The 65,855-nt window shown below is 40.3% G+C and overlaps 8 protein-coding genes and 1 pseudogene across 19 annotated transcripts; all 9 read right to left on the bottom strand.

Annotated features, from left to right (window-relative positions):
- Window positions 1–8,207: 8,207 nt before the first annotated feature.
- Window positions 8,208–13,173, bottom strand: LOC112176346 (LEAF RUST 10 DISEASE-RESISTANCE LOCUS RECEPTOR-LIKE PROTEIN KINASE-like 2.1). 4 transcript variants are annotated; one of them, XM_024314217.2, is made up of 4 exons: window positions 12,373–13,173; window positions 10,226–10,267; window positions 9,024–10,066; window positions 8,208–8,843 (listed from the first exon to the last, which is right to left on the bottom strand). In XM_024314217.2, exons 1-4 carry the CDS (start codon window positions 13,148–13,150, stop codon window positions 8,802–8,804), a joined length of 1,905 nt encoding a protein of 634 aa, XP_024169985.1. In that variant the 5' UTR covers window positions 13,151–13,173; the 3' UTR covers window positions 8,208–8,801. The 4 variants fall into 4 exon arrangements, with proteins under 4 accessions (XP_024169985.1, XP_040367935.1, XP_024169986.1 ...); XM_040512001.1 differs by having other exon boundaries at window positions 8,208–8,837; XM_024314218.2 differs by lacking the exon at window positions 8,208–8,843 and having other exon boundaries at window positions 8,850–9,709; window positions 9,854–10,066.
- An 11,392-nt stretch (window positions 13,174–24,565) lies between these two features.
- LOC112176347 lies at window positions 24,566–26,042 on the bottom strand (annotated as a pseudogene).
- A 4,500-nt stretch (window positions 26,043–30,542) lies between these two features.
- LOC121048907 (LEAF RUST 10 DISEASE-RESISTANCE LOCUS RECEPTOR-LIKE PROTEIN KINASE-like 2.1) lies at window positions 30,543–32,782 on the bottom strand. Of its 3 annotated transcripts, none has more exons than XM_040512087.1 (2): window positions 32,481–32,782; window positions 30,543–32,303 (listed from the first exon to the last, which is right to left on the bottom strand). In XM_040512087.1, the coding sequence occupies exon 2, from the start codon at window positions 31,596–31,598 to the stop codon at window positions 30,708–30,710; it is 891 nt and encodes a 296-aa protein (XP_040368021.1). In that variant the 5' UTR covers window positions 31,599–32,303; window positions 32,481–32,782; the 3' UTR covers window positions 30,543–30,707. The 3 variants fall into 3 exon arrangements, with proteins under 3 accessions (XP_040368021.1, XP_040368022.1, XP_040368023.1); XM_040512088.1 differs by having other exon boundaries at window positions 30,545–31,528; window positions 32,075–32,778; XM_040512089.1 differs by having other exon boundaries at window positions 30,547–31,528; window positions 32,481–32,776.
- A 507-nt stretch (window positions 32,783–33,289) lies between these two features.
- Window positions 33,290–37,384, bottom strand: LOC112176348 (PR5-like receptor kinase). Of its 4 annotated transcripts, none has more exons than XM_040512085.1 (5): window positions 37,054–37,384; window positions 36,816–36,903; window positions 35,854–36,701; window positions 35,001–35,024; window positions 33,290–34,665 (listed from the first exon to the last, which is right to left on the bottom strand). In XM_040512085.1, the coding sequence occupies exons 3-5, from the start codon at window positions 36,650–36,652 to the stop codon at window positions 33,557–33,559; spliced, it is 1,932 nt and encodes a 643-aa protein (XP_040368019.1). In that variant the 5' UTR covers window positions 36,653–36,701; window positions 36,816–36,903; window positions 37,054–37,384; the 3' UTR covers window positions 33,290–33,556. The 4 variants fall into 4 exon arrangements, with proteins under 4 accessions (XP_040368019.1, XP_040368020.1, XP_024169987.2 ...); XM_040512086.1 differs by having other exon boundaries at window positions 35,854–36,544; XM_024314219.2 differs by having other exon boundaries at window positions 35,854–36,903.
- Window positions 37,385–39,167: 1,783 nt separating this feature from the next.
- Window positions 39,168–46,853, bottom strand: LOC112178808 (LEAF RUST 10 DISEASE-RESISTANCE LOCUS RECEPTOR-LIKE PROTEIN KINASE-like 2.1). 4 transcript variants are annotated; one of them, XM_024317034.2, is made up of 4 exons: window positions 46,329–46,853; window positions 41,538–41,686; window positions 40,678–40,701; window positions 39,168–40,354 (listed from the first exon to the last, which is right to left on the bottom strand). In XM_024317034.2, the coding sequence occupies exons 2-4, from the start codon at window positions 41,638–41,640 to the stop codon at window positions 39,237–39,239; spliced, it is 1,245 nt and encodes a 414-aa protein (XP_024172802.1). In that variant the 5' UTR covers window positions 41,641–41,686; window positions 46,329–46,853; the 3' UTR covers window positions 39,168–39,236. The 4 variants fall into 4 exon arrangements, with proteins under 4 accessions (XP_024172802.1, XP_040366867.1, XP_040366869.1 ...); XM_040510933.1 differs by lacking the exon at window positions 46,329–46,853 and adding an exon at window positions 41,740–42,238 and having other exon boundaries at window positions 41,538–41,647; XM_040510935.1 differs by lacking the exon at window positions 46,329–46,853 and having other exon boundaries at window positions 39,168–40,085; window positions 40,188–40,354; window positions 41,538–41,670.
- Window positions 46,433–47,576, bottom strand: LOC112178809 (LEAF RUST 10 DISEASE-RESISTANCE LOCUS RECEPTOR-LIKE PROTEIN KINASE-like 2.5). Its single transcript, XM_024317037.2, has one exon. It carries the CDS (start codon window positions 47,574–47,576, stop codon window positions 46,923–46,925), a length of 654 nt encoding a protein of 217 aa, XP_024172805.1. The 3' UTR covers window positions 46,433–46,922.
- A 1,187-nt stretch (window positions 47,577–48,763) lies between these two features.
- Window positions 48,764–51,608, bottom strand: LOC112178807 (PR5-like receptor kinase). Its single transcript, XM_040510936.1, has 5 exons — window positions 51,470–51,608; window positions 50,722–50,825; window positions 50,450–50,491; window positions 49,249–50,294; window positions 48,764–49,067 (listed from the first exon to the last, which is right to left on the bottom strand). The coding sequence occupies exons 4-5, from the start codon at window positions 50,134–50,136 to the stop codon at window positions 48,945–48,947; spliced, it is 1,011 nt and encodes a 336-aa protein (XP_040366870.1). The 5' UTR covers window positions 50,137–50,294; window positions 50,450–50,491; window positions 50,722–50,825; window positions 51,470–51,608; the 3' UTR covers window positions 48,764–48,944.
- Window positions 51,609–52,309: 701 nt separating this feature from the next.
- Window positions 52,310–53,186, bottom strand: LOC121048890 (pathogenesis-related thaumatin-like protein 3.5). The gene is made up of 2 exons (XM_040510937.1): window positions 53,116–53,186; window positions 52,310–53,024 (listed from the first exon to the last, which is right to left on the bottom strand). Exons 1-2 carry the CDS (start codon window positions 53,174–53,176, stop codon window positions 52,330–52,332), a joined length of 756 nt encoding a protein of 251 aa, XP_040366871.1. The 5' UTR covers window positions 53,177–53,186; the 3' UTR covers window positions 52,310–52,329.
- Window positions 53,187–61,289: 8,103 nt separating this feature from the next.
- LOC112180267 (LEAF RUST 10 DISEASE-RESISTANCE LOCUS RECEPTOR-LIKE PROTEIN KINASE-like 2.1) lies at window positions 61,290–64,892 on the bottom strand. The gene is made up of 3 exons (XM_024318796.2): window positions 63,655–64,892; window positions 63,004–63,026; window positions 61,290–62,655 (listed from the first exon to the last, which is right to left on the bottom strand). Exons 1-3 carry the CDS (start codon window positions 64,140–64,142, stop codon window positions 61,553–61,555), a joined length of 1,614 nt encoding a protein of 537 aa, XP_024174564.1. The 5' UTR covers window positions 64,143–64,892; the 3' UTR covers window positions 61,290–61,552.
- Between the last annotated feature and the right edge of the window lie 963 nt (window positions 64,893–65,855).

Raw genomic sequence — 65,855 nt, 5'->3', positions numbered from 1 at the left:
TTGAAGTCGACGAATCGTAGATTGCCCCATTGAACTTTCAAGTCAGGGAGGAGGGTATCCTGAACATTACCAAATCGCTCTTCTAGCGCAACCCATAATTCCCTAGCATTCTTGATTGCCATGTACTCCAATCGGAGCGATTTATCCATGTGGCGTCTCATCAAGATGAGAGCGGTGGCATTATTTGTAGCCGTACGCTCAAATAAGAGGTCGGGATTTGGTGCTTGAATTACGGGTAGGATCCCTTTTGAAGTGAGATGGTTCTCAACATCCGTGACCCAACTATGATATTCCGAGCCAGTTGAGTCAAGGATAGGAAAGTCAAGCTTTGGCTTCGACATCCTGAAATCAAGAAGAAGAAATATATTAGTTTCGGAGTTAAAACTTCCACGACAACTAATAAATAAGAAGATTTCTGAGCTATGCTACCAAGAAATCGATTTCCAAGAATGATTGGATTAGACAGAAATAATGATGTTTATATGGTCATAAATCGATGCTTACGGACGCTCTTAGTCCGAAGTCTTACGAATGCTCTTAGTTCGTTAATTGCGTGAATCCCCACGATTTCGCTTTTCAAGAATCGAACTCACGTTATAAGAAAGGTGGGATGTAGAAGAAGGGAGGTTGCAAGTCCCTGAAGAAAAAGAAGGAGAAATTAAAATTCGAAAACATGAACTTTAGTTTAAAAACTTACTTGTTGAAAATTCGGAGCAGATTCTGTTTTGAACAGCTTGTACCTCGATTGGTGTACAGATCTCAATATAACTCCGATAAGGCTGAAATTTGGAGGTTAGATGTAAGAGACAGAGACGAACAACTTTGATGAAGAAAGTTTTTCGATCCGAACTTCCGAACTAGACGTTTCGAGGCTTGCAAGAAGACGGATGTGCACAGGAACGGGAAAAAGATGCAGTGGGTGTGCGTTGGCTTGTTTGCGCAGTAGGGATGCTTCGGTGGCAGCAGGCTGGAACGCAGGGCTGCAGGGAGGGGGCAGCAGGGGCTGCTGTGCAAGGTTGCAAACGCACGGGCGCGCGGGCTGCAGCGAAGGTTCGGCTAGCTCGGGCTAGGGGCTGCTTTGTGAATGAGTTTTGGTTTTCTGTTTTGTGGTTAGAGTCGTGCTGATAACGTTTTTAAGGAAAAAGAGATTTGAGAGAATTGTGTGTATTATTATTGAGAATAGGAGCCCTTTATATAGGGATTACAAAGTACTAGTTCTAATGTTACAAAGAATACTAATCTGAGTAGGATTAGGAATTCTAGAAACTTCTCTCCTATTGCTACTCCTAGTTTGATAAGGCACACTAATAGCTGATTTCCTTCAACACTTTTGTTTTAAGAATATTAAATTGAGTGCATAGATGTTACCCATCACAAGGAAAGTTAAGTTTCCAGGGCCATAATTTGTTTACTTGGTGCTATGATATTTTTGTCTTCTCTTGTTAGTTACTCAAGTGGGTAAATTTATGTTATAGCTATACATTAATTTTTGTCATTGGCTGAACTGGAAACACTTAAAGAAATCCCAAATATGCGACATCTCTTTGACTCATCATAGTTTTCATTTGCAGTGAAAACGTATTTCTAGTATTTTGTCAATCTACACGATATAGTGTTTCGTATGTTATTGACTTTGGTAAACTCTGTCAACTGCCCAGGAACTTGGATAGTTCAAGATAAATTAGCCATCAAACTTCAGGTACTTTTCTATAATCCAAGATGGTTCTGAAATGCTAATAACTACGTTACAATTATGGTCATTTGAATTTCTAGGATAAAGCTAATTTACTAAAACCTACAAGCTTAGCCTTCTGTTATAAACTTGTGATACTTTACTCGTATATCTCGTATGCTTCTTAGACTAGCTATTTGGAAATCGTTTCTGGGCATTTAAATATTCGTTACTGCACCAGTTTCAAAAAAAAAAAAGATTAATTACTGTAATCATAAAAGATCAAGAATAGATAATAGAACCTGGCTTCTAGATGGCTTTTGTTGGGTCCATGTTCTGGGTGGTTGAATGTGACTCCATATAAGATGGTTTTTGTAACGTTGCTGGGTTCACCAAATGAACCTGGCTTTTAGATGGCTTTTCATGGAATCATATAAGGGAGTAAAATTGGTGAGTAAATGCATTTGTTCTATTATATTTTTCTACTTCTAGCTTTCTAAATTTGTGATTTTTCACAAAAAAAACTTATTGTTTGTGTAGGATTTGACTGAGCAAGGAGAAACTGTAGAAGTTAGAGTAACAAATGCACTTATGGAATATGCATACATGTTTATATTTATAGCTCTTTTGGTTAAACTTGATTAATGCCTGCTTAGTATTATTTATAGCATGAAGATTTGTAAGAGTATGATAGATTTTGGATTGCTCTTTGTTATGCAGATTTGTGTTCTTTGCGATCTTTGAAATCGTTGACGAAGGTAGCTAATGAAAGCGTTGCAACTTTGTGGGGAGAGGATGAATGCTGATGCAGCTTTGGTCTTGGCATACTACAAAGAGCTGTCACTAACCCAACATCTATCTTCTTTTCAATGGTATGAAGGATATCTAAGCAAAGTGTCACAGCTAGCTGCAAGCATACTGCATTGGCGTAATATTACTCTATAATTATTTGCTTTTGGGTTAGAAGTAGTCTAGTTTTGCTTGGTGTTTTCTTAAATTAGGTTTTGAATTGGCTTCAAGCCTTTTGACTTTGATGACACACACACACACACACACACACACACACACACACACATAACAAACCTTTTGTATTGTTCCAAAATGAATGATGTCCACATATGGTTAACAACCAACATGTGAGCCCCTGAAAATTTTAGTTAATTTCCGAAAGCAATTTTTCGCCAATAAGATTTTTCCGCAAGGTAATTTAAGTGAAGAAATTTATTTTGGAAATTATTTTGGTATCGAGACCGCCTATTGGGCCTCATGATCTAAGTTTGGGCCGAAATTCTTTCATTTGGGCCAAGAAGGTTATCGAAGTTTAGTGAGGTGACCGTTTGTTAAAGTTTCGATGACGATAAATTGAGTTGTAACAAAGTTTTGGATTTTGGGTTTTTACGAGATCAAGTTTTGGGCCTATGACGAAGTTGAGAAACAGCGTAGAAAGTTTCTGACGAAAGATGAACAAAAGAAACGTCACGAGCCCAAAACCGAAAGCAATTAACTAGGAGAGTTTCGTAACTCGTCGCAAGGGCAAATTTGACTTTTCGCACACATGAGTATAAATAGAAACTTAAGGACCCAAAACCCTAATTCTCTCCTTCCTCTCCCTCTCGGCCGCGTTCACTCACTCACTCACTCTCTCTCTCTCTCTCTCTCTTGTCCTCTCCCTGCCATAACCGGAAAACCCCATCTCCGGCCACCACCTCATGTCACCGCCACCACCAATCGAACCTACATCCAAATCCGACCCAAGCCCGAGCCTCAGCACTGACATGCATCGCCGACAGCCTCTACACTCGCTAACCCATTACCGCGACGCCACTGTTCCTCGAGCCTCGTTGATTTCCGGCCATCATTCCAACAATCCGCCGCCACCTACGAGCTCGGGGTAGGCTATTAGGCATTACCCCAAAGCCTCGTCGCTAACCCGAAGCTGGAGAACACCGTACGCACCCTCGCCGGCGATCTGGGCTTCTGCAAAACAGGGATACCACCTCCGGCCACGATTGAACGAAGCCACCACCTCGAAGAAGCTTAGGGCTGCACGAATCACCTTAACCCCTTAGTCCCAACTTCTGACTCTGACCGGAGCCACCCAGCACCGCTGTGAGAGCCACCGGCTTACCTCTCTCGTTTGGTAAGCTCTATTCCGTCACCTCTTTTCTTGGTTGAGGCCTCTGCTTTGAATTGGATTGAGAAACCCTAACCCACTGTCACTTAATTTCGAAATGAGGTTCTTGGATTTCTGCAAATTGGAGTTTCGGTGAAGATGAGCTACTGGGGTAGCTTTGGTTGAAACCAGAAATGATGAAGGCTTGAGGTTTGAGGAATCTGCGTTTTTGAAGGTGTTGGAGAAGAGAGAAATTATTGGTTCAATCCAATTAATATCGGAGATTGGTAAGGATTCTCAAATTCGGTTTCTGGTTATGAAGATTGGTTGGGGGTTGCCTATTAGTTGTGTTTTGCCTGCTAGGAATCTGAATGGTTGACAGAGGTGGAATGTAAATACGTTGGATTAGCCTCTGGCTGGGGAAAAGAAGAATGGTAAGGGACTGTGTATTCTGGAATCTGTTTGGCCGTGAACTGTTTGTACTGATCAAAGTTATGATTTTATTGAGTATGCGTGATATAAATTTGGTTATGGTAATTGAGTGAATGGCTATGTTGGGAATGTCATTTTTTTGAGGTGAATGACTAAATTAGTGAGCTCTTTAAAGAAGTTGTAAATCTCAAGTTAAATCGTTGTTGTGAAAGAAAATGTTGAGCATGAGTAACTATCAATGTTGAGTGGAGATGGGTAATGAAAATGGTGGATTTTTCTTGATTGAGTTAAATTAGGATATTGGATTAAAGTTCATGAAACAATTTACAAATGGAAGTACTCAAGTGGTATCATATCTCAGAATGAACATGTAAGCTAAATCATTCGAGAATGGTAAATTACCCCTTTGTTTTCTTAAAGTAAAATGCTAAATAAAGGAAAGTGAAAGTGCCAAGTATAATCGTCATATCACGAATGATTCAAATGCTACATCGATCATTTGGATTATTCGGGAATGGTAAGTGTATTTGTTGCTTAAGAAAGGAATGCTAGACAAAGGTACCACCTATTTAATCCGAACTATATTATCGAAAGAAGTATGATCACCATATCCCGAATGAGTTTACTTTTCTAAGTGAATTGTTCGGGAATGGTTTTTAATAATTCTCGATCATGTCATGGGTTACTTGGTGAATTTTAAAGTGAGTTATGAATCAATTACTTATCGGTATGATTTTTGTTCAAGGACTCGAGTGTGTGCACATGAAATTGGAAGAAGTATTGGACATCAGAAACGAAGCCGAGTTTGGGCGAGCACTCCGATTCCAGGTAGGGTGAGCTGTCCCTTCCTTGTTAGAGGCTTTTCTATATGTGGAATGCTCTAGTATATTAATATGTTGCCTGCAAGTACGTTTTTGGGTTGTTCATTAGTCGATGCCTCGTGATATCTGTGTTTCCAAAACTGATAAATGTTTATTGCGAAAACCGAGGCTAGACTTGCATGTTGAGATACTGTACCCATCGTATGTTTATACTTTTGACCTGAAAGTGAATGGGACCTAGACGCGTAGATTCCTAGGGATCCCACAGTGTCGATAACCGTGAACCTCCGGAGGGGGCCGTGCTCCTATGTTTGTCAAGGAAAGGTAAGTACAGGCAGTGAACCAGTCATAGGAGACTCAGGGCCAGGAAATTGACACTTTTGCTACTTGTAGTTACAAGGACTACAGAGTAGTTGGCCGGTTCTCGATGGATGACGAACTAGGTCGGTCACCGATTTGTTTGAGCTTAGCCGGCAGGTAAGTATCTCGGAGCTCCAAATTGTGTGATGCCTACTGCATATGCTTTATAAAAGAAATAAATGTTTGTGGTTGCCTATTTTTAAAGTATTTTCGATAAACGTGCACAATATTATGTAGTAAATATTTTCAAGTATATTATTATTTTCAAACCTAGCATGGTTGGGTCGGCCCTTACTGGGCATGCGAGGACGAAAGCTCACCCCTACAACAGTGTGCAGGTTTTGAGCATGTGGTCGGGAAGCGTATAGGAGAGGCACATGGCCCGGCTTGGCGCATTCCTTTTTGTCTTTACCAAAGTACGGTTTCGGGTCCATTATCGGATTTTGAAGTCACTTATTTATTTACCTTCTGACTAATTTATTTATTTCCTACTCGCTTACAAAAAAAATAATTCCGGGAGACCCGTAACCCTGGGGTGCGTCTCCCATGCTTGTAGTTATTTAGTGAATTGTTTTATTCTCCAAATTGGGCTCCGATTGTAAGCCCAAAACTCCTAGCCCATTTCAAATTCCGCTTTTGAAAATATGTTGTTCGGTTGCTAGAATGTTTTGAGACATATGTCCAAGAAAGTGTTTTGTAAACCGACAACCTGAACCTAAAAGGCCTTGTGATTTCGGGTTGATGAGTTATCGGGATGTCGCTAGTGACGTGTCGGTTTCTCATTGACTCGGGGTCGCGGCGCTGTGGGACCCCCCTTTCGGGTCACCACACAACACAAGATTATAACATATGTTGTCTCAACATGAAAATGAACAACTAAATCGAACCAAAATCTGTTGTTTCTTGTTATATCAAATAACAGAAGTAACAAATTGTCTATATTTCAATTGTACTTCAAATATCAGAAGAGTGAGTTTCTGACCTCAATCAAACTACACAAGTACATGATTACATATAGTTATATTGTCTATCAGACAGCATAAATACTTAAAACAGTGGTTGTAATACAAGACAAAAGACATAAAATAAATTCTTAAAACTATTTAGACAACAGATAAGGCATAATTTATCCAGTTTTAACTGAATTTCAAACAACAATCAAATGTCTTTAAAAAATGCATTCAAACAACAGATTGTTAAACAAGCCTATATTTTGGTAACTTCAGACTACATATAAATGTGTTCTTATTAAATGTCAGACAACAGCAGTTTTATTAAAACTATAGTTTGTAGTTCATTTGAACAACATTAATCTATCGCTGTATGTGATTAATAACTACAGAAAGTTCGAAATCCTTCAAGTTTGGGTTGTTAAGACGACGGAGTCTTGAGAAACTTCTGTTGTTTGAATGAGAACAGACGACGGAAGATATCTGTCGTCTGATGCTGAAAGAGACGACAGCTGGATACACTACAGATAATTTCCATATCATACGACAGCTGGATACACTTAAAAAAAAAACGACAGATATCATCTGTCGTCTGAAGCTATTATTGGCGTAGTGATGAGAGAATCTTGCGTGGGGCGGACCGCACGGACACGTGGTGGAGAGGACCAATCACTGCCCAATAGGGGGGTGTTTTGGGTATTGCACTTTAGGTAGCAGAGCAGTAGGGAAACTCCGCCTAAAAATTTCTCGATGTATATACTTAACAGCCTTTAGAAACCAAATTAGATACTTCTTCTTTATACAGTGTGGAATCTGGACTAAGAGGTAGGAGTAGGACCAACTAATTAATTAAACAGAGTTCTTGGAAATTTCCACGAGGAATTGAAGGAAATAAAGAAATAATTTTTTCTTAGTGATATTGTCCCAGGGAGACTATAAAGACTTCACAGCAAGACCAAAAAAGACTATAAAGACTTTGACTGATCCTAGATCAGGCCCGACGACCACCTTTATGTCAGCTTCAGTTGCCGTATCAGAAACGAGACGGTGGTTTAATCTTTACTTTGTAGGTTAGTACTATTTTTCCCTGAAGTTGCTTATATTCTCATCTCTGAAGAAGGAATTATAAATCGATTTGTGACTTGAATAAGAAACTAAACCAGAACTGAAATGGAGTGCAGATCCCAAGGATTTCACCTCTGAGTTAGAGAATAAGTCATAGTACATAGATTTTGACAGTTCTGGTTTGCTTGTGTGAGATATAGCTAGCTACCTCTAAATCACAATTTAAGCATGTAATATTAATGTTTCTTTCTTCAAGCTTAAGCAGGAAAATAAGCAACTGAGCAAGAAAACAAAGTCGAGGACTTGAATCGTACTGATATGTATGAATGTATCAAACAATTCATAAAAATCTTGTTGCAAATTACACAAAATGAGTACCCATTCATCTTTGAAGTAAGCAAAGTATGCATCTTTAGCAGAGAATCCTACCAAAAAAAAAGACTACTTTTGTGGCCAATCAAATTGAGTAGTTACCTTGTACTCGCAACGTTACCTAATGTCTCGGGCGCTACTGAAGATTTGTAATTTCCTTCTGCCATCCTTATGGCTCGTTGGAATGTGGTGGCGGTGTTTTACCTTTCGTTTGGTTCTGTTTGCTTTTTCATTTGGGCCTACACCGTTATTTTCAGAGGCCCAATAACTTGGGCTGTAGCATTGACCCATTTTGAACCTACTGAGAATGTTTTCAGGGTTTTACCACGAATCCTCCGAGCATGTTTTTTCCCTTTCATCAAAGGAAACTGTGATTTGAAAGGAAAAGACTATTCTTTTGTGGTTAATTGCCCTGATTGTAAAGAGTGAAAGCTTCTACTTGACCTAGTAGACAGTTTATAAAGCAAACCCATAATATTACAAGGATTACCATAAGCGATTACATATATTAAAGGAATCGGATCTCTTCTGAATTCATCTAGAAGAGTAAACAACTCAGAACACAACCCAAGGTAGACAACCAGAACAAAACCTGCAAAACAGACTACATTGCAATTGAAATGTTTCATATTCTCTCATCTGGGACATTTGCCCTTTGTCGAAGCATCTTTGATTGTCCTGTATTTCCCTTTGTCGAAGTAGACTATAGTACGATTAATGGGGTCGACTTTTGCTAAGCTTTAAACTTGGATGCAGTGATTGTTAGAACTGAAGTTATAACCCATCTCCGTGCACAGGGCTTCTTTTCTTATTGAAGTAAGCAAGCCGGTTGAACTAAAATTAAAATTAAAACTAAAACGTACACATAACTGAAACCACCAATTCAGGACAATTGATTGTCCTATTATCCCCATTTGTATCTTCAATGCAAAAGTTTAAAAAATGCAGTCTACAGTGTTGGAGGTTCTGATAAGATCTTGTACATTACACTGCTTGTGTATGTTTATGTACAGTAGCTAAACAATGCTTTTAGATTTGTCTGTGCTGAATTGCTGTACCTACACATGAACATCGAAAGTACAAAACAGGATAGAGCTCTGCGCATCAGGAAAAATGTGAAAGAAAAGATTTCTTGTATGATCTTTAGAAACAAGGAATTAAACTATGAAAGGCATATACATCCATTAATCTAGAACAGATACTACTGATAAGGTGGAAGATTCTGCTGGTGATCTTACAGGAGAAGATAGGACAGGCTTTGGTGGTATTTGCAAGGCTTCAGTGCTTCCTTCCAACATTTCAATCACTTTACTCATGGATGGCCTATCTGATGGCTTTGTCTGTATGCACCACAATCCCACTAAGAACATCTTCTTCGCAAGTTCCTTTTCCTCTTCTGTCGCGGCACTGAGCAATCCAAAATTGCTGCCCTGCTCAAGATGCTCATAAACCCAATCTGGAAAATAAATTTCACTGGTGTGGCTCACTCGAGCATCAACATTCTTTCTTCCTCCAACCATCTCCAGAATCATCATTGCATAACTATAGACATCGGACTTAGCAGACACTCTTCCAAAGTTTCTGGAGAACACTTCTGGAGCCATATACCCTATTGTCCCTCTAGCATCCAACATTGAAATAATGCTCTCCTTCCTTGTACAAAGTTTAGAAAGACCAAAGTCAGAAATCTTTGGGAAAAAGTTTTCATCCAAAAGGATATTATGTGGTTTTATGTCAAAGTGCAGGATTCGTGTGTTGCACCCACGGTGCAAGTACTCCAGCCCTCGAGCTATCCCGATAGCAATTTGGAAGAGTTTTTCCAATTCCAAGTGTGGAGTGATTGTCAAAAGATTACTGTCTTTGTATATGAACTTCTCAAGTGATCCATTGGGCATGAACTCATATATGAGCGCTGTTTTCTTACCTGCAATGCAATACCCCAAAAGAGTGACCACATTAACATGGGAAGTTCTACTAATGCTTGCAACCTCATTAACAAAGTCCTCTCCATTCCCTTTGGATGCTTTAAGAACCTTCACAGCCACACGACAACCATTCAATAGCTTACCTTCGTACACGTCACCATAACCGCCTTGACCTAGTTTATCTTTAAATGAGTTGGTCATTTTCCTTACATCCGAAAATATGTATCTTTTTACTGCTAGAGGTCCAATGTTCTGAATGAAGGCCTCGGCATCTCCATTGTCATTTTCACTAATCAGTGAAATACCACGGAAGAGAATAACAAACACTAGGATACCAGTTCCTGCAATAGTAGCAACTGGAAGCAGAAAAATGAGATGTTTCAGGCATTAATGGTGGTTCGTTGAACAATTTTATGCATTCTCAAGAAAGAAAGAAGTTGCAAACTCGCAATTGATAATTAGATGAGCTTGTAAAATACTAAACAGCTGAAGTAAAAGGGGATTGCTGATGTTACCTACGCCTATGACAACCTTCAATCTCCAGTTGAACTTAGTGCCTGAAAAAGTTAGCAATCAAAGAAGCAGCATTCTTAGAATATATAGGTATACAAACCTTATATAAAAGTAATGAATATAAGCCTTGAAGATATCCACTCTCATCTATACTTAGTAACTAGAAAAAAGATAGCTGTCTAACAAAATACTTCTACATAAGAAACGAGGAATCTTTACTATTATTTCTACAAATTTCAAGAACTACTATAAGTGAAAATGTTACTAGAGAAACATCATCGATCATCACAGGTTTTGAGATGATTGCTGCAAAAAGAGACAAATTACTTGTTACTGAATTCACAGTGACCACCATTTGTCTCATTGTTGCTGGAATTCCACAGAAGGTTTGTTATTGATTAGAAAGCCAAAAAGGGTAGCAGATATGTGGACCATTTCAACATGTTTAAGACTTACGTGGCTTTGCAGTTTGAGTACAGGAAAGGTTTGATTGGCTACAGTTGTGAAGATTACTGTTTCAACACACATGGAAAGGTATTTGTTATATTTTCAATTTCAAGTAGCTTTGGATAAGATTCATTGAGGTGGATGTTCAAGAGACAGATGGAAAAACAGAGAAGCGTGAAAAATTCATGCCAGGTCTAACAAGTGCCCGAACCGAACCTTTTGGCCAAACAAGACCTAGAGGCTCACACACTCAAAATTGTGTGTTCTCCTCATGGCTCATACACTCATAGTGAAGATGATTGAAAAGGAGTCGGACATGTGAAGTGGGATACATTGTACATAGAGACCAAATTCGATGAATGCTTGAAAATTGAATCTTCTAAACTTAAGATATTTTGGAAAGTTAAAGGGAAGGAATTAACATATATACTTTGGTGAATTGGACAAGTTAGATTATAAGGTTGAACCCCGGAAAGGCAGATAAAATAATCCGTTGTTGAAGTTGAATTTGACCAGCTCGTGCCATTCGAGTTCATGCAAGACCCACAGAGCTCCCAATCTACTGCATACTCAACCCGAAACCCCTGTTTCAAAACTCCATCCACTTCTTTTGTTGCATTCTCAGTCATAATAGCATTGACGTCCCACGAAGTCGGGACGTCGGGACTCGGATGCTAGTAACACAGTGGATCTGACTCGGAAGAGGAAAACTCTACAGTGACTTGTCCGCATAGGAAGCAGAAAGGGTAGGGATATGTTTGTGAGCTTACCACAGCTGCAATGTGGGTTGCACCCTGTGAATTGGGCATGGTCCGAGGGGAAAATGAAGAAGATAGGTGGTCTTAGGAAGACATGATTTGGCTTAAGCATAGCCATTGGTAGAACTAGCTCATGCCTTCCGAAAATGATTGTGGGAGATATAAGTTGGATGAGTGCATCATTGTTGTACATAAAATTTTCTGGTGTTCAAGCCTTCAAGGAGATCATGCATCTATTTCGAAAGGTAATATTTCCGACAGTAATACGTAATACGAAGTTAAATATACCATACTAAGTCAAACCGGCAGACTAGTGAACAGAGCTAAGGTGGGCTTCTTCGAAGTTTCATGGCAATGAGAGAAAACGAGGCATGTTGGGTCCTTTGACTTAATTTCTTCTATGAGCTAGCTCTGCGTGATAGACTTTTGTGTAGCAATTGGGTAACTATTTTGGATGGCAATGGCCGCCAGATGAAAGTTTGTTGGTCTTAAACTAAATTTCTAAGAGCTTTCCTGCTAGTGCATTAAGCTTAGAGTTAGATACGTGCATCAAGTGAAAGATTGACCAGAAAGGATGAAAATCCGAGACTTAGGAAATGGTTGATCCAAGAAACAAAGCTATAGGTAAGTTGGTTTGTTAATTAGAAATTTCATGAAAAATGAGAAAGAAAAGCTGCCTGTTGGCCTTTTGATTTCCTTCATGACAAATGTGGATTTTCTTGATAAAAGTGGGTTCAACATGAACAAACCAGTGTAAAATAATCTCAAGATTGGCCAAATGATTCATAGAATTCAAAATTCTAAGATCTGTTTTTAGGTAGCAACTAGCAAGTATGTACCATTTACTTGTTTTGTATCCATTCAATTCGATCTGTTAGCTCAATCCTCAAACAGACCCATAGCTTTATAATTAGATAAAGAGAGAGCATCATCGACAAACATACCTAATTTCTTGCAGAGGCCATTGCTTGTGGTACCAATACTACCATCTTTGCAAAAGCACAGAATCTCTGGTGCAGTGTTGTTGTAGCCACAGAACCCACCATTAGTCTCACAGGAACCGCACTCCTTATCCATGGTCCAGTTAAGCACAAACCCATTGTTCATGGCCAATCCAAATGCACCAATCAACTCACCAATACTTCTAGTAATCTCCTCTGTTTTTTTCACAGTCACCACCACATTCTCCGCACAATATTCCGACCACTCAAACCCATATGGCTCCTCTCCCTCCGTGATCACATAAGACTTTTTGGTACCGTGCGATCCCAAGCAGGTTATGGGAGGCACAACAGGATCAGGAAAGGAAGTGCAGTTGAAGTAGAAGCTCAGGTTCACATCCAATGGGGAGTAATCCAATGGGAGCGTGCCTACACTCATACTGTGTCTTGCCCTGGGGCATGTTTGATTAACAACGTCAATGTCAACAAGGGTGATGGTGGATGTAGGAAAGTTTATGTCTTTAACAATGAATGAATCATTTGGTAGAGTCAGTATAGGCTCTCCAGAATCTGAGCATGTTAGACCAAAACCAGGGTATCCACAATGTTGATGGGCTGTGGAGTCTTCGATTTTCCAAAAAGGGTAGTGAAAATCAAGCTCATTATCACATCTGTATATGGGGCAATTTGTTGAGGCCAAAAAGTTGGCTTTGCTTCCATGGAAGTTAAAGAAGAAGAGCAAGAGAAGAGCTACAAGGAGGTACAAACGAGCAGATGACATGGTTTCAGGAATATTAACTTGCAGTGTCTGTATTGTATATTCATTATTATTGGCTATGATGTATATACTTAACAGCTTTTAGAAACCAAATTAGATACGTTTTCTTTATACAGTGGAGTGTGGACTAAGAGGTAGAAGTAGGACCAACTAATTAATTAAACAGAGTTGGAAATTTCCTCGAGGAATTGAAGGAAATGAAGAAATAACTTTTTCTTAGTGATATTGTCGCAGAAAGACTAAGACTTCACAGCAAAACCAAAAAAGACTATAAAGACTTTGACTGATCCTAGATCAGGCCCGACGACCACTTTTATGTCAGCTTCAGTTGCCGTATCAGAAACGAGACGGTAGTTTAATCTTTACTTCGTAGGTTAGTACTATTTTTCCCTGAAGTTGCATATATTCTGATCTCTGAGGAAGGAATGATAAATCGACTTGTGACTTGAATAAGAAACGAAACCAGAACTGAAATGGAGTGCAGATCCCAAGGATTTCACCTCTGAGTCAGAGAATATAAGTCATAGTACATAGATTTTGACAGTTCTGGTTTGCTTGTGATGCAGAGAGGATGGCGGCCCAATTTGAGCAACAGTTAGATCGTGCTAAAGGAGGAAAACGAAAAGTGACTAGTAGACAGGAAATGGTAGTTCGGTGTCTGATTGGGACGCACTTTACCTTTCCGGAAAGGGAATCGCGCCAGAAACAAGACTCATCTCATTGCTATGAGCTGTAGCATTTTTCGGGCTTCTGGGATCGTTTAGGGCCTCAAAACGGCATTTTTCTATTTTACCCGTTTTTGGTTTTCTTAGTTATTTTTGGATTGTTTTCGTTTTTATCCATGGGCCTTAGGGTTTCGTTGTTAGTCGCCCTAGGGTACTTTTCTCTTGCGGCTGCAGAACGCATCTTTCATCTTTTAATCAATAAAATAGAGATTTTCTCTTTTATCTCTGGTGGACTCCAGAATCTTTTGATTAGGTTTATTGCTGGTAAACCTAGTTATCAATCCGACTGCGTCAGGCACCAAATCAACCACATGTTGAGGAACAGTAGTATAAACTAAGGAGAATGGTGACTTCCCGGTGGCGCTATGCACAGAACTGTTATAAGCAAACTCCACCTGGGGTAAAGCATAATCCCACTGTTTGGGTCGATCTCCACAAACGCTCCGGACCATGTTACCCAAAGTTCTATTAGTAACCTCTGTTTGGCCATCCGTTTGAGGATGGGCTGTGCTACTACGGTTCAAAGATGTTCCAAACATCCTCCACAAAGTAATCCAGAAATGGCTAAGGAACTTGGTGTCTCTGTCAGATGTAATGGACTTGGGTACTCCATGCAAACGAACCACTTCCCTGAAGAACAGTTTAGCTATATTAGAAGCATCAGCAGTCTTCTTACATGCGATGAAATGCACCATCTTAGAGAACCTGTCAACTACCACAAACACTGAATCCACTCCCCTTTGGGTACGGGGTAAGCCCAACACAAAATCCATAGCAAGGTCTTGCCAAATGTCATCAAGAATAGGTAAAGGTAGATAAAGACCTGTATTTTGGGACTGACCCTTAGATACCTGGCAGGTGTAGCACTTTCTCACAATAGTTCCTGCATCCTTCTTCAACTGTGGCCAGAAATACCTCTCCTCAAGACTAGCAATAGTCTTGTCTCTGCCCAAGTGCCCACTCAATCCTCCTCCATGCAGATCTCTGATCAGTTTTTCCCTCAATGAAGAACTAGGGATACAAAGTCTGTTGCCCTTGAATAAATATCCTTCATTCTCATAAAAATCTGCGACTGCATTGTTATTGCTGCACTTGGCCCAAATCGCTTTGAAATCAACATCTTCCTCATACAACTCCTTCAAGAGATCAAACCCCACAATCTCCTGAGCTAAAGTGACCAGTAAGGACGCCCTCCTACTCAAAGCATCTGCGACCCGGTTAAGAGTACCAGATTTATGTTGAATCACAAAAGGAAATTTCTGCAGAAAACTCACCCACCTTGCATGCATTTTATTCACAGTTTTCTGGCTATTGAGGTACTTCAAGGCTTGGTGATCGGTGAACAGTACGAACTCCCTCTGAATCAGGTAGTGCTCCCATTGCCTCAATGCCCGAAACACTGCATAAAATTCTTGGTCATAAGTACTCCACTTCTGACGAGCTTCACTCAGCTTTTCACTAAAGAATGCTACTGGTTTCTTCTCTTGTGACAACACAGCACCTACTCCCACGCCACTAGCATCACATTCAACCTCGAATATCTTGTCAAAATTAGGAAGAGCAAGAACTGGTGCAGTACAAAGTTTCTCCTTGATTAAAGCAAAACTTTTCTCTTGTTCCTCTCCCCATTGGAATTTGCCTTTCTTCAAACATTCAGTAATAGGGGCAGTAATGGTACTGAAATTCTTCACAAATCTTCTATAGAAAGTAGCTAAACCATGAAAACTCCGCACTTCAGAAACTATTTTTGGAGCTGGCCATTCTCTTATTGCTCGTACGTTTTCTTCATCAACCTGAATGCCTTCTTCTCCAACCACAAATCCCAGAAATAATAACTTGCTGGTGCAGAATGTACATTTTTTTAAGTTGATGTACAGTTTATTCTCATGTAAAGCTCCCAAAACCTGCTTCAAATGCACCAGATGTTCTTCTTTGGTCCTGCTATAGATCAGTATATCATCAAAATACACTACTACAAAGGAACCTATAAAAGGGCGAAGAACCTGGTTCAAAAGCCTCATAAAAGTGCTGGGTGCATTAGACAACCCGAATGGCATAACCATCCACTCGTACAAGCCATCCTTGCTCTTAAAAGCTGTCTTCCATTCATCCCCTGGCTTGATTCGAATCTGGTGATATCCACTTCGAAGGTCTATTTTGGTAAACACTTTGGAACCTTCTAGCTCATCAAGCATATCTTCCAAACGAGGAATAGGAAACCTGTACTTCACAGTTATCTTATTAATGGCCCTGCTATCAACACACATCCGCCATTGATTGCCCTTCTTAGGAACAAGGAGGACTGGAACTGCACAAGGACTCATACTCTCTCGAATGAACCCTTTTTTCAACAAGTCTTCAATCTGCTCTCTCAAAATCTCATTCTCTTTGGGACTCATTCAGTAATGTGGCAGATTGGGCAAGCTAGCTCCAGGCACCAAATCAATCTGATGTTGAATGTCTCTCATAAGTGGCAGCTCGTTGGGTAACTCATCCGAGATCAACTCTTCAAATTCTCCCAACATGTCCTGTACTTTTTTGGGAATCACCACTTCTTCCTTTTCTGCAGACAACAACCCCTTTATCACAACTGGATAGAAAACCTCAGATTCTTTAAAGGCCCTCTCCATCTCAAGTTCACTGCTAGATAAGGTCAGGAAACTCTCCCCTTTCTTCACATCAGATTTCTCAAATTGACACACAGGAGCCATAGCAATTTTATGGTTATTCCACATAAACAACATCACATTGTCCCTGCCTTTATAAGTAACATCCACATCATATTGCCAAGGTCGGCCAAACAAAATATGACAAGCATCCATATCAATAATGTCGCACAAAACTTCATCTTTATAATGCTTACCAATGGATACCGGTACTTTGCAGGATTCAACAACTCGAACTTGTGGACCTTTCTTGACCCACCCGAGGGAATAAGGTGCCTCATGAGGCTGCGCCGGTAACTGCAAATACTCCACCAGTTTCTTGGCTACAAAATTTTCGCAGCTCCCATTATCCACAATTAAATTGCACACTTTGTTATTAATGGAACAAAGTGACCTGAAAATATTGCGCCGCTGCCCCTCTTCTTTAGGGCATAGTAGAACCCGTTGCAACACAATGTTAACCTTCTCAGGGGATTCCTCTTCCGCAAACTTAGCCCCATCATAATCGCCATCTCTCCTAACTTCTTCTTCATCCTCATCATAATCATCTATAGGGGCAGTTTGTCTCCTCTCAGGACACACATTAGATCTATGCCCAGGCTTGTTGCATCGATAACAGACATCTCCTGTAGGTCTAGCATAAGGATTATTAAACCTCTGATTCGGGGCTCTATTTTGAGCACCACTAGAATTGTTAGAACTGCCCGCGCCTTTAAAAGGAGGATTAGAAGCTTTAAAGGCGTTTTTTGGCTCTCTGCAGCGTAGTTGTACCCTTGGCAGTTGAGGCATTAACCAAATCTGCACTCCTTTGGTAGTTATACCTCTAGAAAGAAGAAGCTCGTGAAGGTTTCTCCAACAACTCTGCTTTCAATGCTAGGTTTGTAACTTCGGCCATAGTATGAACAGTTTGTAACCCAATTCTCTCCTGAATGGAAGGCTTCAGCCCACTGATATAGCGAGCCACCTTCTGGCCTTCAGTTTCTCCCAATTCATTACGCTCTGAATAGCGTAAGAACTCAGCCGTATAATCAGCCACTGTCCTAGTTCCCTGGACACATTCAATATACAGCCTATATAGAATCTGCTCATAATCATCTGGCAAGAACCTCTCCATCATCAACTGCTTCATTCTTCGCCATGTTCTAACAACCTGCTTCCTCTGCTTCTTTCGAGTGTTCTGCAACTTATCCCACCATACTGCAGCAGTACTCTTCAATCTCCAGGCAACATGCTTAACTTGCTTATGTTCAGGCACTTACATAATCTCAAAGAATCTGTCCACCTGAAACTGCCAATCCAAATAATCTTCTACACCCAAATTGCCCGAAAAGAAAGGAATTTCGGCCTTGACTTTGTAATCCTGGTCAGCTTGTCCATGTTGTTCATGTTGTAAAATTTCTTCTTCAGGTTCAGATTCTGATGTATTATCAACAACTTCACCACGTGGAGCCCTAACTCGCTGGCCTCCTTCCCCATCTCTACGCCGATTATTGTTGTTGTGGTTGTTGTTGTTCCTCTCACCCAACAATCCACGAATTTCTCCAATCTGATTATTCATGGAATTGATGGCAGCGGTAAACGCTGCTGTAAGAGCTTCAATATCTGATTTCGTAACTTCACCCATTGCTACTAAGGCAAATAAAAGAGACAGGGAAGACCTGCTCTGATACCACCTGACGCAGTCGGATTGATAACTATGTTTACCAGCAATAAACCTAAGCAAAAGATTCTGGAGTCCACCAGAGATAAAAGAGAAAATCTCTATTTTATTGATTAAAAGATGAAAGATGCGTTCTGCAGCCTCAAGAGAAAAGTACCCTAGGGCGACTAACAACGAAACCCTAAGGCCCATGGATAAAAACGAAAACAATCCAAAAATAACTAAGAAAACCAAAAACGGGTAAAATAGAAAAATGCCGTTTTGAGGCCCTAAACGATCCCAGAAGCCTGAAAAATGCTACAGCTCATAGCAAAGCAATGAGTTTTGTTTCTGGCGCGATTCCCTTTCCGGAAAGGTAAGGTGCGTCCCAATCAGACACCGAACTGCCATTTCCTGTCTACTAGTCACCTTTCATTTTCCTCTTTTAGCACGATCTAACTGTTGCTCAAATTGGGCCGCCATCCTCTCTGCATCAGCTTGTGTGAGATATAGCTAGCTACCTCTAAATCACAATTTAAGCATGTAATATTAATGTTTCTTTCTTAATTACTCCAAGCTTGAGCAGGAAAATAAGCAATTGAGCAAGAAAACAAAGTCGAGGACTTGAATCGTACTGACATGTATGAATGTATCAAACAATTCATAAAAATCTTGTTGCAAAATACGAAATTACACAAAATGAGTACCTATTCATCTCTGAAGTAAGCAAAGTATGTTGAAACCTCTAAGCTCTAAACACAGAAATCTCAATATTTGGGAGTTCAAAGCTTATCTTATTGAACGAATGAAACTGTGGCTTTATACCAGCCTTACAAAAATAGGAATGAAAAACAAAACAACCACGTTAACATGACCTAAAGACGTGGTGAATCTGTTAAGGAATAATTCAAACCTAAGCTAAACCCTGATATTCAGGATTTTATTAACAGAACAGCAACTAACACGATTAAATGTGATAAGTCTATTTGACTTAGTCACCAAGAAACCTACAGCTCCAACATCCTCCCTTAAACTGACCTACAAACTGCAGTCAGTTTACCACTGGTGCCACACGAACTCCAAGCAGATCCCTCAATCTCAAGAACACCTCCAGCTTCAAGGGCTTAGTCATAATGTCAGCAATTTGATCTTTCAAACCACAATGGACCAACTCAATAATCCCATCTTTTGTTAAGTCACGAAGAAAGTGAAATCTGATATCAATGTGTTTACTTCTACCATGCAAAACAGGATTCTTCGAAAGTTTAATAGCTGAGCTATTATCACAAAAAACCACAGTGCACTTACTTTGTTCATGACCAAGTTTTCCGAGAACCCTACGCATCCACACTCCTTGACATGCACAGGAGGCAGCAGCTATGAACTCTGCCTCAGTGGTGGAGAGTGTGACCACCGGCTGTTTCTTCGAGGACCAAGCCACAGCACTTGAGCTTAATAAGAACACATACCCCGACGTACTCTTTCGATCCTCAATGTCTCCTGCATAGTCGCTATCCGAATAGGCCAGCAAATTCTTTTCTCCTCCTCTCTTGTAAAGAATCCCTAATCCAACAGTGCCCTTTAAATATCGAAGGATTCTTTTCACTGCTTGTTGATGCAATACAGTTAGCCTCTCCATGAACCGGCTAATTAAGCTCACCACATACGCCAAGTCTGGTCTGGTGGCAGTCAAATACATGAGACTGCCCACCATCTGCTTGTAAGTAGTAGCATCAACACTAGTACCACCTTTATCCTTCACAAGCTTGCACCCCAGCACAATTGGATTCATCACAGGATTACACCGCTCCCTGCCAAATCTCTCCAACACTTCATTAGCATATTTCTTCTGACTTATGAAAATTCCCTCAGTGCTTTGCACCACTTCCACACCAAGAAAATATTTCATTTTTCCAAGATCAGACATGTCAAACTCTTGCTTCATAGAGGCCTTGAATCTCTCAAACATTGCTTCATTGTTCCCTGTGAAGATGAGATCGTCCACGTACAAACTGACCACAAGAAGTCCTCCACCTTCTTCTGTTTTTATAAACAAAGTGTGCTCACAGAGGCATCTTTCAAACCCCTCCTTGACAAAATAGGACTCAATCTTGCTGTACCAAGCTCGAGGAGCTTGTTTGAGCCCGTATAGGGCCTTCTTCAGTCTATACACCTTGTCTTCTGCTCCCTTCTTCTCATAACCCCGAGGTTGCTCAACAAACACTGCTTCATTCAACTCACCGTGCAGAAATGCACTCTTCACATCAAGTTGGTACACATTTCACCCTTTGTGAGCTACAAGAGCGAGAATCATCCTAATAGTATCCCATCGAGCTACCGGAGCAAACACCTCGATGTAATCTATTCCATATTGCTGAGTGTATCCCTTGGCCACAAGTCGAGCTTTACATTTATCAACCTCCCCTTTCTCGTTCATCTTGGTTTTAAATATCCATTTCACCCCTATCTTTTTGGCTCCATCTGGTAATGTAGTTAACTCCCATGTCCCATTCTTCTCGATGGCTTTAATCTCTAAGTCCATTGCTTCTCTCCATTTCTGGCTTTTGACAGCTTCTTCAAAGGACATAGGATCACCAGTTGAAGTAAACATCACAAGATTGTTCCATTCCTCCTCAGACAGACCTTCACCGCTTACATAATCGTGCATCCATGGTGGCTCTCTTCTTATCCTCCCTTAAACAGGACTTGGACAATTATCTTCAGTTGACTCATTTGATGAAGAACTAGTAGCTTCTTCTTTGACCTGCTCTTCTTCCTCATTCTCCTCTAATTCATCTTCATCTCCCCACGTAAGAACATCATGGTTAGCTTCTTCAATAGTTTTACCCCAATTCCATTTCTCATCTTCCTCAAACACAACGTCCCTGCTTATAACAACTTTCTTCGACACAAGATCATACAATCTATAAGCTTTAGATTCTTCACTTAAGCCTAAGAAAACACACCTGAAGCTTTTGTCATCAAGTTTTTGCCTTTTGTTGTCAGGAATATGCACATGACCAATGCAACCGAACACCCTTAAATGATCAACATAAGGTTTGAAACCACACCATGCTTCCTCTGGAGTCATGTCCTTCACTGCTAGGGTAGGACATCGATTGAGTACATGAACAGCCCAGTTAACAGCTTCGGGCCAAAATTCTTTGGGAACTTGTTTCTCTGACAACATGCAACGTACCATGTTCATGATAGTTCGGTTTTTCCGCTCTGCAACCCCATTTTGTTGTGGGGTGTAGGCTGCAGTGAGTTGCCTACCAATGCCATTTGAGCTGCAAAACTTGTTAAATTCCAATGAGGTGAACTCCCCACCTCTATCAGTACGAAGACAACATATAAAGTTCCCGGTTTCTTTCTCTACCAAACTCTTGAATTTTTTAAACACAACAAAAGCTTCTGACTTGGCATTCAAGAAATAAGTCCACACTTTTCTGTTATAATCATCTATAAAGGTGATTAGGTACCTCTTTTGGCTATTGGACTCAGGTGTAATAGGACCGCAAATGTCAGAGTGCACGAGCTGAAGTCTCTGAGATGCTCTCCATAAACTTTTCTTTGGGATGGATTCTCGATGTTGTTTGCCTACCATGCAGTCAAGGCATAGTTTCGAAGAAGCTTTGAGAGAAAGCAGACCCTTCACCATTTTCTTGTAGGACAAGGCTCTCAAACCTTTGAAATTAAGATGCCCAAATCTCCGATGCCATAGATGGGTTTTATCTTCAGATGCAGTTTGAAAACTCGCAGGGGCTGAAGCTTGATCTTGAGTTGGCATCAAGGCAAGAAGAACAAACATCCTATTAGCAGACATTTGAGTCTGCATGATTAATCCTCTGATAAGATGATATATCTTACACGCTCCATGTTGAATAAGAATAGCCAGGTTTCTTTCTTGCAACTGGCCGATACTAAGCAAATTATTTTTCAGCTCAGGAATATAGAACACTTCACTTATTACCTGATTTGCTCCATTAACTTGCAATCTGATGCTTCCTTTCCCCATCACTGTCATCTTTGAGTTGTTGCCAAGCTTCACCATTTGTCTGAATGTCTCATCTAGGTTGAGAAACCATTGCTTATTACCACTCATGTGGTTTCTACAGCCGGAATCAAGGAACCATACTTCTTCTCTTTTGGAATTATGGAGCTCTACGTAAGCCATTAACAACATCTCTTGTTCTTCATCAAGCTCAGCATAATTAGCACTTTTTTCCCAACTAGGACACTCATATTGGAAGTGTCCTAGCTTATGGCATTTGTAGCATTCTACAATCGCCTTGTTGAATGGCTGCCTCCCTCTGTCTCTTCCTCGACCTCGAGTTGCACCTCGACCTCTTCCTCTTGCTCCAAGTCTCTCTTCATAAGAAATCTTCAAGGCCTGCTCACCTCCTCCATCATGACAGTTCATTCTCTGCTCATGAACTAATAAGCTGCTTTGTAACTCATCAATTGTCAACACATCCAAATCTTTGGACTCCTCCACCGAACATACAACGTAATCAAATCTTGAGGTCATTGATCTCAAGATCTTCTCGATGATCACAACCTGCCCCATCTTCTCTCCATGAGCTTTCATCTTGTTTGCAATTGTTAGTGTCCGAGCAAAGTACTCGTCCACCTTCTCTCCTTCTCTCATTTGAAGAACTTCAAATTCCCTTCTCAATGCCTGTAGCTGAGCCCTCTTTACTCTTGTTGTCCCCTGATACTTTTGCCTCATCGAATCCCATATGCTCTTTGAACTTTCCTTATCAAGGATTGTTTCCATGATAGTTCGATCTATGGCCTGGAAAAGGTAATTTTTCACCTTTAGGTCTTTCAATCGTTGATCTTCAATTGTTTTCTTGTGTGCCTCTGTTGCCTCAGCTCCTTCTCCTACCGTAAGGATCCCTGTCTCCACCAAGGACCAATATTCCTTCGAACGGAGAAAATTCTCCATGAGCATAGCCCAATGGTCATAGTGACCATCAAACTTAGGTATAGCAGGTTGCACAAAGCTGCCTCCTTCAGTTGCCATCTTTCTTTCACTGTTCTCACTTTCTATTTTCTCTCTTTCTCTCTTGTTAGGAGACTGCAGTTCCTAACTACACTCGATCAGGCCCCTTTGTTGGGGCTCTGATACCACTTTGTTGAAACCTCTAAGCTCTAAACACAGAAATCTCAATATTTGGGAGTTCAAAGCTTATCTTATTGAACGAATGAAACTGTGGCTTTATACCAGCCTTACAAAAACAGGAATGAAAAACAAAACAACCACGTTAACATGACCTAAAGACGTGGTGAATCTGTTAAGGAATAATTCAAACCTAAGCTAAACCCTGATATTCAGGATTTTATTAACAGAACAGCAACTAACACGATTAAATGTGATAAGTCTATTTGACTTAGTCACCAAGAAACCTACAGCTCCAACAAAGTATGCATCTTTAACAGAGAATCCTACCAAAAAAAAGACTACTTTTGTGGCCAATCAAATTGAATGGTTACCTTGTACTCGCAACGTTATCAAATGTCTCGGGCGCTGCTGAAGATTTGTAATTTCCTTCTGTCATACTTATGGCTCGTAGGAATGTGGTGGCGGTGTTTTACCTTTCGTTTGGTTTCGTTTGCTTTTTCAGTTAGGCCTACACCGTTATTTTCGGAGGCCCAATAACTTGGGCTGTAGCATTGACCCATTTTGACCTAGTAGACAGTTTATAAAGCAAACGCATAATACTACAAGGATTACCATAAGCGATTACATATATTAAAGGAATCGGATCTCTTCTGACAAACAACTCATAAGTCAGAACACAACCCAAGGACCAAGGTAGACAACCAGAACAAAACCTGCAAAACAGACTTCATTGCAATTGAAATGTTTCATATTCTCTCTTCTGGGACATTGAATGACAGACTTGACTACAAGAAGCATCTTTGATTGTCCTGTATTTCCCTTTGTCGAAGTAGACTATCGTACGATTGATGGGTCGACTGAAGTTATAACCCATGTCCGTGTACATGGCTTCTTTTCTAATTGAAGTAAGCAAGCCGGTTGAACTAAAATTAAAATTAAAAGTACACATAACTGAAACCAATTCGGGACAGTTGATTGTCCTATTATCCTATCATTTGTATCTTCAATTCAAAAGTTTAAAAAATGCAGTCTACAGTGTTGGAGGTTCTGATAAGATCTTGTACATTACACTGTGCTTGTGTATGTTTTTGTACAGTAGCATAGTAGCAAACAATGCTTTCAGATTTGTTTGTGGTAAATTGCTGTACCTGCTCATGAACATCAAAAGTACAAAACAGGATAGAGCTTTGCGCATCAAGAAAAATGTGAAATGAAAAGATTTCTGGAATGATCTTTAGAAACAAGGAATTAACCTATGAAAGACATATACATCCATTAATCGAGAATAGATGCTACCGATAAGGTGGAAGATTCTGGTGGTGATTTTACAGGAGAAAATAGGACAGGCTTTTGTGGTATTTGCAAGGCTTCAGTGTTTCCTTCCAACATTTCAATCACTTGACTCATGGATGGCCTATCAGATGGCCTTGTCTGTATGCACCCCAATCCCACTAAGATCATCTTCCTCGCGATTTGCTTTTCCTCTTTGGTCTCTACATTGAGCAACCCGAAATTGCTGCCCTGCTCAAGATGCTCATAAACCCAATCTGGAAAATCAATTTCACTGGTGTGGCTCACTCGAGCATCGCCGTTGTTTCTTCCTCCAACCATCTCCAGAATCATCATTCCGTAACTATAGACATCGGACTTCGCAGATACTCCTCCAAAGTTTCTGCAGAAAACTTCTGGAGCTATGCACCCTATTGTCCCTCTAGCTTCCAACATTGATATAATACTCTCCTTCCTCGTACAAAGTTTAGAAAGTCCAAAGTCAGAAATCTTTGGGCAAAAATTTTCATCCGAAAGGATGTTATGTGGTTTAATGTCAAAGTGCAAGATTCGTGTGTTGCACCCACGGTGCAAGTACTCGAGCCCTCGAGCTTTGAAAGAGTCTTTCCAATTCCAAGAGTGGAGTGGTTTTCAAAGGATCACTGTCTTTGTATATGAACTTCTCAAGTGATCCATTGGGCATGAACTCATATATGAGTGCTTTTTTCTTACCTTCAAAGCAATACCCCAAAAGAGTGACAACATTAACATGAGAAGTTCTACTGATGCTTGCAACCTCATTAACAAAGTCCTCTCCATTGCCTTTGGATTCTTTAAGAACCTTCACAGCCACAGGACAACTATTCAATAGCTTACCTTTGTACACATCCCCATAACCACCTTGACCCAGTTTCTCTTTGAAGGAGTCGGTCATTATCCTTGCATCTGAAAATTTGTATCTTTTTACTGCTAGAGGTCCAATATTCTGAATCAAGGCCTCGACATCTTCATTGTTCGTTTCCTTATTCCCTGAAATACTATGTTTTATACCGAAGCCAATAATAAAGAATAAGATCGTACCGGCAACAGAACAAACACCTGGTAGCAGAATAACAAGATGTATCAGGCATTATGGTGATTCATGTATTCTCAAGAGAAACAGAATATAATACAATCTATAATCCCATCTTCTTGATACCATTCATGAAACAAGGAAAGAAAAAACGCATCAAGATATAAAGAATGACAGAAGCATATTTTTTCCTGTTAATGTTGCAGACTGTAGCTACAAGGCAACTATCAAAATTAAGCTGTGCAAACAGCTCAAGAGAAGAAGAAAGATTATAAGAGGTTGCAATTAACATGACTGAATTTACTCTAATTTGGGAATTTTATAGACTTTTAACAACTAAAGAAATTAATAAGGGATTGTTGATACCTATTACAGCCTTTAATTTCCAGTTGAACTTGCTGCCTGCAAAAGCAAAAAACATGTGTTTCTTAGAATATGAGGGAAACAAAGCTTTAGGGGTAAATTCAAGGTAACATTTTATTCCAACAGATGACGTTTTCTAGACCACTTATCATTGAACCTTTTGCTAGTGTAAGTACTACTGAAAATGATCAAAACTTGTGTTTTTTAAAAACTTAAACAACAATGAGTTAAAAGTACGTGAACATTAGGGCTGTCAATGGGTCGTGTCGGGTCAAGGTATTTGTCGTGTCGCAAGAAATAAACTCAAACCCAACCCATTTAATAATCGTATCAAAAATTTAAACTCATACCCAACTTATTTATTAAACGGGTTACCCGTTTCCAACCCGCTTAACCTATTTAATAAATAGGTCGTGTTGTGTTAGACAAAATGACCAATTTAAAGGTTACAATGCGACCCATTTAACTAAAAAATGCATAAATTGATTAAATTTGCTAAAAACTCTACAAGAGTACAAGACATTCATCAAATAATTATATGAAACTCATAAATAATTAAATCCAATAATTATAAAGTAAAGTATTTCAAATTGTCTAATCCTATTATCAAATACTCCCAACGTCTAAAATTTCAAGAAGAAATTAATCGGGTTATACGGGTTTACTTCGTGTTGGCCAATTACTTTACTTAGACGGCTGGAAGTTTGGTGCCGAAATTTCTTATGGTCAGGTTCCATTGATTCACGTGGAGTTCCCTTAATTGCTTGGAAGAATTGTTGTTATCCAGTGGAAGAAGGTGGTTTGGGTCTTAAGCAATTGGTGGCTTTAAATCGCTCTTTTCTTCTCAAAAAAGCATGGGATATTTTTACTTCTACCTCTGACGGTTGTACTCTTCTTCGTGCTCGGTTTTGGCGTGATGGGAGGTTGCGGAGCTCCTATGCTATTTCTTCTATTTGGCCTGGGTTGAGGCGCTTTTGGCCAAGCATAATTGAGAATAGCAGGTGGTTAATTGGGGATGGTTCAAATATTAATTTTTGGAGAGATAATTTTGTTGGCAAACCATTAGTTGATTTAATTGGATTGCATGCTGGAAGCGTCAATCATCTTAATGGTACTGTTGCCGAGTATATTGAAGATGGAGCTTGGAACTTTCCACATTTGCTTCAACTCCACCTCCCAGGCTTATGTGATTTTTTGCAGCAACATATTCCTATATCAAGGGATGCTCATGCAGTAGATACTTTAGTTTGGATGCCTTCTTCATCAGGTACGCTTAGTACTAAAGAAGCCTTTACCTTCATAAGGCCTAAACTTGCTTCAATTGAGTGGTGTAAATTAATTTGGTGTAAGTATGTTCCTCCACGTATGTCTCTTTTGGTCTGGAAAGTATTACGAGGCCGGGTCATTTGTGATGATTTTTTGCAAAAACGTGGAGTCTCTCTTGGTTCAATTTGCTTGCTTTGTAGGAAACAGGGTGAGTCATTAGAGCACATATTTCTTAATTGTCCTTTTGCTGCGACACTATGGACTTGCATGATGGGCAGATTTGAATTGGGTGGTCTTCCGGGCACATTATTGGAGCTGTTGTTTAAGGGCCATAGAGTTGGTCGCAGCCCTCAACTAAAGGAGTTATGGATAGCTTGTTTTTGCTCAACCCTGTGGTTCATTTGGCGAACAAGAAATAGGTGTAAGTTTGACGGTATTGTGCCCAATACTATGCATGCTTGTAGGATGATCTCAGGTTATGTAAATACTTCCGGCCGCATAGCCACTGGATGCATGTTCAACTCTATTCAAGATCTTTCTGTAGTTAAGCGCTTTGGGGTTCCTTGTAAACCTCGTCCTGCTCCCCGTATCATAGAGGTAAATTGGCATCCTCCTTTAATTGGTTGGGTTAAAATTAATACGGATGGAGCATGGAAAATGAACTCACCGAGTGCGGGTTATGGTGGAGTTTTTCGTGACTACAAGGGTGAGGTTCTTGGTGCTTTCTCCTCCAGTTTAGATATCCCAAGCTCTGTTGCAGCTGAAGTAATGGCGGTAATCAAAGCTATTGAGTTGGCTTGGGTTTGGGACTGGAAGCATGTTTGGCTAGAAGTTGATTCATCTCTTGTTCTCACATTCCTTCGCTCTCCTCATATGGTGCCTTGGCAACTTCGAGTGGAGTGGGGTAACTGTCTTCATTGGATTTCTCATATGCACTTTCGTTCTTCACACATTTATAGAGAGGGTAATCAAGTTGCTGATGCTTTAGCTAATTTTGGTGATGCTTTGTCTGAGATGATTTGGTGGGATTCTATTCCTCAATTTGCACTTTCTTTTTGTGCCCGAGACCGTTTAGGTCTTCCTAATTTTCGTTTTAGCTAGTTTGTAGTGCTTTAGTTGTTCTTCAAGAGGCATGTCTTGAATTTGAGGGGCAAGTTTGTTGTCTTCCCCTTGCACCGTCTTGATGTACTAGATGTTCTTTTTCTTATAATATTTTTACCTCGCCTTGACGAGGTTTGCTAAAAAAAAAAAACTTCGTGTTGGCGAGTTGACATGTGGCCGACCCATTTATTAAATGGGTCATGACGGGTTGACCCACGGCCGACCCGCTTTTTAATCGTGTGGGTTCAACCCATTTTCGAGTCGTGTCGGAATTGACAGCCCTAGTGAACATGTTACTACTGAAATATCATCATCACAGGTGAGATGAGATTGATTTCTGCTATAAAAAAAAAAAACAAAAAAGGAAAAACAAAAAAATACAAATTGAAAGGGAACCCCGTATTTCCGAAAAGGTTTTCTTTGATGTTATAATCATCAATGGAAATAGCAAATACAGGCTTTCTTCGATTGCAGCAGATCTTGAAACTATGATGGCTAGCCACAAAAGGGTGGCTCTTGATCAGAAAGCCAAAAACGGTGGGCTTATATTTGAACCATTTCCATGGGTTCGTGGCTCGCATACCCGAGTTTACAAGAAAGATTTGACTGGCTGCAGTTGTGAATGATTGATTTAACACAAACATGAAAGCTATTTTCAATTTCATGAAGTAGCTTTGGATGAGATTCATTTGGGATGGAGAAACAGAGAAGGGTGAAAATTCATGATTCACAAGTGCCTGAACTTGTTGGCCAAATAAGAGATTGAATTAAAATTTATATGCTTGTCTTCTCGGCATCGCTCATACACATGAAATTAGGGAGACTGAGATTGATTCGCAAGGAGTCAGACTAGGGAAATTGGATGAAGACTTGAAATTGGAACTTCCTAACCGAGCATATTCTAAGAAGATAAGCAACAACCATATATGCATACCATGAGATATTGAACAAGTAAAACTATAAGGTTGATCCCCGCAAAGGCAGAAAAAAAATATGTCCTCGAGTTCGATCCACAGGTGCCATTATAGTTCATGCATAACCTACAGAGATCCCAATCCGCGCTGTACTCAACCTGAAACCCTTGCTTCAAAACTTTTTCCACTTCTTCCGTTGCATTGTCTGTCATATCATCAAAGCCCTCCCAAAAATGGGGACTCGGATTTTGGTAAATTAAAACGTGTCGTTAGACTTGGAAGGTCAACCCACATAGTATGCAAGATCTCTATCCTTGGCTGTGCCGGCTATTTTGCATGTAAAATTGTTGGGGACGGATTCGTTTTGAGGGAGGCAGCCGTAGTACAAGGTGAGGTTACAAACAGTTTGGACATAAGAGAAACGGATGTGGTCAAGAGTGGTGTTGAAGAGGAGGTTGGTACAAGGACTGTCCCAGAGGTCAGAGCGAGCGATTGTCATGGTGTGAAAAAGCTCTTGGCTGTTGATGTTGGACACATGGAAGTCTAGCTCTTGGATTATTATGTGAAGGAGTTGAGTTTCGTCTTCGCAGTTGGTGAGCTCGAAGCCTAAGCGACCACAACGTTGGGAACAATTAGCACCTCCCCAGAAAGAGTAGGAAATGTTTGTGAGGTTACCACAGCTGTAGGGTAGCCTGCACAGTGTGTATTGGGGATCCTCTTCGCAGTGAAGAGATGGGAACGTGAACAAAGTAAAGATGGAGAAGAAGGGTGCTCTTCGGAAGAGATGATTACGCTTCATGGTCATTGGTACAAGATAATGGAGAAATGATTTATGTTTGATGAGTGAATGATCTTGTTTGATAACAAAGAGATCAAATAGATGGAACGTACCGTGCTACAGTCATACAGGCTGACTATGAATTGGTTGAACAAGAATAGCAAGCAATTTCATGGAAATAAGAAAAAAGGAACTTATCAATTATTAGGAGTCTTCTCATTTCTCATAAGAATAAGGCTCCTAAGAATAATAGCAATGTTTACTCCCATCAAAAATAAAAAAATGATTAATGATAATGCAGCTGACTTTTGGTATGTTGAGACTATAAGAGCCTGGACTGAGTATCAGGCTAATCAAGTGTTGAAGTTCTTAGCATTTTCCTCCTACTCCAGCAAGCTTAAAGTGGAAGACTGAGCAGAATGGATGGAAATTAATTTCCATCATTAATCTAATTTGTATAAATTTTCCAAAGGAAAAAAAAAAAAAAAATCTAATTTGTTAGCAACATGAACAAACCAGTGTAAAATAATCTCAAGATTGGCCAAATGATTCAATGAATTCAAAATTCTAAGATCTGTTTTCAGGTAGCAGGTATATAGCATTTACTTGTTTTGTATCCATTCAATTCGATCTGTTAGCTCAATCCTCAAACAGACCCATAGCTTTATAATTAGATAAAGAGAGAGCATCATCGACAAACATACCTAATTTCTTGCAGAGGCCATTGTTTCTGGTACCAATACTACCATCTCTGCAAAAGCACAGAAACTCTGGCACAGTAAGGTTCTTGTAGCCACAAAGGCCACCATTAACCTCACAGGAATCGCACTCCTTAGCCACAGTCCAGTTAAGCACAAACCCATTGTTCATGGCCACTCCAAATGAACCAATCAACTCATCAATACTACTAGTAATCTCTGTTTCTTTCACAGTCACCACCACATTCTCCTCACAACTTTCAGACCAATCAAACCCATCTGGTTCCTCTCCCTCCGTGAAAACGTAAGACTTTTTGATACCATATATTCCCAAACAGGTTATAGGAGGCACAACATGATCAGCATCTAAAGTGCAGTTGAAGTAGAAGCTCAGGTTCACATCCAGTGGGGAGTAATCCAATGGGAGCGTGCCCAAACTAATATTGTGTCTTGCCCTAGGGCATGCTTGATGAACAACATCAACGTCAACAAGGGTGATGGTGGATGCAATAAAGTTTAAGTCTTTCACATAGTAGGAGACATTGTTTGGGAGACCCAGCATGGGCTCTCCAGAATCCGAGCATCTTAGACCAAAACCAGGGTATCCACAATGTTGATGGGCTGTGGAGTCTTCGATTTTCCAAAAAGGGTAGTGAAAATAAACGTCATTACCACAACTGTACATGGGGCAATTTGTTGAGGCTGAAAAGCTAGCATTAGCATTGCTTCCATGGAAGTTGAAGAACAAGAGTAAGAGAACAGCTGCAAGGAGGTACAAACGAGTAGATGACATGGTTTCAGAATATGAACTTTCAGTTTCTGTATTATTCATTTATTATTGGCTATGATATATATATATATACTTAACAGCCTTTAGAAACCAAATTAGAGACTTTTTCTTTATACAGTGTGGACTAAGATGTAGGAGTAGGACCAGTAAATTAACAGAGTTAACTTCCTCAGGAATTGAATGACTTCTGTATTTATCTTTCACACTTAGCTATAGAAAATCTGTACTGCTATATATATCCTCCAATTTGGAGAATAATACACTGGCAATCATATCATAGATTTCTATAATTGACATGGTATCAGAGCACTTCACTAGCTATCATGGTCATACTAGATCATGGTCTAGATTACTCTAGCAATTGTTAGACTTCTCTAGATTGATGTAAATTATCTTAGATGTTCCAATGTGCATTGACTTCCAACAGATATAGGCGTGGAAAGACTATAAAGACTTCACAGCAAACCAAAAAAGACTATAAAGACTTTGACTAATCCTAGATCAGGCCGAACAACCACCTGTATGTCAGCTCCAGTAGCCGTAGTAGTATTCAGAAACGAGACGGTGGTTTAATCTTTACTTTGAAAGGTTAGTACTATCTTTCCCTGAAGTTGCTTATACTCTCATCTCTGAGGAAGGAATAATAAATCAACTTGCGCCTTGAATAAGAAACGAAACCAGAACTCAAATGTAGTGCATATCCAAAGGGTTTTACATCTGAGTCGGAGAATCAGTCAAAGCAAGCAACTGAGCGAGAAAACAAAGTCAAGGACTTGGCTCATACTGATATATATCAGACGATTCCAAAAAAATCTAGTTGAACAGTACAAGATTACACAAAATGAGTAAGAAAAGTATGCATCTTTCCGGAGAATCCTACCAAAAAAAGACCACGTTTGTGACAAATCGAAATTGAATGGTTACCTTGTACTGGTCGTAACGTTATCTAATGTCCCGGGCGCGGGCGCTACTGAAGATCTGTAATTTCCTTCCGTCATCCTTATGGCTCGTCGGAATGTGGGGGCAGTGTTTTACCTTACTTGTGGTTCTGTTTGCCTTTTCAGTTGGGCCAACGTCGTTATTTTCAGTGGCCCAATAACTTGGGCTGTAGCGTTTTGACCCATTTTGAACCTACTGAGAATGTTTTCTGGGTTTGACCAAGAATCCTCCTATTGTTTCTTACCCTTTATCAAAGGAAACCCTGATTTGAAAGGAAAAGACTGTTCTATTGTGGTTAATTGCCCTGAATGTAAAGAGTGAAAGCTTCTACCGGACATAGTAGAGAATTTGTAAAGTAAACCCATATATTACAAGGATTACCATAAGCGATTACATATATAAAAGGAAACAGAACTCAGAACACAACTTCTGGTTGTCTACCAGAATAGAACCTGCAAAACAGAATGCATTGCAATGTTTAGTATTCTCTCGTTTAGGACATTGAATGACAGACTTAACTACAAGCAGCATCTTTGATTCTCCTGTATTTCCCTTTGTCGAAGTAGTCTATAGTACAATTGATGGGGTCGACTTTTGCCATGCATTAAACTTAGATGCAGTGATTGTTACAGCAAACTGAAGTTATAACCCATCTCCGTGTACAGGGCTTCTTTTCTTATTGAAGTAAGCAAGCCGGCTGAACTAAAATTAATATTAAAAGAACACATAACTGAAACCAATTCAGGACAGTTGATTGTCCTAATATCCTATCATCTGTATCTTCAATGCAAAAGTATAAAAAATGCAGTCTACAGTATTGGAGGTTCAGATAAGTTCTTGTACATTACAATGTGCTTGTATATGTTTTTGTACAGTACCAAAGTAGCAAACAATGCTTTCGGATTTTGTTTGTGGTAAATTGCTGTACCTCGCACATGAACATCAAAAGTACAAAACAGTATAGAGCTCTGAGCATCAAAAAAAACAAAAAGCGAAGTGAAAAGATTTTTGGAATGATTTTTAGAAACAAGGAATTGAACCATCGAAGACATATACATCCATTAGTCGAGAACAGAGACTACTGATAAGGTGGAAGATTTGGGTGATGTTCTTACAGGAGAAGATAAGACAGGCTTTGGTGGTATTTGCAAGGCTTCAATGCTTCCTTCCAACATTTCAATCACTATACTCATGGATGGCCTATCAGATGGCTTTGTCTGTATGCACCACAATCCAACTAAGATCATCTTCCTTGTGATTTCCTTTTCCTCTTCAGTCACAGCATTGAGCAATCCGAAATTGCTGCCCTCCTCAAGGTTCTCATAAACCCAATCTGGAAAATAAATTTCACTGGTGTGGCTCACTCGAGCGTCAATGTTCTTTCTTCCTCCAACCATCTCCAGAATCATCATTCCATAACTATAGACATCGGACTTAGCAGACACTCTTCCAAAGTTTCTGCAGTACACTTCTGGAGCTATATACCCTATTGTCCCTCTAGTATCCAACATTGATATATTACTCTCCTTCCTCATACAAAGTTTAGAAAGACCAAAGTCAGAAATCTTTGGGCAAAAGTTTTCATCCAAAAGGATATTATGTGGTTTAATGTCAAAGTGCAAGATTCGTGTGTTGCATCCACGGTGCAAGTACTCCAGCCCTCGAGCTATCCCAGTAGCAATTTGGAACAGTCTTTCAAAGTCCAAGTGCAGAATGCTTTTCAAAGGATTAGTGTCTTTGTATATGAACTTCTCAAGCGATCCATTGGGCATGAACTCGTATATGAGCGCTTTTTTCTGACCTTCAAAGCAATATCCAAAAAGAGTGACCACATTAACATGGGAAGTTCTGCTGATGCTTGCAACCTCATTAACAAAGTCCTCTCCATTCCCTTTGGATTCTTTAAGAACCTTCACAGCCACACGACAGCCATTCAATAGCTTGCCTTTGTACACATCACCATAACCACCTTGACCCAGTTTATCTGTAAATGAGTTGGTCATTTTTCTTACATCTGAAAATTTGTATCTTTTTACTGCTAGAGGTCCAATATTCTGAATGAAGGCCTCGACATCTTCATTGTTCATTTCCTTATTCCCTGAACAACCATATTTCAGACAGAAGCAAATAGCACAGAATAAGAACACACTTATTCCTGCAACAGAAACACCTGGCAGCAGAACAATGAGATGATTCAGTCATTATATAGGGTGATTCATTGAATAAATTTCATGTATTCTAAAAACAATAAGGAAATAATACAATCTTTAATCCCAACTTCAACAGTACAATTAATTTCCGGTTGCAAGAATGACGGAGCATATTATTTCCTGTTGCAGACTATAGCTACAGCATAACTATCAAGAGCTGTGCAAACACCTTGAGGGGAAAAGGAAGATTATAAGAGGTTGCATGCACTTAACATGAGTGAATGTACTCTAAATTGGGAATTTTATAAAACTTTAAACAACTAAATAAATTAGTAAGGGATTGTTGATAGATTACCTATTGCAACCAACCAGCTGGTGTCTGCAAAAACAGAAAAGCATGATTCTTAGAATATGTGGAAAACAAAGTTTTAGGGGTAAATACAAGGTACCATTTTGGTCCAACTAATAACATTTTACAGGCCACTTATCATTGAAGTTTTGCTTGGGTAAGGTAGTACTGAAAATTATCAAAACTTGATACCGAAGAAATGTAATGTTTTTCACAAACTTAAACAACAACTAAAAATGAAAATGTTACTACTGAAATATCATCATCACAAGTGAGATGTCTGCAAAAACACAGACAAATTCAAAAGGAACCCCATATTTCCGAAAAGGTATCAACAACAGATTTCTTTGATGTTATAATCATGGAAATAGTAAATACATGATTTTTTCGACTGCAGCAGATCTTGAAGGTAGGGTAGCTAGACACAAAAGGGTGGCTTTTGATCAGAAAGCCAGAAACGGTGAGCTTATGTTTGAACCATTTCCACGGGTTCGTAGCTGGCATCCCTCATACTGAGTTTAACAGAAGGTTTGATTGGCTGCGGTTGTGAATGGTTGATTATATATGGAAATGAATTTTCAATTTCAAGTAGCTTTGGAGGAGATTAATATGGGATGGAGAGACAGAGAAGGGTGAAAATTCATGCCATTCAGGACTAACAAGTGCCTGAACTTGTTGGCCAAAGAAGAGATTAAGCGTGTCTTCTCCTCATGGCTCATACACTCATAGTGGGGGAACTGAGATTGATTGGTAAGGAGTCAGACGTATGAATATATTGGATGAAGACTTGAAAATGGAACTTCTTAGCTGAGAATATATATATTCTGAGAAGATAAAAAGAATAGACATATATGCGTACCAGGAAAACGTGGACAAGTAGAACGGTAACGTTGATCCCCGCAAAGGCAGAGAAACGAATCCGTCATTGAGTTCGATACACAAATGCCATTAGAGTTCATGCATGGTCTACAGAGATCCCATTCCGCATTATACTCAACCTGAAACCCTTGATTCAAAACTTTTTCCACTTCTGCCGTTGCATTTTCAGTTTCAGGCATAACATCAAAGTCCTCCCAAAAATAGGGTACTTGGATTTTGGTAAAACAAGACGTCTCATTCACGACTCTTGAAAGTGAATCATCCATGTAGTATGAAATATCTCTGTCCTTGGGTTTGCCGTCTATTATGCATGTAAAATTGTTGAGGATGGATTGATTTTGAGGGAGGCATCCGTAGTACAAGGTGAGGTTACGAACAGTTTGGACATAAGAGAAACGGGTGTAGTTGAGAGTGGTGTTGACGAGGAGGTGAGTACAAGGCCTGTCGCAGAGGTCAGAGCGAGCAATTGTCATGGTGTGAAGAAGCTCTTGGCTGTTGATGTTGGACACATGGAAATCTAGCTCTTTGATTTTTATGCGAGGGAGTTGACCTTCTTCTTGGCAGTTGATGAGCTCAAAGCCTAAGCGACCACACACTTGGGGACGATTAGTACCTCCCCAGAAAGGGTAGGTAACATTTTTGAGCGCACCACAGTTGAAAGGTTGCTTGCACTGTGAGTATAGAGCATGCTCTTTGCAGTAAACAAATTGGAACATGAACACGTAAAAGATGATGTAGAAGAAGGGTGCTCTTCGGAAAAGATGATTAGGCTTGAACATAGTTATTGGTAGAAGATAACTGAGAAATTTGCTGAGTGGTATGTAATATCTATGTAGAACCATACAGGCAGACTATCAATAGGTTGAAAGACCAAAGAAATTTCAAGGAAATGAGAACAAAGGAACTTGTGAATTATTACGATATATGAGACTATGACCTTACCTTGAATCATGAGAGCTTGGACTGAGTCCTAAGGTAATTAAGTGTTGAAGTTGTTACCATTTTCCTCCTGGTCCATTCAGCTTAACATCTGCACTAAAATAAAAGATTCAAGATTCAAGACTTCAAAATCTAAGATTAATATACTCTGTTAAAGCTACAGAGAACGATGAGGCGAAAATTACAATCCTCTATCGAAAAATAAAGAACAAGATGAAATTAACAAAATTTACTGCTTTACCTTGTAGTGGTTCTGATCATGTTAATGATTTTATATCTGTGGCGCCACAAGTCGTCAGATTAGTACTTCGACTGTCATCTGGTGAAGCCTAACCTGTCGAGAACTGTAAGAACTTTGAATTCCAACAGCAATTAAGCAACCGGAGCTGAGTGCCGTCGACTCCCAGCACAGAAGAGAAAATGAGGCCTACTGGCCTATTGTAAGTTGAGCCGGTCATTGCTCAACTTACAATAGGCCTCGCTTCGTCCCCCGGAACGAGGTGGCGCGTGGTTCATCGGGATAATACTGGTGTGCTTTGCTCCGTGTTGCTTCTTTTGGCAGAGCTAGTGCAGTTTTGTCACTCTTTTTTCTTATTGTTTACTTTCAGTGCTGTTGGCACTGTTATATTTTCTAGCCCAAGTCTGAAAATGGACTGAGAATTTTGGATTGGGCTTTATACTTCACGTTGGCCCTAACCTAACCTATTTAGGAATAGGAGTTCGATAATCCTATGAAATTCTGTTGACCAAGAAGTACATTGTATAACACTATGACCAGGCGGTTCCATATATGATATATGTACTCAGATGCAGAACAAAAGTTATATATAGATGCAGATGGGATATAGTGAGGACCCTATTTGAGATGGACAGCACCCATTGAAATTGAAGTACTACTGTACTAATTGATTAAAGACCCTGAGATCCTAAGTCATCATCTTGAGATGCTACACTTCATGATGACACCACCATGGTGAACTGATCTGCCAATTATCACTGCATTCAAAGCTCATCATGGTGTTCCTCTGCAGATAACCAGCAGCTCCAACAATATTGGTATACTTATGATCAGCTAGCTGTTGCTGCTGCCCATTATTCATCACTTGATGATCGGTCCAATGCTCTTATTATCATGACCTAATATCCATCAGTCAAAGTATATATGTATGTAATATTTTTATTATTGCATAAAGCTAAATAATATATGGAAATTTGTCCACAGAGGGTTAATAGTGATTACAAACTAAAATTCCCTGTGTGCGTAAGGCAGTCTCATTCATCATTATATCAACCGCCTGCAAGGAATTCCAGTTTGCATGCTCTTGCCTTAAAAGTGAATACAAATTATTTCAAAAAAACAGTGAATACAAACTATAAAAGGAACACATGACAGTAATATTGTAATCTGTCGATCACCTGCTTAAATTAAAGGCTGACAATGACAGAAAATTTTCCTAGCTTTTCAGCAGTAGAATCCGATCTCTTCTGAAGTCATCTATAAGAGTAAACAACTCAGACCACAGAAACATGTTGTAAAATTGCATTTCCTTAGGATAGACAACTGACAACAGTAGAGATTATAAGAAGATAATTGGAGAGAATAATTTCTGGTGTGTTATGGTTCTCATAAGAAAGACAAATATATACAAATAGAATTCTTGTACCATAAGGTATAGTAATAAACAATAATAAACCTAATTAAAGTATGTTACAGCATATACAGAAATATCTTGAATATACATGGTAAATAGCATGACTCATTCCAACAAAACCAGAACAGAACCCGCAAAACAGACTACCTTGCAATGTTCCATATTCTCTAGTTTAGAACATCAAATGACAGACAGACTTAACTAAAAGGCTTTTAGTAAAAGTAGTATCATTGATTGTACAGGTTCCTACTTTTCCCTTTGTCAATGTAGACTAGAGTAAAGTTGATGGCGCCCACTTTTGCTAAGCTTTAAGAAGAGCAGAACTTAGATGCAGTGATTGTTATAGCAAACTGTAGTTATAACCTATCTCCGTGTACAGGGCTTTTTTTCTTACTGAAGTAAGCAAGCCGGCTGAACTAAAATTGAAATAAAAAAGTGCAGATAACTGAAATCAATTCAGGTTTGTCCTAATATTCTATAATTTGTATCTTCAATACAAAAGCTTAAAAAATGAGGTCTACAGTGTTGGAGGTTCTGAACTTCTTATAAGATCTTGTACATTACATTGTGCTTGTATATGTTTCTGTACAGTAGCAAGGTAGCTAATAATGCTTTCGGATTTTGTTTGTGGTAAATTGCTGTACCTCACACATTAACATCAAAAGTACAAAACAGGATAGAGCTATGAGCATCAAAAAAAATATGAAGTGAAAAGATTTCTTAAATGATCTTTAGAAACAAGGAATTGAACTATCGAAGACATATACATCCATTAATCGAGAACAGATACTACTGATAAGGTGGAAGATTCTGGTGATGTTCTTGCAGGAGAAGATATGACATGCTTTGGTGGTATTTGCAAGGCTTCAACGCTTCCTTCCAACATTTCAATCACTTTATTCATGGATGGCCTATCAGATGGCCTTGTCTGTATGCACCACAATCCAACTAAGATCATCTTCCTTGCGATTTCCTTTTCCTCTTCAGTCACAGCATTGAGCAATCCGAAATTGCTGTCCTGCTCAAGGTTCTCATAAACCCAATCTGGAAAATAAATTTCACTGGTGTGGCTCACTTGAGTGTCAACGTTCTTTCTTCCTCCAACCATCTCCAGAATCATCATTCCATAACTATAGACATCGGACTTAGCAGACACTCTTCCAAAGTTTCTGCAGAATACTTCTGGAGCTACATACCCTATTGTCCCTCTAGCATCCAGCGTTGATATAATGCTCTCCTTCATTGTACAGAGTTTAGAAAGACCAAAGTCAGAAATCTTTGGGAAAAAATTTTCATCCAAAAGGATATTATGGGGTTTTATGTCAAAGTGCAGGATTCGTGTGTTGCACCCACGGTGCAAGTACTCGACCCCTCGAGCTATCCCAGTAGCAATTTGGAACAGTCTTTCAAAGTCCAAGTGTGGAATGGTTTCCAAAGGATTAGTGTCTTTGTATATGAACTTCTCAAGCGATCCATTGTGCATGAACTCATATATGAGCGCTTTTTTCTGACCGTCAAAGCAATACCCAAAAAGAGTGACCACATTAACATGGGAAGTTCTACTGATGCTTGCAACCTCATTAACAAAGTCCTCTCCATTCCCTTTGGATTCTTTAAGAACCTTCACGGCCACACGACAACCATTCATTAGCTTACCTTCGTACACATCACCAGAACTACCTTGACCCAGTTTATCTTTAAATGAGTTGGTCATTTTTCTTACATCTGAAAATTTGTATCTTTTTACTGCTAGAGGTCCAATATTCTGAATGAAGGCCTCGACATCTTCATTAATGTTCGTTTCCTCATTCCCAGTTAAAATACTTTGTTTTCCACAGACGCAAAGAAATAGAACATAGTACATCATAGTCGTTCCTGCACAAAAAACACCTGGCAGCAGAACAACGAGATGATTCAGGCATTATGGTGATTCATTGAACAAATTTAATGTATTCTCAAAAGAAACAGGAAATAATACTATGTGTAATCCCAACTTCTATGAAAGAAGGAAAAGAAAAAACGCATCAAGATATAAGGAATGACAGAAGCATATTGTTTCCTGCAGACTTTAGCTACGTTACAACTATCAAGTATCAACAGCTCTGCAAACACCAAGGGGAGAAGAAAGATTTCAACAGGTTGCAATTAAAAACTAATTTGAAAATGTATAAAACTCTCAACAACCAAAGAATAGGGGATTGTTGATTGAGTACCTATATGTATAATCAACTTGGTGCCTGCAAAAACAAAAAAGCATGCTTCTTAGAATATGATGAGGGAAACAAAGCTTTAGGAGTAATTTCAAGGTAACATTTTATTCCAACTGATAACATTTTCTGGACCATTTATCATTGAAATTTTGCAGGTGCTGTAGGTACTACTGGAAATGATCAAAATTCGAAGACTCCCCATCACATAACAAAATTAGCTATCTACCAAAAAAAAAAAAAAGAAAGAAACTACATTGACAGACAGTAGAAGTCTAATTTTTTTTTTTTCAAACTTAAACTACTACTAGAAGTGAAAATGTTACTAATGAAATATCATGATCCCGAGTTTTGAGATGAGATTGATCGCTGCAAAAACAGACAAATTCAAAAAGAATCCCATATAAAAGTTATCAACACCAGATTTGTAATGTTAAAGTCATCAATGGAAATAGCAATTACATGATTTCTTCGATTGCAGCAGATCTAGGGTAGCCACAAAAGGGTGGCTTTTGATTGGAAAGGTTTTTTCAATTTCAAGTAGGTTTGGAGGAGATTCAATTGGGGTGGATGTTCATCTGGGATGGAGAAACAGAAGTGTGAAAATTCATGCCTTTCAGGACTAACAACTGCCTGAACACGTCGGCCAATGAAGAGGTCAAATTTTAACTTTTAAAATTTTTGGTGTTCTCCTCACGGCTCATACACTCATAGTGAGGAGACTGAGATTTATTGGTAAAGAGTCAGACATCTGAAATCTGATACATTCTAGACCAAATTGGATAAAGAGTCGAAACTGGAATCATTTAACTGAGCGCATAAATTCTGAGAAGATAAGGACTAAACATATATGCATATATACGTACCACTTCGAAGACCTGGACAAGTAAAATTGTAAGGTTGATCCCCGCAAAGGCACAGAAACGAATCCGTCGTTAAGTTCGATCCACAGATGCCATGAGAGTTCATGCATGACCTACAGAGATCCCACTCCGTGTTAGGAAAGAAGGGCTGCCTTAATACAAGGCCAATGGATAATTGGTTATCCCAGGATCTAACTTTTCCCACCTCTCGTGTGATTTGCGGAATAGCAACAAATGAATAAAAGAAGACACAATATTTAACGAGGTTCAGCAAATGTGCCTACGTCCTCGGGGCAGTAGTAATACTCTCTTCCACTATATAAATAATGGGATTACAAGGCAATCTCACTTTGGTGACTAAACTTCACCAAAGTGGTAACACACACTCTATCTCTCAAGAGGAATTTTCTTCTCACTAATCTCTCAAGTGAGGATCTCACTACTATCTCAAACTCTATTAGTTTGGATGACTCTTGCCTTTGGTTATTTTTGCTACAACCTTACATGCCTATTTATAGGCAATTGGGTTCATGGATGTGGCATGCAATTGGAAGCAAAGTCAAGTCTTCTTCCAAGTTTGGCATGCCTAACTTCAAAGATGGCTAGCTACCTACCTTCCAAGATGGCTTGCTACCTACCTTCCAAGATGGCTTGCTATCTACCTTCTTTGAATATTCCAACCCATGCATTCCTCATGTGGTAAATCACCACATGGATTTCCTCCTCCATTAAGGAGGGACTGCCCATCAATCTCCCCCTCCCGACTTAGATGGAGGGATGCGTCAATCCTGACGCGCTTCTGCAAAACTCAAACTTGTCCTTTGGTAAGGACTTTGTCATCATATCTGAACTGTTCTCATCTGTGTGAATCTTCTCAAGCTGTAGTTGCTTGGCTTCCAGCACATCACGTATCCAGTGATACCTCACATCAATGTGCTTTGACTTCGAGTGAAAACTCGAATTCTTACTCAGATGAATTGCGCTTTGACTATCACAATGCAGAACATAGTTTTGTTGCTTATGGCCCAATTCCTGTAGGAATTTCTTCATCCACAAAATTTCTTTGCAGGCTTCCGTAGCTGCTATGAACTCCGCTTCTGTAGTTGACAAAGCAACACATTTTTGTAGCTTTGATTTCCATGAGACAGCTCCCCCTGAAAATGTAATCAGGTATCCTGATGTAGACTTTCTTGAGTCAACATCTCCGGCCATATCTGCATCTGTATAGCTTATCAGTTCAGGCTTCCCACTTCCAAAGCATAAACCCATTTTGGAAGTACCTTTGAGATATTTAAGAATCCACTTCACAGCATTCCAATGCTCTTTGCCTGGATTAGACAGAAATCTGCTAACAACACTAACTGCGTGTGTTATGTCTGGTCTTGTACACACCATTGCATACATCAGGCTTCCTACCGCTGAGGCATATGGCACCTTCACCATTTCTTCCTCTTCTTTCTCACTTGTAGGACTCTGCTTCGAGCTGAGCTTAAAGTGACTAGCAAGTGGAGTAGCAACTGGCTTTGCTTTCTCCATGTGGAACCGCTCCAATACCTTCTCGATATATTTTTCTTGTGATAACCACAGCTTCCCATTCTGTTTATCGCGGGTAATATTCATACCAAGAATTTGCTTTGCTGGTCCCAAGTCTTTCATAGCAAAAGACTTACTGAGCTCTTTCTTCAGTTTGCTAATCTTGTCACCATCTTGTCCTACGATCAACATGTCATCAACATACAAGAGTAGTATGATGAAGTCACCTCCTGAGAAATTCTTCACAAATACACAATGGTCTGAAGTTGTCCTCTGATATCCTTGCTCAATCATGAAGGAATCGAACTTCTTGTACCATTGTCGCGGCGCCTGCTTTAGTCCATACAAACTCTTTTTCAGTTTGCAGACTAGATCTTCCTTGCTTTTGACTTTGAATCCTTCTGGCTGCTCCATGTAAATTTCCTCTTCAAGGTCACCGTGAAGGAAAGCCGTCTTCACATCAAGTTGTTCAATCTCCAGATTTAAACTTGCAGCCAAACCAAGTACCACCCGGATAGACGTCATCTTTACCACGGGCGAGAAAATTTCTTCAAAGTCAACTCCCTTTTTCTGATTGAAACCTTTAACGACCAGTCTTGCCTTGAATCTGGGTCGTGAGCTATTCTCCTCAGTCTTCAATCTATACACCCATTTGTTTCTGAGTGCTCTCTTACCTTTTGGTAACTCCACCAGCTCATAAGTCTGGTTCTCATGCAAGGACTTAATTTCTTCTTGCATGGCTTCCAACCACTCCCCCTTGTGGTCATCTGTCAGAGCTTCTTCATAAGACTCTGGCTCTCCTCCATCTGTGAGAGTAACGAACTCATGTAGAGGGTATCTGTTTGAGGGTCTGCGTTCCCTGAGTGATCTTCGAGGGGTCGGTGCCTCTTCCTCATCATTAGTTGCATCATCAACTGGATCATTAATCATCGGGTCATTTGCTGCATCACCGACATCTTCGGTATCTCTCCGGCCATCCTGGTTTGTTTGCGGAGGAACTTTATCCGGGTTCATCGGATATTCTCTGGGTTGTTTAGGCTTCTCAGTCTTCTGAGTATCTTCGATGTTCAGATCTTCGAAGAAGACAACATCTCTGCTTCTGACAATCTTCTTATTGACAGGATCCCATAGCCTGTACCCATATTCTTCATTTCCATATCCCAGAAATATGCATTCTTTCGACTTGCTATCGATTTTTGATCTTTCATCTTTGGGAATATGAACAAATGCTTTGCAGCCAAATACCTTCAAATGATTGTATGAGACATCTTTTCCGGTCCAAAACATGTTTGGCACGTCACCATTTAATGGAGCTGAGGGAGAAAGGTTGATCACATCAACTGCAGTCATTAGAGCTTCACCCCAAAAGCTCTTGGGCAACTTAGCATGAGATAACATTGTTCTGATTCTTTCAACAATAGTTCTGTTCATCCTCTCGGCCACTCCGTTGTGCTGAGGAGTCTTTGGAACAGATCGTTCATGCCTGATTCCGTTACTTTTGCAATAGTGCCTGAACGCCCCTATGTACTCTCCCCCGTTGTCGGTGCGAATGCATTTTAATGTGCTGCCTGTTTCTCGTTCAACTTTGGCATGAAATTGCTTAAATACTTCGAGCACTTGATCTTTAGCTTTCAGTGCATAAACCCATACCTTCCTGGAATGATCATCAATGAAGGTGACGAAGTATCTTGCACCTCCTAGAGTATTTGTGGTCATGGGACCACACACATCAGAATGTACAACATCCAAAACATTGGATTTTCTTGGTGCAGGAGAACGATGGAATGAAGCTCTATGTTGCTTTCCAGCCAAGCAATGCGTACATGGTTTTAGAGGCATATCTTTAACATTGACACCAGTTAATACCTCTCTTTTGGCTAGAACAGTAAGTCCCTTCTCGCTAATGTGACCGAGCCGCTTGTGCCATAGCTCGGCCGGCGAATCTTCTCCGAGTGTAACTGCATACCCACTACAGATTTTTGCATAAGTCGTGTAGAGAGTGTTCTCTTTCCTCCCTCGGGCTAGAATTTCTGGACCATTACTGAGCCTCCATTTTCCATCACCAAAGACACTTGTGCAGCCTTCATCATCAAGTAATCCTGTGGAGATCAAGTTGAGACGCATGTCTGGAACGTGTCTCACATCCTTGAGAACCAAGCAGTGGCCTGTGTTGGTTTCAAGGGAAATATCTCCCCTTCCCACGATCTTGGACCTCTTATCATTTCCCATCCTGACATTACCGAAATTTCCAGTATTGTAGGATGTAAAGAACTCCCTTCGTGAGGTTACATGAAATGATGCACCAGAATCGATGATCCAACATGTATCTTGAGATGTCAAATTAACCTGACCCTCTCCATAAATGATGAGTACCTCTTCTTCGTATGAGGTAGTAAAAGCTGTGTCTCTGGCACCACCTTTCCCAGCTTGCTCTCTCTTAAGCCTCCTGCAATCCTTCTTTATGTGGCCTTTTCCACCACAGTGAAAACATTCGATGTCCTTCTTTGGGGCGAACTTGTCTTTTGATCGATCTTTCAATTTGCCTCGGTTGTGGAATTTTCTACTGCTTCCACGGTTGTTGGTGACGAGGGCTTCTGACTCGATCGATATTCCTTGCTCCTTCCTCCTTGCTTCTTCATTGAACATGCTGTCTTTTACAGTGCTCAGTGTGAGAACACCTTGAGGAGCTGAGTTGCTTAATGACACCACCAACGTGTCCCAGCTATCTGGCAACGAGCTTAGTAACAATAGTGCTTGCAACTCATCATCAAGTACCATCTTCATATTCGTCAATTGATTCACCATGCCTTGGAAGTCGCTCAAGTGTTCCGAAACACTTTGACCATCCCTGTACTTTGTGTTCACCAACCGCCGAATGAACGAGGCTTTGTTTTGTGCGGTCTTTCTCTCGTACATGGACTCCAACTTTGTCCACATTGAGTAGGCATTGGTTTCCTGTGCAACATGATGAAAAACACTTTCATCAACCCATTGACGAATTCCTGCAACAGCTTTTCTGTTCAGGATGCTCCAGTCTTTGTCAGTCTTGCCTGCTGGCTTCTCTCCACCATTTTGAAGAGGCTCGTACATATCCTTGCAGTAAAGGATGTCTTCCATTCTGGGCTTCCAAATGGAGTAATTCGATGATGTCAACTTAACCATTGTTGCTGCCGATGACGACTCTGCCATCTTGATCACTACGAGATGCCACCAACAATGAGCGCCGGGCTCTGATACCACTTGTTGGGAAAGAAGGGCTGCCTTAATACAAGGCCAATGGATAATTGGTTATCCCAGGATCTAACTTTTCCCACCTCTCGTGTGATTTGCGGAATAGCAACAAATGAATAAAAGAAGACACAATATTTAACGAGGTTCAGCAAATGTGCCTACGTCCTCGGGGCAGTAGTAATACTCTCTTCCACTATATAAATAATGGGATTACAAGGCAATCTCACTTTGGTGACTAAACTTCACCAAAGTGGTAACACACACTCTATCTCTCAAGAGGAATTTTCTTCTCACTAATCTCTCAAGTGAGGATCTCACTACTATCTCAAACTCTATTAGTTTGGATGACTCTTGCCTTTGGTTATTTTTGCTACAACCTTACATGCCTATTTATAGGCAATTGGGTTCATGGATGTGGCATGCAATTGGAAGCAAAGTCAAGTCTTCTTCCAAGTTTGGCATGCCTAACTTCAAAGATGGCTAGCTACCTACCTTCCAAGATGGCTTGCTACCTACCTTCCAAGATGGCTTGCTATCTACCTTCTTTGAATATTCCAACCCATGCATTCCTCATGTGGTAAATCACCACATGGATTTCCTCCTCCATTAAGGAGGGACTGCCCATCACTCCGCACTGTACTCAACCTGAAACCCTCGTCTCAAAACCTTTTCCCCTGCTTCCGTTGCATTCTCAGACATAGCATCAAAACCCTCCCAAAATATTGGGACTCGGATTTTGGTAAAACATGATGTTTGATTCAGAAGATCGACCATCGAAAGTGAATCGTCCACGTAGTATGCAATATCTCTGATGCCGGTGCCGTCATTTTTGCATGTAAAATTGTTGTGGACTGATGCATTTTGGGGGAGGCAGCCGTAGTACAGAGTGAGGTTACGAACAGTTTGGACATAAGAGAAACGGGTGTAGTCCAGAGTGGTGTTGACGAGGAGGTGAGTACAAGGACTGTCCCAGAGGTCGGAGCGAGCGATTGTCATGGTGTGAAGACGCTCTTGGCTGTTGATGTTGGACACATGGAAATCAAGTTCTTCGATTTTTATGCGAGGGAGTTGATCTTCTTCTTGGCAGTTGAAGAGCTCAAAGCCTAAGCGACCACACTCTTGTGGACGATTAGTACCTCCCCAGAAAGGGTAGGTAACGTTTTTGAGTGCACCGCAATCGAAGGGTAGCTTGCATTGTGTGTATTGGGCATGGTATGAAGGGAAAGAGAAGAAGTAGAAGATGAAGAAAATGAGGAAGAGAGGACTAGGCTTAAGCATAGTGATAGGTAGAATTAGCTGGTGCAGAAAATGATTGTGTGATTTAAGTTTGATGAGTGAATGAATGAATCATGTTAAAGACTTTGACTGATCCTAGATCAGGCCGATCAACCACATGAAAGTCAGCTTCAGTTGCCGTATCAGAAACGAGACGGTGGTTTAATCTTTAATTACTTTGTATGTTAGTAATATCTTTCCCTGAAGTTGCTTATATTCTGATCTCTGAGGAAGTGCGTATCCAAAGGGTTCTACCTCTGAGTCAGAGAATAAGTCAAAGTACATAGATTTTGACAGTTCTGGTTTGCTTGTGTGAGATATAGCTAGCTACCTCTAAATCAAAATTTAAGCATGTAATATTCATGTTTCTTTCTTAACTACTTAAAGCTTAAGCAGTAAAATAAGCAACTGAGCAAGAAAACAAAGTCAACGACTTGGCTATCAGACAATTCATAAAAATCTAGTTGCAAAATACAAGATTACCCAAAATGAGTACTTTTAATCTTTGAAGTAAGCAAAGTATGCATCTTTGACCGGAGAATCCAACCCAAAGAAAGACCTCTTTTGTGGCCAATCAAATTGAATGGTTACCTTGTACTGGTCGTAACGATATCAAATGTCCCGGGAGCTACTAAAGATTTGTAATTTCCTTCTGTCATCCTTACGGCTCGTCGGAACGTGGTGGCGGTGTTTTACCTTCTTTTGGTTCCGTTTGCTTTTTTAGTTGGGCCAACACCGTTACTTGGGCCACTGAAATAACTTGGGCTGTAGCATTAACCCATTTTGAAGTTACTGAGAATGTTCTCAGGGTCCTATTGTTTTTTACCTTCCACCAAAGCAAACTATGATTTGAAAGAAAAAGACTATTCTTTTGTGGGTAATTGCCCTGATTGTAAAGAGTGAAAGCTTCTACTTGAGCTAGTGGACGGTTTATAAAGCAAACCCATAATATTACATATATAAATTCATCCAGAAGAGTAAACAATTCAGAACACAACCAAGGTAGACAACCAGAACAGAACCTGCAAAACAGACTACATTGCAATTGAAATGTTTCATATTCTCTCATCTGGGACATTGAATGACAGACTTGACTACAAGAAGCATATTTGATTGTCCTGTATTTCCCTTTGTCAAAGTACACTATAGTACGATTGATGGGGTCGACTTTTGCTAAGCTTTAAACTTGGATGCAGTGATTGTTATAACTGAAGTTATAACCAATCTCCGTGCACAGGGCTTCTTTTCTTATTGAAGTAAGCAAGCCGGTTGAACTAAAATTAAAATTAAAAAGTACACATAACTGAAACCACCAATTCAGGAAAATTGATTGTCCTATTATCCTACCATTTGTATCTTCAATGCAAAAGTTTAAAAAATGCAGTCTACATTGTTGGAGGTTCTGATAAGATCCTGTACATTACACTGCTTGTGTATGTTTATGTACAGTAGCAAAACAATGCTGTCAGATTTGTTTGATGTGAATTGCTGTACCTACACAAGAACATTGAAAGTACAAAAAAGGATAGAGCTCTGTGCATCAAGAAAAATGTGAAACGAAAAGATTTCTTGAATGATCTTTAGAAACAAGGAATTAAACTATGAAAGTCATATGCATCCATTAATCTAGAACAGATACTACTGAAAAGGTAGAAGATTCTGGTGGTGATCTTACAGGAGAAGATAGGACAGGCTTTGGTGGTATTTGCAAGGCTTCAGTGCTTCCTTCCAACATTTCAATCACTTTACTCATGGATGGCCTATCTGATGGCTTTGTCTGTATGCACCACAATCCCACTAAGATCATCTTCCTCGCAAGTTCCTTTTCCTCTTCTGTCGCGGCACTGAGCAATCCAAAATTGCTGCCCTGCTCAAGATGCTCATAAACCCAATCTGGAAAATAAATTTCACTGGTGTGGCTCACTCGAGCGTCAATGTTCTTTCTTCCTCCAACCATCTCCAGAATCATCATTCCATAACTATAGACATCGGACTTAGCAGACACTCTTCCAAAGTTTCTGGAGAACACTTCTGGAGCTATGTACCCTATTGTCCCTCTAGCTTCCAACATTGACATAATACTTTCCTTCCTCGTACAAAGTTTAGAAAGACCAAAGTCAGAAATCTTTGGGCAGAAATCTTCATCCAAAAGGATATTATGTGGTTTAATGTCAAAGTGCAAGATTCGTGTGTTGCACCCACGGTGCAAGTACTCAAGCCCTCGAGCTATCCCAATAGCAATTTGGAAGAGTTTTTCCAATTCCAAGTATGGAGTGGTTGTCAAAAGATTACTTTCTTTGTATATGAACTTCTCAAGTGATCCATTGGGCATGAACTCATATATGAGCGCTTTTTTCTTACCTTCAAAGCAATACCCCAAAAGAGTGACCACATTAACATGGGAAGTTCTACTAATGCTGGCAACCTCATTAACAAAGTCCTCTCCATTCCCTTTGGATTCTTTAAGAACCTTCACAGCCACACGACAACCATTCAATAGCTTCCCTTCGTACACATCACCATAACCGCCTTGACCCAGTTTATCTTTAAATGAGTCGGTCATTTTCCTTACATCCGAAAATTTGTATCTTTATACTGCTAGAGGTCCAATGTTCTGAATGAAGGCCTCAGCAGCATCTTCATTGTCATTTCCCCTAATCAGTGAAGTCCAACGGAAGAGAATAACAAACAATAAAATACAAGATCCTGCAATAGTCGCAGCTGGCAGCAGAAAAATGAGATGTTTCAGTCATTAATGGTGATTCGTTGAACAATTTCATGTATTCTCAAGAAAGAAGTTGCAAACTTGCAATTGATAATTAGATGAGATTGTAAAACAGCAAACAGATGAAGTAAAAGGGGGTTGCTGATATTACCTACGCCTATGAAAACCTTTGTTTTCCAGTTGAACTTGGTGCCTGCAAGAGTAATCAAAGAAGCAGCATTCTTAGAATATGTAAGTATACAACCTTAAATAAAGTTAAGGAATATAGTCTTTGAAGATATCCACTGATCTATACTAAATAACTAGAGAAAAGACAGCTGTCTAAACAAAATACTACTACATAAGGAACGAGGAATCTTTACTATTATTTCAATATTCTACAAATTTCAAGGAACTACTAAAAGTGAAAATGTTACTACGTACAGTCTACAGAAACATCATCGATATCATAAGTTTTGAGATATTGCTGCAAAATGAGACAAATTCCTTGTTATTGTATTCACAGCAACCACCACTTGTCTCAGTTGCTGCAACTCCACAAAACGGTTGTTATTGATCAGAAAGCCAAAAAAAAGTAGCAGATATTTGGATCATTTCGACATGTTCAAGGCTCGCGTGGGTTTGCAGTTTTGAGTACGGGAAAGGTTTGATTGGCCACAGTTATGAAGACGATTGTTTCAACACATATATGGAGAGATATTAAGTAGCTTTGGAGGAGATTCATTGAGGTGGATGTTCAAGAGACAGATGGAAAAACAGAGAAGAAGCGTAAAAATTCATGCCTCTCAGGACTAATGAAAACAAGCGCCTCATTCCATTTCCACGTGTTCGTGGCTCGCATACGTCAATTTTCAGGAACGGTTTGATTGGCTGCGGTTGTGAATGATTGATTTAACACATACATGGAGAGAGATTTTCAATTTCAAGTAGCTTTGGATGAGATTCATTTGGGATGGAGAAACAGAGAAGAGTGAAAATTCATGCCATTCACAAGACATTGATTTAAAACTTATAAGCTTGTCTTCTCGGCATGGCTCATACACATGAAATTGGGGAGACTCAGATTGATTCGGGTAAGAAGTCAGACTTAGGGAATTGGATGAAGACTTGAAATCGGAACTTCTTAACTGAGCATATTTTAAGAAGATAAGGAACAAACATATATGCGTACCATGAACAATTGGACAAGTAGAATTGGAAGGACGATCCCCGCAAAGGCAGAGAAACGAATCCGTCGTTGCGTTCGATCCACAGGTGCCTTTAGAGTTCATGCATGACCTACAGAGATCCCAATCCGCGCTGTACTCAACCTGAAACCCTTGCTTCAAAACTTTTTCCACTTCTTCCGTTGCATTGTCTGGCATTACATCAAAGCCCTCCCAAAAAATGGGGACTATGATTTTGGTAGAACATGTGGGTCGGCCCGGAACATCAACCCTTGCGAGTGAATCATCCACGTAGTACGAAATATTTGTTTCCTTAGCTGTGCACGTAAAATTGTTGAGGACCGATTCGTTTTGAGGGAGGCATCCGTAGTACAAGGTGAGGTTGCGAACAGTTGGGACATAAGAGAAACGGTTGTAGTCGAGAGTGGTGTTGACGAGGAGGTCAGTACAAGGACTGTCCCAGAGGTCGGAGCGAGCGATTGTCATGGTGTGAAGAAGATCTTGGCTGTTGATGTTGGACACATGGAAATCTAGCTTTTCGATTACTATGTGAGGGAGTTGAGTTTCGTTTTCGCAGTTGGTGAGTTCGAAGCCTAAGCGACCGCACTCTTGGGGGCGAATGGATCCTCCCCAGAAAGAGTAGGATATGTTTGTGAGGTTACCACAATTGAAAGGTTGCTTGCACAGTGTGTATTGGGGATCGTCTTCGGGTTGAAGAGATGGTAACCTGAACAAATAAAAGATGATGATGATGAAGAAGAAGAAGAAGAAGAAGGGTGCTCTCCGGAAGAGATGATTAGGCTTAGGCTTAAACATAGTCATTGGTAGAGTGAAAACGAGAGTGAATAGGAATATTTGTGTAAATTTACCTGGTGTTCGGAGAGGGACAGAAGGTGATGGTGTAATTGGCATTGGCACATGTGGAGGTGCTGGTCTTATCGTCGTATGCGTAACTGTACGCGAGAGGGCACGCGTTCTTGAATATTTGCGAGTACGAAGAAGGCTTGCACGTCTCGGGTGTAGCGTACGCGCCGGTGCAACAGTATTGCGGCTCCTGGAACGCCCCGCACGCGCTCTTGCACCCGACGACTTCCCTTCCCGCAGCGCTAGTCACCTGGAGCTCCTTGGGACAAACGCCGTTAAGGTCGACCACGCAGCCGGTGTTGTTACAATTGGTGCCGGTCCCACCCTGGGGAACCACCAGCATAGGGAGGTTGTAACCGTCGACGAGGCTGACGTCAAAGACGTCAGGGCTGCCGGCGCCGCCTAAGGTGAACTCGGCGAGAGTTGCGGGAGGGGCGGAGCTTCCGGAGCATTCTTGCTTTCCGGAGCCGCAATCGCCTGTGACGCAGGAGAAGTTTCCCGTGGAGTCGTCGGTGCAGAGGGTTCGGCCCCACAAGCGGCCTCTCCAGGAGGCGGGGGCGATTAGGGTCATGGTCTCGCCGTTCTGGAGAGCGAAGCCGGCAGTCGGAAACGGCGGAGCGCCGGGGTAGGAGAGAATGCCCGGCCACACTGCGTACTCGCATTTGTTTACCATTGTGAATGTCGTTGACAGCGCTCCTGTAACGGAATTAAAATGTAATTAAGGTTACTGTTGATGGAAATTAGAAATAATATGTACACAGAGCAGAGAAGAGAGAGATGGATTTACCTGATGTTAATAGACCGAGAAGGGTTAATAGAGAGAGCGAGAAGGGTGTCAATGGAGCCATTTGAGCTCTGCTGGTATGAAATGTGAAGTGGTGGTGGGTGGTGCCCTTCAGTTGCAGCAATGTGCGGAGAAGGAGAGAGCAGAAATGCAGAATAGCGAGCAAATTTCATGGAAATGAGAAAAAAAAATTGCTTTTTTAAGAATACCCTGCCCCATTCATGTGGAAATCTTGGTACAAGTCAGGTGTTGAAGTTCTTAGTGTTTAAGGACAAGTAAATTGACAGAGAGAGAGGGATAATAGAGTTTCAAGTGTGTCTTTCATTTCATTCAAAGGAGGTATTTATAGGGATACATTTTGAAGTAAATAATGATACAACTTGATGGCATCTTCAATTGTAGCCTCTCCTTGTGGCTTCTTCATTTGCAGCTTCACATTGTGGTTGTGATGATGATGATTGCCACACTTGTTCCCCATTGGCATAAAGCTTGACTCACAAGTCATTATACCTAAAATACCTATCTTATACATGACATAGACATTTTATACTATGAACAATACAACATGTTTCATATATACTACAACACTCCCCCTTGGATATTTCATGTTGATAGTATTTGTCTAAGCCGTGCGCTTCGAAATTGCCTCGTTAAAAACCTTGCCAAGTAATAAAACCCTGTGGGAAAAAACAACCTTGGTCGAAGGAGAAAAAGAGTGCAACGCGCATTGAGCGTGGAGTATGATTCTAGATACTCCCCCTGATTTAGACTCCCCCTGAAGATGAGAGTTCGGATAATCTTCTTAATCCGATACTCTTCACATGTTTCTCGAAAGGGGTTTTTGGTAACGACTTAGTAAATAAGTCCGCTACATTATCCTCTGATCGGATTTGATTTACTTCAATGTTTAGAAGTGTTTGTTGTTGCTGATTGTAGAAGAATTTCGGCGATATATGTTTAGTATTGTCACCCTTGATAAAACCTAACTTCATTTGCTCAATACAAGCTGCATTATCTTCGTAAATGCATGTAGGTTTATCCGTGGTAAACTTCAAACCACAAGTTCCTCGAATGTGTCTATTTATAGACCTTAGCCATATGCATTCACGCACAGCTTCATGTAGAGCAATAATCTCTGCATGATTTAAGGAAGTAACGACAAGTGTCTGTTTTGTAGATCTCCAAGATATCGCCGTGCTTCCCATGGTAAAGACATAACCTGTTTGGGAGCGACCTTTATGGGGGTCAGAGAGATACCCTGCATCAGCAAAGCCCATCAAAACATTATTTTTATTTTGATGGAGGGGAGGAGGAGAACGTCGGTCACCATGGATGGTGTTGCCGGCGTCTATATTACGGAAGGTGGCTTTTTGCCTCATAGGGTCTGATCCCAATCTTCCGTCTTTTATTTTCTCTCTGTAGGGATAAAACAAGCCCATATCAATCATACCTTTTAAGTATCGAAAGATTGTCTTTATGCCAATCCAATGGCGGCGTGTTGGCGCAGAACTATGTCGAGCTAACAAGTTCACTGCGAATGAGATATCTGGCCTTGTGCATTGTGCTAAATACAATAATGCGCCTATCGCACTTAGATAGGGTACTTCAGCCTCTAATAATTCTTCGTCCTCATCCTTTGGACGAAACGGATCTTTTGTGGGCTCAAGACTTCGGCCGATCATGGGAGTACTTACAGGCTTTGCTTTATCTTCATTAAAGCGCCTTAGTAATTTTTGAGTATATGCTGACTGATGGATCATAATCCCATCACTACGGTGCTCGAGTTCTATTCCGAGGCAAAACCGTGTTTTCCCAAGATCTTTCATCTCAAACTCGGATTCCAAATATTTAGCAGTTTCCTTTAACTCATTTAGAGTTCCAATTAGGTTCATGTCATCGACATAAACTGCTACAATTGCAAATCCGGAACTTGTTCTTTTAATGAACACGCAAGGGCATATTTCATTGTTAATATATCCCTTTCCAATCAAGTAGTCACTTAGACGGTTATACCACATCCGTCCGGATTGTTTCAATCCATATAGTGAGCGTCTTAATTTTATTGAAAACGCGCTCCGTGGTTTAGAGCCACTTGATTTTGGTAATTGAAGTCCATCAGGAACCTTCATATATATCTCTGAATCTAGATCCCCATAGAGATATGCTGTAATTACATCCATAAGCTGCATGTCAAGTTTTTCGGAAACTACCAAACTGACAAGGTAGCGGAACGTTATAATGTCCATTACGGGAGAGTATGTCTCCTCGTAGTCGATTCCAGGGCGTTGTGAGAAACCTTGCGCCACGAGGCGGGCTTTATATCTCATCACCTCATTTTTCTCATTACGTTTTCTAGCAAAGACCCATTTATGGCCAACAGGCTTTATATTTGGTGGTGTCAGCATTATAGGCCCAAATACCTGTCTCTTTGTTAGTGAATCCAATTCAGTCTGGATCGCATTTTTCCATTTAGGCCAATCCGCTCTTCGTTGACATTCTTCAACAGAGCGAGGTTCGATATCATCATATTCTATGATTCCTTTTGCAATATGATATGCAAACGCATCATCAATTGCCATAGAATTTCTATCCATCATCTCATGTACATTATTGTAATTTATGGAGATTTCTCTATTCTCTGGAGTTGGTTCTGACATTGGAGCGTCCCCCAATGGTGTCTCTTGGACATAACCATAATCCGGAATATTCTCGTGAGATGGATTATTCATATCTATGATTAATGGATTATTATTTTGTGCCAAACTCGCCTTCTTTCTTGGGCGAGAATCCATCGAACCTATAGGTCTCCCGCGCTTCCTGGCAGGAGCCGTGGGCCTAGCCAATGTGTCACCCATAGAGGGAACGTTGGCGCCATTCTCATGTATTTTTGAGATGGCATTATGTCTTTTAGGGACATCAATCCTTGCAGGTGTATTTGCAGCAGGTATGTGTGATCTCGTCACTTTAGCGATATCAGAAAACGCATCAGGCATCGATTCTGCTACGTTCTGAAGATCGAGAATTCTCTGCACTTCTTTTTCAGATTGTGCAGTTCGGGGATCAAGATGAGACAAAGTGGGGACAAACCACGACAATTCCTGTCCTTTTTGTTGAACATTAGTTATGTTCATGTCTCCCCCTAAAGACGGGAAGACTGTCTCATCAAAGTGACAATCCGCAAATCTAGCGGTAAATATAGATCACCTGTCAAGGGTTCTATGTAGCGGATTATGGTTGGGGAGTCATAGCCAACATAAAGGCCTAATCGTCTTTGAGGACCCATTTTAGTGCGCTGTGGTGGAGCAATTGGCACATAGACTGCACACCCAAATATGCGTAAATGTGAGACATTAGGCTCATACCCAGTCACCATCTGGGATGTAGAAAAAGGTTGGGTGGCAGTGGGCCTTAGACGAATAAGCACAGCTGCATGTAATATTGCATAGCCCCAAGCAGAAATAGGGAGATTGGTGCGCATAACCAATGCCCTAGCAACCATTTGAAGTCTTTTAATGGCAGCTTCTGCGAGACCATTTTGGGTATGTACATGAGGGACGGGATGTTCAACCTCGATCCCAATGGACATGCAATAATCATCAAAAGTTTTTGATGTAAACTCCCCAGCATTGTCAAGACGAATTGACTTAATAGGATGATCAGGGTGGTGAGCCCTTAACTTAATAATTTGTGCTAGGAGTTTAGCAAATGCAGCATTTCTTGTGGATAAGAGCACGACATGTGACCAACGTGTCGATGCATCAACCAACACCATAAAATATCTAAATGGTCCGCAAGTTGGATGGATAGGTCCACAGATATCACCTTGTATTCTTTGTAAGAATGGTATATTTTCTTTAATGTCTTTTGCATAGGATGGTCTCGATCCTACTTTTGCTAAAGAGCAAGCTTTGCAAAACGAATGATATGCTTTAGAAGTAATTCTTTGAACCTCTTTTTGGTTCGTATTCCTTTTTGTTTTAAAGAATGGATGTCCGTGTGAAGTTTTTAATATACGGATCATCATATCACGACCTGGGTGTCCCAAACGGTCGTGCCAAAGCCTGTATGTGTCGGAATCCCATAATTTTTCATTCATGACATGGTTGGATTCAATGACTCTAATAGTGGTTGCGTACAATCCACTAGAGCGACACGTGAGTTTCTCTAATACTCGTGTATTTCCGTAGTTATTAGAGGTGATGTAAAGGAACTCTTGTCCATTCTCACAATGTGTTTTCACATGAAAATCATTGGCTCTTATATCTTTAAAACTTAATAGGGTTCTTCCAGCCCTTGGAGCATATAAAGCTTCGGCGACATTAATATTTGTGCCATTCGGCAATAGAAATTGAGCTGGTCCACGACCATGAATCAATTGAGATGGTCCTGCCATCGTGGTCACTGAAGATTGACTAGGTGTCATCCATAAGAATAATTGCCTATGTCGTAATATAGTATGTGTGGTGCCACTATCAAGAAGGCATTCCAATTCTCCCGAAGACATACTGAAAAATAAAGTTCGGAATATTAACACATGTCAATGACATTGATAATGCGATACTTTATTAATAGGGAAAATAGTCAATGATTACATCAAAGTTTCCAAAGTTTATTCCAATATAAAATCAAACTTTATACAAATTGTAATTGCTCAATCCGTTTGGTAATTTCAATAAAATATGACCAGGTAAGTATAGAGATGTTGGTGGAGCGAGGCTCGCTTAAGTACCATGATCTCAATTACTTACCTAGACATCATACTTCATTGAGTACGCCACATAAGAAAAAGTCAATACAATTGTTATTTGACTAAGGCACATTTGCCGTTTTATTGGAAAATAGAAAAGACTATTTTAATCAAAGTCTGCGGCATCCTCGTGCTCTTCATTTCCAGCTTTGAAGTCTTTTATGGTGAGAATTACATCTTCACCATCATCTTCTTCAGCAAGGTGAGCTTCTTGCTCCCTCATTTCCCTGTACTCCTTGTAGCTTGCAGCTAGTTGTGTACTTACTTGGCATTGCTTAAACCAATGCTCGATTGATCCACACCTATGACACACGTCATTGTGATTGACTTTCTTTATTTGAGGTGCACGTTGTGGATATTCCCTAGGCGGGTTGTTGCTGCTACTACCACGGCGTATTATGCGACCTCCACGGCCCACAGTGTTACGGCCCATGGTGTTGTTATATTCTCCTCTCCCACGTGTGGATTTGCCACCACGTGTGCCCGCTCCAAAGTTGCGGTTTCCTTCCTTATTGGGGCGGTTGTATGGACCCATGCGTCCGTCATTTCCCTTGTTAGGGTATACATGCCCCTTATTAGTAGGGTACCGCTCCTTGCGCCCTTTCTTGGGTGCATTATAATTCGCCTCACGAACGCTTTTGGTTCCTACGGGCCTTGAATTATAATTCTTTACAAGGATATTGTCGTGCTTCTCATCTACCGACAAAATATTGATAAGTTCATTGAACTTCGTAAGTCGTCCAGCATTATATTCAGTGCGATATTGCTTTGATAGTATAATTGCTGCGACGGGGAAGGTGGAGAGAGTTTTCTCAATCAGCTCTTCTTCTGTGAGAGGTTTTTCACAGAACTTCAGCATGGCTCTTAGCCGAAGAGCTTCTGAATTGTATTCAGCAACAGACTTGAAGTCGGAGAAGCGTAAATTGTTCCATTGAATCTTCAAGTCAGGGAGGAGGGAATCTTGGATATTATCAAAGCGCTCTTCTAGCGCTACCCATAGGTCCCTTGCATCTTTGATGGACATATACTCTAATCTGAGTGCTTTGTCCATATGGCGTCGCATCAAGATAATTGCTTGTGCATGCTTTATGGGTGTTCGTTGGAACACAAGGCCCGCGTTTGGTGCCTGGATTATGGGCAATATCCCTTTTGATGTGAGATGGTTCTCAATGTCGGTTCTCCAACTATGGTAATCCGAACCAGTTGAGTCAAGGATTTGAAAATCGAGTCTAGGTTCATTCGACATCCTTGAAATAAGAAGAAAAAGATGTATTAGTTTCGGAGTTTAAAACTTCCACGAAAAACTAAATTAATAAGATTTCCGAGCTATGCTACCAAGAAATCAATTTCCAAAAATATTTGGATTAGACCGAAACAATGATGTTTAGTAAGGTCATAAATCGATGCTTGCGGACGCTCTTAGTCCGGATATTATGAACACTCTTAGTTCATTGACCACGAACGCTCTTAGTTCGTTTAGCGTGAATTTCTATAATTCCGCTTTTTAATTGTAAGTTCCCAAAAAAAAAAAAAGATGAGAAAAATAAATAAAAACTCAAAAGCGGGAACTTTTAGTAAAAATACCTTGAAATAGTGTTGTCGGAAATGACCGAAAAAGTTGCCCAAAAGTCGCAGGAAAAGTGTCGGAAAGTCGCCGGAAAAGTGTCGGAAAGTCGCCGGAAAAGTGTCCGAAAAGTCGCCGGAAAAGTTGTCGGAAAGTCGTGTCGACAGATGCTCGGCAGCAACTCGGCAGCTGCTAGGCAGCAGCTCGGCAGGTGCTGTGCAGGGGAGCTCGGCAGCTGCTCGGCAGCTTCTCGGCAGGAGCTAGGCAGGGGCTCGGCAGGCCTTCGGCAGCAGCTCGGCAGGTCCCTTCGACAGGTATCGACAGCTGCTCGGCAGGTCTTCGGCAGCAGCTCGGCAGATCCTCGGCAGGTGCTAGGCAGGCCTTCTGCGCAGCTGCTCGGCAGGACTCGGCAGCAGCTCGGCAGGACTCGACAGCGGTCCGGCAGCGGTTCAGATCTTCCCGCAGCCGGTTCGAGCGGTTTCCGGCCGGTTCTGGGGATTCTGAAACCGGTTCTGGGCTTCTGGAATCAAGGGCTTTGATATGAGCTAGGGTTTGGAGGTTTTTTGTAAGTTTGAGAAAATGGCTTCGATTGGATTATGAACTACCTCTTCTCTTCTCAACTTCAATCCTAATTCTAGAGCAATTTCGTGCTGATAACGTGTTTAAGGACAAGTAAATTGACAGAGAGAGAGAGGGATAATAGAGTTTCAAGTGTGTCTTTCATTTCATTCAAAGGAGGTATTTATAGGGATACATTTTGAAGTAAATAATGATACAACTTGATGGCATCTTCAATTGTAGCCTCTCCTTGTGGCTTCTTCATTTGCAGCTTCACATTGTGGTTGTGATGATGATGATTGCCACACTTGTTCCCCATTGGCATAAAGCTTGACTCACAAGTCATTATACCTAAAATACCTATCTTATACATGACATAGACATTTTATACTATGAACAATACAACATGTTTCATATATACTACAACACTTAGCAATTTCCGCCTACTCCATTAAGCTTAAAGTGGAAGATTGACCAGAAATGATGAAAATTCAAACACGTATTTTCATCATTAATCAAATAAATAAATAGATCTAATTTATTATCTGTGATGAGGCGAATCCTTTATTGAAAACAAAATAATCATATTAATGAAATTTGATGGTTTATCTTTTGAGAACTGTAAGAAATAGAATTCACAGAGCAATTAAGCAAGCGGAACTGAATGACACCGATTCCGAGTACAGAAGAGAAAAGAGGGCCTAGTGTAAGTTGAGATGGTCATTGCTTAACGTACAATGGCCCTCGCTTCGTCCCCTGCAACGAGGCGGCGCCTGGTTCGCCGGAAACTAAGCAAAATTCATGTGCTGCTCATGTGTCCTTTTTCTTGTTGTCTACTTTTGGGCTATGAACGTGGTGTTGGCCCAATTGTATTTTTCGTTTGTGTTCTATTTTTATGGCCCAAACCTGGACTGGAATGTGAAACTGGACTGGGCTTTATACTTCAAGTTCGCCCTAACTTGTGTTGCAAATTGTGGTATAAAATCCAATGTACAAAGAAATATTTGAGAAGGAAACAAGTTTTGAATCGTGTAGGCATTTCAAAACAGAGGCGGAAATTGAACTAAAGAGGATCCAGAGCAATGGTTTTACTAAAGAAAAGGCAGAGGAAATTGTATATCAGCTGATGCTATTGTTTTGCTAAGTGGTTCTCTGCCACCTTCACCAGATTATGGGACAATAAATTGGGTTAGTATGTCTTCCACACCAAATAATAGCACTGGTTAAACTTTTTCGTCTGATTTATCTACGAGGACAATGTCTTCTTCTTTTCATCTACTATCAAAGAAAATTTGTTAGCAGGTGACATATTACAATCTTTCTTTCATTTCTGTTGCTAAAGGCTTGTTTTCCCTTAAAATGTATGACAGTAACCTTGGACATGTTTCTAGTTTCTACGCTAGCAAACTAGCAAACCACGCTTTCAGCTTTTGTTCGTGGTAAATTGCTGTACGAAATCAAAAGTACAAAACAGGATAGAGCTCTGAGCATCAAGAAAAATGTGAAGGGAAAAGATTTCTTGAAAAGATCTTAAAAACAAGGAATTGAACTATGGAAGACATATACATCCATTAATCGAGAACAGATACTACTGATAAGGTGGAAGATTCTGGTGATGTTCTTACAGGAGCAGATAGGACTGGCTTTGATGGCATTTGCAAGGCTTCAATGCTTCCTTCCAACATTTCAATCACTTTACTCATGGATGGCCTATCAAATGGCCTTGTCTGTATGCACCACAATCCCACTAAGATCATCTTCCTCGCGACTTCCTTTTCCTCTTCGGTCACTGCATTGAGCAAACCGAAATCGCTCCCCTGCTCAAGTTGCTCATAAACCCAATCTGGAAAATAAATTTCACTGGTGTGGCTTACTCGAGCTTCAACATTCTTTCTTCCTCCAACCATCTCCAGAATCATCATTCCATAACTATAAACATCGGACTTCACAGATACTCCTCCAAAGTTTCTGCAGAAAACTTCTGGAGCTATGTACCCTATTGTCCCTCTAGCTTCCAACATTGACATATAACTCTCCTTCCTTGTACAAAGTTTAGAAAGACCAAAGTCAGAAATCTTTGGGCAAAATTTCTCATCCAAAAGGATATTATGTGGCTTTATGTCAAAGTGCAAAATTCTTGTGTTACACCCACGGTGCAAGTACTCAAGTCCTCGAGCTATCCCGATAGCAATTTGGAAGAGTTTTTCCAATTCCAAGTGTGGAGTGATTTTTAAAGGATTACTGTCTTTGTATATGAACTTCTCAAGTGATCCATTGGACATGAACTCATATATGAGCGCTTTTTTCTTACCTTCAAAGCAATACCCTAGTAGTGTGACCACATTAACATGGGAAGTTCTACTAATGCTTGCAACCTCATTGACAAAGTCCTCTCCATTCCCTTTGGACTCTTTAAGAATCTTCACAGCCACATGACAATTGTTCAATAGCTTACCTTTGTACACATTACCATATCCACCTTGACCCAATTTAACTTCAAATGAGTTGGTCATTTTTCTGACATCTGAGAACTTGTATCTTTTTACTGCTAGAGGTCCAATTTTCTGAATGAAGGCCTCAACATCTTCATTGTGCTTTTCATCATTCCCTGAAATACTTTGTTTTACACCGAAGCCAATAAAAAAGACGATCATAGTTCCTGCAGAAAAAACACCTGGCAGCAGAACAACGAGATGATTCAGGGATTATGGTGATTCATTGAACCAATTTCATAAGAAACAGTAAATAATACAATCTCTAATCCCTACTTCTTGATACCATCCCCGGAAGAAGGAAAAGTAATAACGCATCAAGATATAAGCAATGATGGAAGCATATTGTTTCCTGTTGCATACTGTAGCTACAGTACAACTCTCAAGTATCAGTAGCTCTGTAAACAGGTCAAGGGGAGAAGGAAGATTATAACAGATTGAAATTGACATGAGTGAATTTACTCTAATATGGAAATTTTATACACCTTTAAACAACTAAAGAAATTAATAAGGGATTGTTGATATATTACCTAAAGCATGGGCAACTTGGTGCCTGCAAAAACAAAAAAAAGAAGCATGATTCTTAGAATATGAGGGAAACAAAGCTTTAGGCCGGGGTAAATTCAAGGTAACATTTTATTCCAACTGATAACATTTTCTAGACCCCTTATCATTGAAATTTTGCACGTACTGCTACTGAAATTATCAAAACTTGACAATGTTACTACTGATGCATCATCATCCCAGGTTTTGAGATGAGATTGATTGCTGCAAAAACAGACAAATTCGGAAGGAACCCCATATTCCAAAAAGGTATCAACGCCTCGCATACCTCATTCTGGGTTTACAAGAAAGGTTTAATTGGCTGTAGTTGTAAATGATTGATTTAACACATATATGGAAAGGATTTTTCAATTTTAAGTAGATTTGGAGGAGATTCGTTTGGGGTGGATATTCATTTGGGATGGAGAAACAGAGACGGGTGAAAATTCATGCCTTTCAGGACTAACAACTGCCTCAACATGTCATACACTCATCATAATGGAGAGACTCAGATTGATTGGTAAGGAGTCAGACATGTGAAATGTGACACATTCTAGACGAAATTGGATAAAGACTCGAAATTAGAACTAATTAACTGAGCATATTCTAAGAGATGAGGAATAAACATATATGCATACCTCGAATCCCTTCGACAAGTAGAACTGTAAGATCGATCCCCGCAGAGGCACAGAAACGAATCCGTCGTTGAGTTCGATCCACAGATGCCATGAGAGTTCACGCATGACCTACAGAGATCCCACTCCGCACTGTACTCAACCTGAAACCCTTGTCTCAAAACCTTTTCCACTGCTTCCGTTGCATTCTCAGGCATAACATCAAAGCCATCCGATAAAATGGGGACTCGGATTTTGGTAGAACACGACGTCCGATTCACGACTCTTGAAAGTGAATCATCCGTGTAGTATGCAATATCTCTGTCCTTGGATGTGCCGTCTATTTTGCACGTAAAACTGTTGAGGACGGATTCGTTTTGAGGGAGGCAGCCGTAGTACAAGGTGAGGTTACGAACTGTACGGACATAAGAGAAACGGGTGTAGTCGAGAGTGGTGTTGACGAGGAGATCAGTACAAGGACTGTCCCAGAGGTCGGAGCGAGAGATTGTCATGGTGTGAAGAAGATCTTGGCTGTTGATGTTGGACACATGGAAATCTAGCTTTTCGATTACTATGTGAGGGAGTTGAGTTTCGTTTTCGCAGTTGGTGAGTTCGAAGCCTGACCGCACTCTTGGGGGCGATTGGGTCCTCCCCAGAAAGGGTAGGATATGTCTGTGAGGTTACCACAATTGAAAGGTTGCTTGCACTGTGTATTGGCCATGGCATGAGGGGAAGGTGAAGTAGTAGAATATGACGAAAATGGGGATTGGGCATGGCATGAGGGGAAGGTGAAGTAGTAGAATATGAAGAAAATGGGGAAGAGAGGATTATGCTTAGGCATAGTCATCGGTAGAATAAGCTGGTGGAGAATGATTGGGTGATTTAAGTTTGATGACTGAATGAATTATATTGTTCATAACAGTATACATTAATGTTCAAAGGGATAATATAGATGCATATGGAATATGTAATATCCGGAGAATGCAAAGGCACGTTGGATTCTCTAGCTAAATCGGGTCTTAATCATGAGTTCATGACCATGGTGTTGTCGTGTTTGACGAGCTCCGATCCCCTTCTCCCCAAGCTTCTACTGTTTTTCTCTTGATGATCTTTGTGAAGTTTCTAGATCTAAGTCTTCTGTTAAGACTAGTAAGCTGTGACTTATCGTTTTCTTTTTGCTGTTTTGGGTCTTTTTAAGACCTTCTTGTAACCAAAAAAAAGAGAGAATATGTAATATCAAGTCAAACAGAGAGACTAGTCCGTTGGTCGAACAGAGAGAGGTAAGGTGTTGCTTCTATGAATTTTCATAGCAATGAGAAAAATGATGCCTTTCATCTTGACTTTTTTCAATGAGTTTTGTCTGAGAAATTTTGTTCTAGCAAAAATGGGAACTTGTTTTTCTTCAAAGATAGCTTTTTTTGTTTTCTTAGTTCGTGGCCAGAGACTTTGAACTGTGATGCTAAAGCTGATGGGTTTTGGTCTATTGAGGATTATATACAAGAGCCATTTACAGGGTATCAAACTTGTTAAGCCTAAAAGTCCTTGGCACTTTCATCCTCACTCCTGAGTCCTAATGCATTAAGTTTACAGGGACGGATATTTGGAAATTATTATGTAGAAGATTGACCAGAAGATCGATTCAAAATATATCTGATCAGTCTAGTTCCCATTGCTTCTTAGTTCTTTTTTTTTTTTGGTTACAAGGAAGCCCGAAAGGGCCAAGAAAGAAAGAAACTAACTAGGGAACAAGAAGTTAGAGCCTACAACTCTAGTATGGCCACTGCCGGTAACATCATCAAGGAGGGTCTGAACTGTATGAGGGGGAGGTTGATCCCAGAAAGTTGTTCCTTTAGAGAAGTTGATACTATCCTTTGCCAAAATATCCACTGCAAAGTTTCGTTCCCTATGGATGTGGTGGATAGAACAGAGATCAAACTCTTGTATCATGTCTCTGCAATTGGCAATAAGAGTCCCAAGAGGGTAACTATCAATATTTCTAGAATTTATGAGATTAACCACAATGGCCGAATCACTTTCAACTTCCAATCTTTTAATGTGGAGATCAAGGGCAAGCTTTAAGCCAATGTAAAGGCCCCAAGCTTCAGCTTCAACAATCTCACCAACTCCCATACTGTGAGTGAACCCTTTAATCCAAACACCAGAACTGTTTCTAATGAGACCACCAGCTCTAATCACTCCTGCATAAGATCTAGAACCATCAATGT

This window comes from Rosa chinensis, chromosome 7, assembly GCF_002994745.2.
Source record: "Rosa chinensis cultivar Old Blush chromosome 7, RchiOBHm-V2, whole genome shotgun sequence".
Lineage (NCBI taxonomy): Eukaryota > Viridiplantae > Streptophyta > Magnoliopsida > Rosales > Rosaceae > Rosa > Rosa chinensis.
Note: the sequence above shows the minus strand (reverse complement) of the source record. Positions and strands in the feature narration are given on the sequence as shown.

Bases quoted from the DNA above. Each gene is read 5' to 3' on its own strand.
- LOC112176346 (XM_024314215.2), bottom strand. From the start codon at position 13,150: ATGTCATCTGCTCGTTTGTACCTCCTTGTAGCTCTTCTCTTGCTCTTC. The intron at 10,268-12,372 runs GTATGTTTGTCG...TAACTTTTTCAG, and splicing joins TGGCCTCTGCAAGAAATTAG to GCACTAAGTTCAACTGGAGA. The intron at 10,067-10,225 runs GTAACATCAGCA...TTCTGCTTCCAG, and splicing joins GAAGGTTGTCATAGGCGTAG to TTGCTACTATTGCAGGAACT.
- LOC112178807 (XM_040510936.1), bottom strand. From the start codon at position 50,136: ATGACCGACTCATTTAAAGATAAACTGGGTCAAGGCGGTTATGGTGAT. The intron at 49,068-49,248 runs GTAAGATCACCA...GTTCTTGTGTAG, and splicing joins AGCCTGTCCTATCTTCTCCT to GTACAGCAATTCACATCAAA.
- LOC112180267 (XM_024318796.2), bottom strand. From the start codon at position 64,142: ATGACAATCTCTCGCTCCGACCTCTGGGACAGTCCTTGTACTGATCTC. The intron at 63,027-63,654 runs GTATGCATATAT...TTGTTTTTGCAG, and splicing joins ACTTGTCGAAGGGATTCGAG to GCACCAAGTTGCCCATGCTT. The intron at 62,656-63,003 runs GTAATATATCAA...TTCTGCTGCCAG, and splicing joins CCAAGTTGCCCATGCTTTAG to GTGTTTTTTCTGCAGGAACT.
- LOC121048890 (XM_040510937.1), bottom strand. From the start codon at position 53,176: ATGGCTCCATTGACACCCTTCTCGCTCTCTCTATTAACCCTTCTCGGT. The intron at 53,025-53,115 runs GTAAATCCATCT...ATTCCGTTACAG, and splicing joins TCTCGGTCTATTAACATCAG to GAGCGCTGTCAACGACATTC.
- LOC112178809 (XM_024317037.2), bottom strand. From the start codon at position 47,576: ATGCTTAAGCCTAGTCCTCTCTTCCTCATTTTCTTCATCTTCTACTTC.
- LOC112178808 (XM_024317034.2), bottom strand. From the start codon at position 41,640: ATGAACTCTCATGGCATCTGTGGATCGAACTTAACGACGGATTCGTTT. The intron at 40,702-41,537 runs GTACGTATATAT...TTGTTTTTGCAG, and splicing joins TTGTCCAGGTCTTCGAAGTG to GCACCAAGTTGATTATACAT. The intron at 40,355-40,677 runs GTACTCAATCAA...TTCTGCTGCCAG, and splicing joins CAAGTTGATTATACATATAG to GTGTTTTTTGTGCAGGAACG.
- LOC121048907 (XM_040512087.1), bottom strand. From the start codon at position 31,598: ATGAATAATACAGAAACTGAAAGTTCATATTCTGAAACCATGTCATCT.
- LOC112176348 (XM_024314219.2), bottom strand. From the start codon at position 36,715: ATGGTTCTACATAGATATTACATACCACTCAGCAAATTTCTCAGTTAT. The intron at 35,025-35,853 runs GTACGCATATAT...CTGTTTTTGCAG, and splicing joins TACTTGTCCACGTTTTCCTG to ACACCAGCTGGTTGGTTGCA. The intron at 34,666-35,000 runs GTAATCTATCAA...TTCTGCTGCCAG, and splicing joins CAGCTGGTTGGTTGCAATAG to GTGTTTCTGTTGCAGGAATA.